The 71,399-nt window shown below is 45.2% G+C and overlaps 2 protein-coding genes across 11 annotated transcripts in view; both read left to right on the top strand.

The window, feature by feature from the left end:
* Positions 1–24,623, top strand: part of KAZN (kazrin, periplakin interacting protein) — a 738,190-nt gene extending 713,567 nt beyond the window's left edge. For all 5 annotated transcript variants that reach the window (XM_048825097.2, XM_048825098.2, XM_048825099.2 and 2 more), the window contains 5 exons: positions 1,882–2,113; positions 3,696–3,797; positions 4,113–4,279; positions 17,677–17,809; positions 20,786–24,623. In XM_048825097.2, the coding sequence (XP_048681054.1) occupies positions 1,882–2,113; positions 3,696–3,797; positions 4,113–4,279; positions 17,677–17,809; positions 20,786–20,950 (799 nt within the window). In that variant the 3' untranslated portion in view covers positions 20,951–24,623. The remainder of the gene's footprint in view (positions 1–1,881; positions 2,114–3,695; positions 3,798–4,112; positions 4,280–17,676; positions 17,810–20,785) is intronic.
* Positions 24,624–35,283: 10,660 nt separating this feature from the next.
* On the top strand, positions 35,284–70,483 carry TMEM51 (transmembrane protein 51). Of its 6 annotated transcripts, XM_075121134.1 has the most exons (5): positions 35,284–35,431; positions 43,231–43,314; positions 45,057–45,130; positions 63,503–63,980; positions 69,505–70,483. In XM_075121134.1, the coding sequence occupies exons 4-5, from the start codon at positions 63,631–63,633 to the stop codon at positions 69,926–69,928; spliced, it is 774 nt and encodes a 257-aa protein (XP_074977235.1). In that variant the 5' UTR covers positions 35,284–35,431; positions 43,231–43,314; positions 45,057–45,130; positions 63,503–63,630; the 3' UTR covers positions 69,929–70,483. The 6 variants fall into 6 exon arrangements, with proteins under 6 accessions (XP_074977235.1, XP_074977237.1, XP_074977236.1 ...); XM_075121136.1 differs by lacking the exons at positions 43,231–43,314; positions 45,057–45,130 and adding an exon at positions 57,220–57,297; XM_075121135.1 differs by lacking the exon at positions 43,231–43,314.
* The last annotated feature ends 916 nt before the right edge of the window (positions 70,484–71,399 follow it).

Here is a 71,399-nt window from a genome sequence, read left to right as displayed (position 1 = left end):
ACCCCAGAGATGGCAAAACTTTGCCGCTCTGCTGCTCGAGAGCGGATGAGATTTGGGAAGGCCGCAGCTGCACACGACCTTGGCGCCTTGCACGGCCCAGAGCTGAGCCTCTGAGGAGTGGGCCCCGGGGAGCAGGGATGTGTCGGGGGATCCTCTACTACAGACCTCTGCTGGCTATTGTACCCCTGCAGATCACTGGGGCTGGAGCCACAGAAGAGTCTAGCCTCACACGGGCAGCTGCTCTGCTCCCTGGGGCCAAGAACACCAGACCCTAGCTCAGCTCCCAGACCTGGGTGCTGCTTTCCAGACTCTGTCTCGACATAACTGTCATACCAGGGCTTAGACATGGCTCGTGCTTAAATCCCTTGTGACTGGCAAGTACCTGGCTTCATGGGAACAGAGGAAAGAAATGACAAGCATTAACCATTTGTGAATGGCTATTTCACCTACTTTTTTAAGCATTTTTCAGTGTTGCCCACCAATGAGATTCGTTCTGGGAAAACTCTGTCTCCACAGAGTAAGAGAGGAAAGCAGCTAGTCCGCAGAGTGTGCTGTAAATGACTCTTACGCTTCCTTACCAATGCTAAGGGAGACAATTGGAAAGACTATTCTGCTTTGAAGCCAGGCTTTCTGCTCAGTTTCTGCTTTATTATAAACTTCAGAGCTGGGCATAGGGATGGCGAGGCTAGATTAATGAAGGATTAATTAATCCTTTAATTAATTAATCTCTTGAATGATGTAGAGCCAGCTGCCACAGCAGCTGGGCAACTCCCATCTAGTTGTAAGTGAACAAACACATGTCTGTGCCAGCAGATCACAGGTGTGTCTATAAGGAAGCACATGGGGTTATAGACCTGTAAATACATAGGGCAAGCATCGTGAGAATCAGGCTCAGAGTGGCTTGTTTCTTCCACCTGTAATGGGTGGTGTTTTGAACCGTGTAATCAGTGAAGGCATCTAGTGATTAACATGGACACACGTCTCCTGGTGCTGTGACTCGCCCCTGTTTGCATTCGCTTACAACACATAAGGCAGACATGAGAAGTGTGCAGAAATGTGTGCTCCTGGATTTGCCTGTCCCATTGAAAAAAACACACATCCCGGAGTGCCTCACCAACGGTCTTCCATGTTGCAATGCTGACCTCCTGTGGCTAGCTGGTGAGCAGCATGGGTGTAGGCCTATTTCTGTGAAGGTGACTCCAGGGATTCCTTTAAAATTATTCAATTATTATTGGATTATTATCCAATAATTATTATCCAATATTTATCCAATTATTCAGGCAAACCTGAATAATTGCACCCATCTCAGATTGGCATTTGTTTCAAAGGGGGAAAGTCACAATAATCAACCCAGCACCAAACAGTCAGCACACTTCCTGCTTTGTTTTTAAATTTAGGGAGCAAAAAACAACTTTCCTTGTAGACATTAAAGCATACATAGAATCCCAACAGTAATTCAGGCCCCGATCCATCTGAAGACTTAAACGCGTGCTTGGCTTTATGCATGTCAGTGTCCCCACTCCAGTCAATGGAATCTCTATAGAGACATATAACAGAGCTGCCATGCTTTTTGCCTGCCCAGAGCTCATCCCTAACTCACATTTGCCACACTCCTACCCCTTCTCTGGCATGCCCCCTAAGCCAGGTGGAGGTAGGAACTGCTGGGGGTTTATATCAGTGGGTAGTTCTCCTCCACAAAGGGAATTTTCCACTGGCAAAAAGCTCAGTGGCACAAAGTGACTGGAGTGGACCAGAGAATCTGGCCCATTGCCTGCACAGCCCTTGTGCAAGGTATTTGCATGATTTTTAACACAGGGTAGCAGAAGCGTCATGCACTTTAATGACCTTCCTTACACCATCTGTCTTCCTTACACTCCACAGCTTGTCTAAAGCCTCTGAACTGGATCACCACTGGGTAGCCAAGGCCTGGCTGAATGATATTGGGCTGTCTCAGTATTCCCAGGCTTTCCAAAATCACCTCGTGGATGGAAGGATGCTGAACTCGCTGATGAAACGAGACTTGGAGAAGTACCTTAATGTGTCTAAAAAGTTCCACCAGGTCAGCATATTGCTGGGAATAGAGCTGCTTTTTCAAGTCAACTTCAGCAAAGAGGTGAGATGAGAAATGGTTAAAACAGGTGGTTTGGTTTGCCAAACAATTAGCCTTTCATAGAATCCTAGAATATCAGGGTTGGAAGGGACCTCAGGAGGTCATTTAGTCCCACCCCCTGCTCAAAGCAGGACCAACCCAAACTTTCTATCGCTCCAGGCCAGTGCAATTCCTCTGAGTGCTCTCCATTCCCAGTTCCTGTCTCGAATAGATCAATTACATTAGGGACAGCGCACCTGCGTCTCCCATTGACCTTCTTGTATAGAAATAGCCGTACCACTCAGCAACTCCAGGGAGTGGAGATTTCAGAGTTTGTCGACTTTGCCGGAGCAGCCCTCACCTCGGGTTACCATACATCCAGGTTTTCCTGGGTATTGCCTCTCTTTTGATCCTCCACCTTCTGTCTCAGTGGATTATGGGATGTTTGGGATTTTTGCAGAGCAGTCGTTGTAGCTCAGAAAAAGCCCCGATTGGTCCACATCCCAATTGGTCCCTCCCTGCAACCGCAGCTGATTGGTCCATTCCACTGCAGCCACACCTGCCGAATTCCACCGCTCCAGGCCCTGGATCCCAGTCCCGGGGGGAGAGGGGGGTTTTGCAGGGAATCGCTGACTGATGGTTGGCGGTATGTCCTGGGCTTGCACCAGCCACCCTACCACTGAGAGAGGGAGCTACACTGCTCCTCCCACCTCAAGCGTGAGGCTGCCACCCCCCCAGGTAGCACTCCCAGTACACACACACCCCTCCCACACCCCCCAGATACCCCCTCCAGTACCCCCAACTGTACAGTCCCTCTGGCTCCCTCTAACCCCTCCTTCTCCAGCTCCCCCACCCTCTGGCAGTGTCCTCTTTTTGGGAACCTGAAATATGTAACTCTGCCCTTTCCCAACAAAGCACCTTCAAAATGGAACCAGGAACAAAATAACCCCTTAGCTTGGGCAAGGAAGGAGAACAAAAGGGCTGCACTGAACCCTGTTGTTGGGAGATTTGGCAATTGCTCAGGTAATGTTAACCCATTTTGTTTCCCCAACATCAAGTGATTCTTCTTCTTAGACAGCTGAATGGACGGATAGGTAGATACGATTGTTTGTAGTGTTGTAGCGGTGTGAGTCTCGGGATGTTAGAGACAAGGTGCGTGAGGTCATATCTCTTATTGGACCAACTTCTGTGGGTGAAAGGGACAGACTTTTGAGCTTACATGGGTCCTGAAGAAGAGTTTTGTATAAGCTGGAAAGGTGGTCTCTTTCATCAACAGATGTCGGTCTAATCAAATGCATTACCACACCCACCTTGTCTCTCTAGACAGTTAGTTACATAGCAAAGGGAAATCATAATTCAAGAAGTGATCCCTCCTGTTTGAACAATTTCTTATTGGCCTGAGTCTCAAATAATTTACTGAGCTGCTAGTTCCCTTCCTCCCCTCTGGCCGGCCAAGACCCTAGGGAATGGGACTTCCAGATCTTAGGCTCTCCAAAGGCCAAAGAGGGCACAGCTCTGGTATTTGTGGAAGAAGTGAGGAGGGATCCAAATAAGGAGAGGGCAGGACCTATTTTACTGTCGATAATGTCAGTGTCCTTGTGTGTAGGTTCTGCAAGAGCGGAGAGCTCGCTGTGAGATCCAGAACGTCGATCCGCTTGTCTGGACAAATCAACGGGTACTCAAGTGGGTGCGGGACATTGACCTGAAGGTAGGACCTGCTTGTGAGGAAGTGGCTTGTGGGGTGTAATAGTCAGGGAGGGGAAGAGTCTGCCTGGGTAGGGTTCACGCTTCATCACTCAGATCTCAAGTGGGCATCGGAAGCATCAGGTATAGAAATAGCTAAGCACCATGGACAGGGTAGCCGGGGCATGGTGGTCATACAGGATAGAGGAACTCATCTGTTCCCCCTAGCAGCTGCCGCTGGGAATAGCACCCGCTGACATCTTAGCATCTACCACCAAGGGAGGCAGGCAAAGGTGTCCTTTCTTGTCAGGTTAATCCTGGCTCTGGTTGTTGCTTTTAGGAGTATGCGGATAACCTGATGAACAGTGGCGTGCATGGGGCTGTGCTAATCCTGGAGCCCACGTTCAATGCAGAAGCCATGGCCACAGCTCTGGGCATCCCAAGCAGCAAGCACATCCTGAGGCGGCACCTGGCAGAGGAGATGAACGCCATCGTTAACCCAGACAAGTGAGGCCCTTTGCAGCTTTCATTCGCTGGTTCTCGGGGGGGAGGGATTTCCTGCCCCTTCTCCTCCCATGGACTCGCTGGGGATGGTGCAGTTCGCCTGGGGATGTGGAGGACAGGATGGTGGGAACACAGCCAGGGAGTCTACAGCCCCCCCGTCTGCCATGGTTCTGTTCTCTGCAGATGCAGGGAGCTTTGGGGGAAGGGGGCGATGGGGGTAAGGCTAGCGGATCTGGCAAGCCACAGATCCACCATTCACTCCCTTCTCCCTGCATACAGAGGGGACAGCAACTGTGAGGGCTGCTCCAGCTTTCTGATGCAGAACCAGCTGCAGAGCAGCCTGGGAGCGGACTCCTTGTTAACCCACCAGCATGTAATTCTGGTTGGGCCAGTTCCAAAGCCCATCAAATTAAAGTCAATGGGATGGACTTCCCTGGACTTCAAAGGGCTTTGGGTAAAGCCCATTGCATGCTAGACATCTGCGGCCTGATCATTCTAGCAGCTCTGGAACAAGTCCCACCATCCTAAAATGGAGTCAGTGGCTCCTGGGGAGATCCCCGAAGGAAAGCTGTGGGAGGGGAGTGTTGCATTGTATTTCTTGTGTTGCACTGAATTTAAGAAGGAGGAATGCAGTTCAAAACATGGAAAGGCAGCTGCTGACCTGAACTCCTGTCAAAAGGAGAGACCTGTTCAAAGAGCAGGTAATTCTCCAGGCAGCAAAAGCCCAACAGCCACTAAAATAGAAATCCTCTAAAGAACTAGAACAGCCATAAAGGCAACACACCTCCTTCACTCCCCACTCAAGCACAAACCAGCCTGGGTCCTTTCCCAGTAGGACAGATTCTCAAGACACCGTATATATGCGTATGCAGCCTCCACAGAGCGTCATTCTTGACTACTGTACTAGGGGGGCGGGAGACATCTGAGGAGGGCATAAGATGAAATTCCCTCCGTGTAAAAGGCCAGCTCCAACAAACAACAAAACTCCAACGCTCAAGTCCCGTTTGCCATCATACATAGACCACCCAAGTCACAGCTAAAGTCGAGGGGTTTAAGTGGGATTTAGGTGGTGTACAGGTTCTGTGTGGTTGCACTGCACAGAGATGATTTTCACCCTATGGGGAGTTAGGAGATAATTTTGCCAACTACATTCACCCCAATCTAAATCAACGGATCCTTTATTAGAGCTAAAAATAGCCCAAACGCAGCAGGGGAGGAGATAACGAAGAATATTGATTTTTTGCATGGACCAAAAGAGGGAGTCACCCACCCTTCGCCTGGTTCCTCTTCACGGCCAAACTCTGCTGAGTGCAGCCTGCCCAATGGGCAGTCTGGGAAAGAAGAGATGGCTCCTGTGCCAAGGCCTGCCCAAGGATGTCTGAGGAAACCCTGGAATCTCTCCTCCTGGAAGGTCTCAAGCGCCTCAGGCGGGCTGATGGTTGAACTGGGAAAAGAGGCAACAGATATTCCATATTTCGTGGGCAACTGCACCACATGGCCTTGAAAAGGAGGCCTGGATTCTGGCCCCACCCAGGTGAATTCTGAAAGCACAGTGAATGGATGGGGATTCCCAAGGATGAAGCAGGGACAGACAACCTAGCATTGCACAGAGGCATCAGTAGGATATGGGCACCTGTGCGGACTGTGCCTCACTTCCTGCTGGTACTCAACACAACATTTCTGTCAGCCCTTCCCATGATGCCCTTGGCAAGCCAGGGGCCACCAGGATTACCTGCTACCCCTCATGTTTGGGAGCATGGAAGTTATTTATTGTCTACAGTGTTCAGTGCCATCCCAGCTGAAATATCACCCTGGAGATAATTCTAACCACCTGCTTTTCTACCTTTGCACCCCAGAAGCAGGAGGAATTGTCCACAGTGGAGTGTTGGAGCCAGGGACAGTGTGGACTTGCTAGGAGGAAATTACAGGGTGGGGCTCGGTAAATCAAAGAGGAAGAGGTTATCCTTTCACTGCTAAGGATTCATCAGCATTCACAGCCCATTTTCATGTTTTCGGGAGCTGTGTGCTTGTCTTTGAATTAAGTTTATTGAACATTTTTCATAATATTGAAATTGTAATGAAGCTGTCTCTGCTATTTCCAAGCAATCTTGTTAATGTATCTTGGTGATATGTCTGTTTGTCATGTTTTGGTAATGTATTAAAATAGATAGGGAAGGAGTGTGTTCTGGTGGTGACAGCAGGAGAAACTGGAGTCAGGACTCCTGGGTTCTACTCCTGCTCTGCCACTAACTCACTCTGTGACCTTGGGCGAGTCTTTTAACTTGGCTGTAAAGTGGCCATAATGATACTTACCTACCTCACAAGAGTGTGGTGAGAATTACTGTTTGTAACTTGCTTTGAGATATGCCGATGACAGTGCAAAATAGCTTTACAGTATGTACATATTTATATTAAACAGCTAAATAAAGCAGCAGGACAGTTCATGGCTTTTAAGACACTTGGTTTGAGGAGGTCTCAGAGCAGAAGAATCCATCCATTGACTGTAGTGCTCTCAATTCATCCCTCTGCTGTGGGTGATCCTCAGCTGTCACTCAGCTGCGCACGGGCTGGGAACTCTTTACAGGTTGCCACATGAGAATGTGGAAGGATAAAAAGGCACATTACAGGAGCTCCTTTCACTTTCTGTGGGGAGAGTCCTCTTCCCCAGTGGACATTCCAGTAGCTTCCATTAGAATCCTCCAGTTGGTCTCTTCCGGTTCTTACTGGTCTCTGTTGATTTCTAATAGCCACTTATGTTTTCTCTTTTTGATTCCAAGGCTAGAAGGAGTCACTGTGATCATCTAATCTAATCTCCTGTGCAACACAGGCTAGAGAACTTCCCCAAAATAATTCCTTGAGCAGATTTTAGAAAAACGTCCAGTTAGAGGCCAGTAGAACCATCAACCAGTACATTGCTCTGTTCCCACACCTAGTTGCCAACTGGAAGCAGAAGAAATCTTTTCACCCCACATTTCCTTTAAAAAAAACCAACATTTTAGTGCTGAGGATCTCTTACCCAAGCAGTGAAACCCTAGCATTGTGCCAGAGGGAGATAGCAGGAAATATTTCAAGAAGAAATTCAGGCCTCTGATCAGTGAAGCATATGAACTTAAAACCACTGGCTATAAGTGTCATAAAGCGCAATATTAATGCAGCACTCCACAGCTATGAAGTCTTCAGTTAAAACCCTGATTGGTGCTTGAACATGAAAAATGCATGTCACGGTCTTAACTTAGTCAGTCCTTTTGTGCTATCACAAAGCGGCCATGCAGTGTGTCATGACTGGAAACATCAGCTTGTGGCTCCACTTTCAGCTAAGTGAATTACAGATTTTTCAACTTGTTGACAAGTTCGAAAAGTCTGAAAAAATTTGTTTTGGGTTGGAGCAAAAATGAAAATATTCAAAATTTTTAGTGCAACAAAAAGTTTAAAAATCATTTTAGGTTGAATGAAATGTTTTGTTTTGACAAAACTGAAACATTCATTTTGAATTCCACCATTTAAAATGTTGTTTGATATTTTTAGTATAAATTTAAAGGAAATTTGGGAACAAAAAGTCATTTTAAACCAAAATATCAGCATGTTTCATTCTGAAAATGTCAAAATCAAACATTTTGATTTGGGGGAATTTGTCGTCTTTTTTTTTTTTTCTTCTTTTTTTTCTGAAATGAACAATTTGGCCAACTCGACATGAATTCACAAAACGTTTCAATATTGCCCAAGCTGCATTTTTGAACTGGAAAAAAAGTTTTTGTCTGAACAATTTCACCTGGCTTGAGTTCCACTCAACATCTTCCTTGTGCGCAATTTCAGGCTCTTTATACTTTTTTTGTTTAAAATAAGGCTGTTGATGAAGAGGTGCCACAAGTACTCCTTTTCTTTTTGATGAAGAAAGTGATTCTTCACCAGCTACCCAGAGAATTCTTCTGTTTGTATTGGATGTTTGTCCTTAGTTGGTAGCCCATTAATCTCTTACATGGACCAGCCACTGGCGCTGGGGCTAAGAGTGACATGGTGGTGACATGGGTTGGCTCTTCAGTGGTATAACCATAAATCGCCATATTACCAATATATATATATAAAACACAGAGCTCTTTTCTGTCTGGGATCCTGCCAACCAACCCTCCCCTAAGGAAAGGAGATCCTCACATCATTGGATCTCTCTGACAGGGACTAGATGGGCCTCATCTAGGTAAAATGCTACCTTCCATAGTAACCCAACCCTGTGCAGCAGGCCAGGACAAGGTCAACGCACAGCTTGTACTGAGGTGCATAGGTCTTATGCAGGCTGTCTGCACAGGAGCAAATTTCACCCAGAGTGAGGATGAATCTCTATCCCGGCTCCTAATCTATGGAACTGTTTGCTTTGCTCTGATATTTGAGCTGCAGTAGGTCTACAGTGTCTAAGATCAGTGTCCAAATAAGGCTTCCTCGGTGTTTTATCATAACTGTCAACATACTTTCCACTGCTTTCTCTCTCTCCAGCATAAGCCCTCGCTAGCCGTCTGTTCCTAATTCTGCAAAGCTACATTCAACTTCTGTTCAACCCTTTCAATTTTCCTGTCGCTATGATACCACCCGTGCTTATCTTACAGCCCCATTGTGTTAAAGTCCTGGATTTCATTTTCCAAAGCCATCTTCCAATGCTTTCTTGATTGTCCGGCTTTGGCTTCGAGATCTCGCCACCAAGCACAAAAGAACCCTTAGGAAAAGCTAAAAAAATCCCTCGCCCAAATCCAGAGTGTGGTGATGGCAGCTAGAGTGTTTTCTTTCTTCTTCAGCCAAGTTACATTTCTGAAAGTCAGAAGTGTATTCAGAGCAAGAAAAAGCCTAAGACAGATCAGACCCTACTGTGGAAACACCCATGGAAGGCTCAAGAAGCTCCCTGGGGGTGACAGATCGGGGGCCCACTGATGGGGTGAAAGGGGCAGCTCCTGGACTCTGAAATGGAACCACCCATCTCTGCCACTCTGGTTCCGCTCTTCTAGCCAGCAGAGTGGCCTCAGGACGACGCAGTAGCAACCAGGACAAATCCCAGCAGGAGCTCATGCTACTTCACGGAAATCCAGTGGGGTCCGCAGGGCCTATCCCATGCTCCCGAATCCTATGCAGGGCTGGTGAAGGAGACTCCTGTGGGAAAGAGAGCCAGGGCTGCTGGATCTTTAGTTAGCATTTCTAGAACCGTTTGGACAGCTAAATCCGAGTGTGACAGATTATGATATCGACCCCCACCGCTGCTTGTGGTGCTCACTTTACGTGCACAATGCGGCTGAGCTACAGTTGCCATGGTAGCCAGAATGTTCGGTTTCCTGACTTTTCTGTGTTTGAAACCTCTGCCAAATGTTGCATGACTACAGTTAGTTATTTTCCTGGTTTTATGTGAAACCAAAGTCCCTTAATAAGTGTCGTAAGTGACCACTCTTCCTCAAAGGACAAAAGAACACAATGCAAGTTGCCACCTAGCAGTTTGCGGGTGAACTCTTTGCAAGCTGTAGATATCCCATCAGTTCCGAGGGATCTTTCCTCAGTCTTTGCTATCGCCTGGCAAACCTCAGGTGAGCTTTCGCTCCATGCACTCAGTCCGAAAGCAGAGGCATATCATTAAAAAATGGCCGGTGGCCCCACACCACTCCCAGAAGCGGCCGGCTGCTGGCACGTCTCTGCACGCCCCTGGTGGGGCATGGGGGAGGCGGCTCCACGTACTGCCCCCGCCCCGAGTGCCAACTCCGCAGCTCCCATTGGCCGGGAACTGTGGTCAATGGAGCTGCAAGGGCGGCACCTGCGGGCACCTGGCCCGACCTGCCTAGGAGCTGCTGTCAGAGGGGTTTGTGTGCTGGTTGCTTTGGGAGCCACACTGCCCGAGGTAAGCACTGCCCCCCTGACGCCCTCCCGCACCCCAACCCCCTTCCCCAGCCCAGAGCCCACACCAAAACTTTCTCCCAGAGCCTGCACCCTTCACCCCCTCCTACAGCCCAACCCCCTGTCCCAGCCCAGAGCCCACACCCAAACTTCCTCCCAGAGCCTGCACCCCCTCCCACACGCCAAGCCCCGTCCCAATCAAGGTAGCTCACTTTATTTTCATTTACTTCCCATTACACGTAATATAGGAAGAGAATGAAGAAAAAAAAGAATGAAAAACGGGGGGGGGGGGAAATGAGAGAGAATGTTCTTTTTCTTGTCCCCCCTAGGGACCCTAAAAATGAAGCTGCGCACAGGGTCCCACTAACTCTAAATCTGCCACTGGCTGGGACCCAGCTGTACTTCAAATGGGCTCAAAGCAGGACAGGACCTATTAACTGGGGAGAGCTTTACTTTCAGACTGGCTTCCAAGGAGTATGTCCAACAATTCAAACACAGATTAGGCAGCTCTCCATTTTCATTTTAAAATCATGCAGACATGGGAGGAGCGTGCAGAAAAGGGAACTTCCTAGCACATAAATTGGTCACATATAAATGAAGAGATGGGCAGAGAAAAGTTTGAAGTATCAAGTATCTGGATGCCTGGCTGGTGGTCTTGCTCACGTGCTCAGGGTCTAACCGCTTACCAGATTTGGGGTCATGAAGGAATTTTTCCCTGGCAAGGACCATGGGGTGTATTGACAGGGACCATGGGGTGTATTTTCTTTCCTCCACCCTCTGGGACATGGTTCGCCTGCTGAGATAATCTGGGCATAGCTCACCTAACCAATCCCCTGCCATTGCAAGGCCTCGGACACTAGCAACATCTCGGTTTCCCCTGTTTTCTGTCTGGCTCCTGAGGACTGAAATGCTTTAATCTAACTAATGTATTTGGTCTTAGTATAGGGGTATCTGGGTGAAATTTAATGGTCTGCAATATCCAGGGGATCAGGCTGGATGATCTAATGGTACCTTCTGGCCTTAAACTCTCTGAAGCTCTGAAATAACGTTCTATGTACCACTGGGTTGGAATTACAATCCCAGTGTGAAATTCTCCATTGTCAGAGAGCCAGTATAAATCTCTTGTGTAACACACTAGTTAGTGTCTATTATGTGCCCTCTCTGTGCCTAATTCACACAGATTCTGGCTTTTTAGCTCAAACTGTAGAGACGTATGCTTTCAGCTGTAGGCTTCTGCGCTTCAATGCCTGTTGTTGGCCAAGACGGGGTCCATCACGTAAGTATCGGATAAAGCTCTATTTTGAGGGATTAAGTGCGATTTAAGTGGTGCATAAGCCTTGTGCTGGCCCTCCGCACAGAGAATGTGTTTCACGCCTGTTGATTTGTCGATGGGAAAAGCTGAGTGACTGCTGTTACCAATGGATGAAATGCTGATAAGTGGCCAGCTGGCGAGCTCTGCGGCCAGCTGATAAGTGGCCCCTGAAAGTTCTGATAATTGTGGAGGCTTCATAAAGGGCGGGTCTCTCCCATCAGTCTTTGCACAGCATTCACACTGACACGCAGTGATCGTAGATTGAGGCTAAAATACAGCCAGCTGTTGTGATTATAGCTGGACTGTGTAGATCCAATCTAATCTATTGAAGCATCTGTACCGTGCTCACGGCTGTTGTGCTTTGTGGAGCTCTGAGTTAGCTGTCGTCTTTCATCGTTTCCAGCAGGGACAAAATCTGCCTCTCTGGGAGATCTGCTGTATTGAAGGGGGGGTGTCTCAGTCCCAACAAGGGATAAGATGGTAATAAAACCCATGTTCACTGTTACAATATTCAATAGCAAAGTGTGGTCTGGGGGATTCTGTAGGGTATTCAGATGTCCCATTTTTAAAGGGACAGTCCAATATTTAAGCCCTCCTGCAGGTGTCCCGACTTTTTCTTAAAAACGGGCAAACTGTCCTGTATTTTCTGTCTCCCCGCCCCCCATCAGTCCTGGCAGGTCCCGCTGCTGGCTGGATACCTGCTCGCCAACCGCCCGCCCACCAGCGGTGAGTTGCGGGGTCCAGTGACCGATGGTGGGGGTGCAAGGCTGGTGGCGGGGCAAAGCTGCAGCGCGGGGGGCCAGCCGCTCCCCTTGCTGGTCTGTCAGCACAGACCAGCAGGGGCCTGCCAGCTCTCGGCCAGCAGGGCCCCACCCCCCTGTCCATTTCCGGCTGGCGCTGGCTGCGAGCTGCGGTGGCTGGTGAGTGCGGGTGGGTGCCAGGCGGCGGCCGGTTACGTGTCTCCTCTGCTGCCCACCCATTGGCCCTTTACATGTTCCCCCTCTCGCTGCCCTCTCCCTGCTTTGCCCCTTCACTCCCCCCAGCCCCGCTGCTCCTCCATATCCTTCCCCACCCACCTCCCTCCTGCTCCCATCGCTGTGCAGAGAACCAGCCCCCGGTCGGAGCGCTCAGCTCACCAACAGCCTGGCCGGCAGGCTCCTTCCTTCCCCCACTGCCTCCGGCTGGGCAGGCGCCCTGGGAAAGCCCAAGACCCTCCAGCCTGGGGGGCTGGCCAGGAGGAGCCGAGCCCTGCCTACGCTAAAGCCCCGCACAGCGCTGGCAAGGGGAAGCCTCTCTTCCTCCCAGCTAAGCTCTGGAGTGGCAGGACAGGGAGAAGCAATTTCCAGCCTGTGCGTGCCCTGATCCTGCAGGCTCCACTGCAGTCCCCCGGGCAGGGCCTTAGGACCCTCTTCACCCGCTCCGTCCCCTAGGCACCCTCCTCTGCTCGGCCACCTCTCTGGCCGGGTTCGCTGAAGCCCCTGCAGTCAGGTTCCCTGGGCCCTGGTGCCCAATGCGTCCTGAAGGCTTAACCCCTTCCTGCCCGCGCTGTAGTCAGGGGACAGGTGGTGGCTGGGTTATGTTGGTGGCCAGCAGAAGCCTGGATTTCAACACTGTGCAGGCAGGAAGGGACAAGCTGCTTCTAGCCACAGGGGAGCGGTAGGGGTGGGAAGAGATGAGTTCTGCAAAGACATGGGCCAGGTCATCCCTTTCCCCCGCCCCCCACGGCTGGAAGCAGCTCCCATCCCTTCCCTCCCGCACCATGCCAAAAGGCTGCTGCTGGCCACATTCTGGTATGAATCCTGGCTAAAATCTGGGGAGGGGGGCATGTGACCCTGAGTTTCCCCCCCCCACACACACCTCTCCATTTGTTGCCTTGGAAGGACATGGTGCCAGGTACCAGGAGAGGCAGGCCCTCCCCGAGGCCTCAGCCAGGCAGGAAGGGCAGAGAGCACCAGGCAGGGAGGGTCCGGTGGGTCAGTCACAGACACACACCCCCAGCGAGAGAAAGAGAGAGAGGGAGGGGTGTGTGTGTGTGTGAGACCTCTCCCCGTGTGAACACTAAAGCCTTAAAGATAAGAAGGTAAATAAAAAGAATCCAACTATCAGTATAGTTGGATTCTTTTTATTTACCTTCTTTATCTTTAAGCAGCTTTTTAACAGGGGCTCAGTCAGCTTGATGTTAATTTGAATGTTTGTACTGCATAGTTCTGACTGATTGCCGTTGAACTCGCTTGAATATAAGTAATTTTACCAGGTGTCCCTTTTCAGCACTGGGAAATATGGTCACCCTAGGTTTGTGTCAAATGATCACGGCTTACTTTGATTGTAGCAACCACCCATTAAAAAACCATTTAAGCTGTATTTAGTCTTTGTTGATTGGAAGAAACCCCTGTGGGCCAGTCTTTCAGAGGGTATTAACTGTCCTTTTGGATGCGAACAAGAGATGAAGTTGGCTGAGGTGGTCTGGAGCGGCTATTGGTGCTGCTGGTGACGTCCAGGCCTATTTTCTTTTAGACCGAACACACGCGCGTGCACTGGGAGAAAAAAGAACAGCTAAGCTAGAAAATACAGCTTCCGTTTCTGGAGCCGACTTTCACTTGCAACTTTGCTGCTGGAGGAATGCAAGCACGGCCCAATGTCTTATCAGCTACGCCGAGCTCGTTCCAGCCCAGGGCTTTTTAGGGCATTGCTTTTAGCTTGCGAAGCTCACTCCTTCCAGTCCATGTCTTCCTCTTTCCCCGCATCCATGGCGTGACCCCCCACCAGGTCAACAATGTCCAAGGAAATGGGAAAACATGCCACTAATTTCCAACATAAACATTTTCACCCATCTCTAGAATCTTTCCGCTCATTCTTATGCCGCCCTGTGACTTTACCAGGAGCCTTGCAGATCCCTTAGCACAGTTCTTGTAACCTAAACAATCCAGTTAGTATCAGGCTCTTTATCTCCTCTTTTTGCTGACTTTTACAAACAACTTTGTATAACAGGCTGAGTTGGACTTCGGTTACCTTGGGCAATGTAGAATACAGGCCGCTGCAGTGGGGCTCTGCTGGGCGTATTCGGCACTCATTCACTGCATGGCACTTCTGTCCACACAAGCAGGATTTCTGCAAAGTATCCAGTTGAGAGCTGAGAGGGGAATTCTCCTGCAAATTTCCAGTGGAGGCAGTGAGATTTCAAGCTTTTTCAGGCCCGACTATACAGATGGCTCTGGTTAGTTGGCTCACCCGAAACAGATGGTTCACATTGCAAATATTGTGCTTTTGTTTGCACACACATACACACACCCGCAAAGAGCCCAGGCAAATTGGGAGCCCTAGAGTTTCTGAGCTGTCAGTACTGTACAAGCAATCCGCTGTGTTGACAGCAGAAGGCTTTGCGCTGGGGATGGCAGCATTGTACGTTGCAGAACCCATCCACTAGAAAGCGATATTTCTGCCTGCCCTGATTACTGACTGCTCTGTTACTGTCACGATGAGAAGCAGCAGCCAGAATGGCAAAGGCACAGCCCACTCTCCTGGCATCAAAACCAGCTGTCCAAAGGATGGCTTATGGCATTGCTAATGAGTTACGGGAGGGATTTCACTGCTAGGTCAGCTGTTGAAATCCAACATGTCAGGAGTAATTTTAAAGATGCTACCATATTACTGGGTCCTTGGAGACCTACACAGAATAAGTTGGGGGGTTTCAGTCCTTTGTCCCAACTGGTAGAAGAGGCAGAGAGGTCAGGGCTGGAATGTGTCTGGAAAATGTCCCCATCCTCATTTCTAGGGATGGTCCCTTCAGGTCAGGATAGAGGGGCAGTGAGAGGAAGTTGCCTTTCTCCAGGCTATACCTGTTCAGGGGTGAAGCAGGATATGAGATGATCAGGGTAGTGCCTGAGAGGGACCTTACAGAGGGGGAGCCAGGAGGCATTATCCTGAATCCATTTCTCCCACTAGAGGAATCCAGAGTTGTCAGCAATGGTTTTTCCCTCCTGCAGAGAGGGAATAAGACCAGCATAGCAGCCAGTGAGCTAGAGTTAACAAGGGGCCAGCAGCAGGAGGAGGAGACGGACAGGCTGGTGAGATAAGAGCTGCTTCCCAAGTATTTGTGTAAAATCAAAGCACATGCATTGACAGTGGAGAGGCTGAACGACCCTGGCCCCACGATGTCTCAGAATGGAGCCTAGCCCACTGCTGGCCGCAGGAGACTGGCTCGTGGATCAAATGACACTTGTGAAGAAAAGGGGAATGTCCATGAAAGACACAAAAGCGAGGCAGGTGCAGGGACTGACTTGGACCCTGTGTCCCTGGAGCGAGCAGAGGAGCAGCAAAAAGATTTCCTTGTTAGATAGATAGGCCGTGTCCCCACCACCTAACACTGCAGAGCGAGAAGAAAACCTGGCTGCCGGGGACTGTGGCGCTGGGTAGAATGGCTGCTGGGAGGAAGAAAGCCAGGGTGTCGATTGATGGGAAGGCAAATGGAAAGTGACTGGATGACAGCAAGGAGCAGGTGACATGCACTGCGAGCAATGGAGAGGACTGGACTTTGTCACGGCACAAAAGGATTGGAGCCAGCCCTTCTAATCGTGGATGGATGAATTCCCCCCCGCTCCAGGAAAAGCAATCCTAGAATCAAGCCAAAGCAATTTCTCCTTTGGAATAGAGCTTCTAGTGCCAAAGCAGGGTCAGCTGTCCGGGTCAGCTGTCCAGATCAGCACATACACCTGCTTTGTGTTGTAATCAGCTCTCCCCTGGAGGCCATCCTAGTGTGCACTATCCAATGCCTTTGATTTTTCTGGCCAAGCCAGTTTAGGGCTCTGGTCCACTTTGGGTATGTCAAAGAAGTCCCACTACTTCTGGTAGATGCATGTGGGAGCATCTGGCGCCACCTAACCTTGCAGACGGGAAAGGGGCCTGGTATGTCTTCCTCCCTGCACCCTGTAAAAATCTCTCTTTGGCAAATGCACCCTCATCTCTATCCATCTGGAAAGCCCGGAGTGCTGGTCAGTGCCTGAAGTTCATTATTTTGGGAAGCAGGAATTTGCTGCTCCGAGTCAGAGCACAGATGGAGCTGACCTCTTCTGAAGCTTCTGGGGATGTGGAGCCAGGTTTTTGTTCACCTCATTATAGACACAGGGGCCAGGAGGAAAGTTTGGGTCTGAATCTAGCCTTTCACTAATACTGGGTTTGTTGAAGTTTTGTTTGGGGCCTGACTCTGGCGGACAGTATTGGCTCATGAAACTATTGGCCAGTCACCAGTACCTGACGCTTGAGAGGAAGGCAAAAAGGCCAGGTATGCACCTCTACACATAGAGAAGGGGGGGTGGGGGGATTCTTTCTTGATCTCTGCAGCCATTACAATACACTGTGCAGAATGAGATCACATTAGTCCTGCCCAGGGGTGAAAGTAAGTTAGAGGACTTACCGCTACGCCGGAGTCCTGAGCAGGGAGCGTGGCCTCAACCGGAAGAGGCAGGGCCTTAAATCCCCAGGCCCTTTCAATCTTGATTTAAAATCTTGATTTAAAGGGCCCGGGGCTCCAGCTGCGGTCGTGGCGGCTGGGAGCCTGGGGCCCTTTAAATCACCCCCGAGCTACCAGCTGCAGAGGCGGCTGGGGGCTCGGGGGCGATTTAAAGGGCCCAGGGCTCCAGCTACCGCAGTGGAGCCCCGGGTCCTTTAAATCACTGAGGAGCCCTGGGGGCTCCCGGCTGCCACCGCTACCCCAGGGCTCTGGGCTCTGGCAGAGCTTTAAAGGGCCTGGGGCTCTGCTGTGGTAGCAGCTGCCGGAGCCCCGAGCCCTTTAAATCCCCGCCTGAGCCCTGCTGCCCGAGCCCTGGGGTAGCAGCGGCCGAGCTCTGGCAGGGATTTAAAGGGCCCCGGGGCGGTCGCAGCGGCTGGAGCTCCGGGGCCATTTCAATCCCTGCCGGAGCCCCACCACCACCGCTACCCTAGGGCTTTAAATTGCCACCTGCGAAAGCTGGTCCCGGTACAGCGCACTGGCTCTTACCAGTATGCCGTACGGGAGCGCACCGGCTTACTTCACCTCTGGACCTGCCCTAGCATAGATGTTACAATTTGAGCCTCAGTTATTGGCTGTCATGGATGCCTGTTATAACTGGGCATCAGATGAACCAGTCCTTTTAAAAAAACCCAGCCACCACTTGTTTGATTTTGAATGTGGCTCTTTCGTTTACTGGCTCCACATTAAAAACTTCTGTGAGATGAGTGTCTGTTCATTGTTCAGCCCTACAGGTGTTCTAGAGAGCGAGCGGTATGGAGCGTCGACTCTCGTCCAACAGGGTTCACTCAGGCGCACCTCCAGTGCTACCAGGCAGAGCAAGGAGGAGGGGAGCAGCTTAAAATGCAAAGCAAGCAGGGTGAGTCTGTTTACATTTTTACAGCGGAGGCTGGCAGGGTGGCGAATATAACACTATAACCCGAACTGGTTACTAAACACTACTGAAAAATCTGGGCCTGAGCTGTTTTGAAAATATGACTTGATGACTGCTTCCCCGGGCTCAGATCCCCTTTCCCTGCTGCTCTCCCTTTGAGGTTCGATCTCTTCACTTTTATGGTCCTATCGCTACAGCCTACGGCAGTTCACACAGAGACCAATGGGAAACTGGGCAGGCAGTACAACTCTAGATTGCCCCAGTAAACCCCTCTGCATTGTTTCCCCACTGATGCTAATAAGTTATCAACTAGGTGCATGAGTAAGGGCATTAAGCAGCATAATGCAAGATGGGTGACTATCAATTATATTCTTTACAGGAATTAAATTACACTGAAAAGCCTTTTTGTGTCCAGGGAAAGTTGGCATTTTTAAGCCTGGAATTTATGTGATGAGTAGCTCAATAACAAACCAATTATAACTTGCATAGGATGGGCCATTTAATCACCACGTCCAAATTACTCCCCTCTCCCAGCTGGAAATGACTGATTTTCTGCTTGGAGCTGTCATTTCATCTCCATGATAATTGGGGATGTAAATACTCAGAAGAGGCATGTGTGAGCTAATGAAATAATTAATTGCATTCATTTTAAAATTAGCTGTCTCTCTCTCTCTCTCTCTGTGTGTATTAAAGTATTTCTTACATTATATATAATGTAAGAAATACTTTAAAATAGTCTTAGAAATATTTAGAAATAGTCTTATACCCGTAGGTGTTGGGCCAGCAGTCTAAAGCAGTCCAGTGCAATGCCTCCACAGAGTCAAAGCTTTCTCTAGAGATGTCAAGGGAGCCCTGGTTGAGCCCTTTTGTAGGGTTAAAAGAAAAGGAGTACTTGTGGCACCTTAGAGACTAACCAATTTATTTGAGCATGAGCTACGAAAGCTCATGCTCAAATAAATTGGTTAGTCTCTAAGGTGCCACAAGTACTCCTTTTCTTTTTGCGAATACAGACTAACACGGCTGTTCCTCTGAAACCTGTCTTTGTAGGGTTAGTATCTTATGTTGCTTTCTAGCGCCCCTTGCTGGCCAGCATGATGAACTCCATTGACTGGCAATGTGCCTGCCACTCCAGATGGCTGGAAGGGGGTTCAGCCTGCAACAAGGGCTGGAATCTCAGCTGGTCCAAACTGAAATCTCTCCATTGACTTTAATGGTGCTGTACTGATTAACACCAGTGGAGGAACTGGCCCTGGGTCTTTACGGTTAAAGGGGAAACAATGGGGGACTTCAGGACAGACTCTGAAACCACCCCCCCCCCCAACAACCTCTTCCTTAGGAACAACAGATAGAGAACACAGAGTCCCTGATGGAAGCTGAAGGGTGGTTGTTTGGAAGTATGGAGCAGAATGCAAACTATGCAAACATATTTCAAGCCTTAATGTGAGGCTATAATCAGAGAAGCCATTTTTTTAAAGTGTGGGTGGATTCTCCTCTGAAAAGTAACTGTAAAAATGCCACCCTGGAACTTCCCTGGATGTTGTAGCTCAATGACTCGGGGTTAGATTCACCCAGATTACAAGCACAAAATAATAAATTCCTAACTGCCAGCCCTGCCAACTGAGGGTCTAATTCTGCTACCTTTACTCACGCCGAGTGGTCCCTCGTTATGTGGGTAGTTTGACTGGAAGTACCCTGAGTACAAGTGGCAGAATCGGGCCCCTCAGCAAGGGAGCTGACAATCAAGCTGTACGCTGATATGACTGGCAGTGACGAATCTGCAGACAGAACTTAGTGAAAAATTCTATTGAGGACACCTGAGCCGGAATAGATCCTGGCTGGGCAAAGATAAGCGTACAAAAGCCATAGGAACCTGCTTTAGTCAGCTGAGCCAGTAAGACAGACTCAGGGAACCAGATCTGTGGTGTGAAGAAGAGTAAGATTTAGAGTCACTTTTGTGCTCATTATTCCACTTTAAAAAAAAAACACAACTTTTTCTTACTCAATACAAATGCAGCTCTGCTGCCTTTACTCAAACAAACATTCCTGTCTCCTCTTAGAGCAGCCAGCCCGGCTACTGGTGAGCGAGCTGGGTTTGGTACCTCCTTGTGAGCCAGCAGATGCCAGTGCCACTCTGAGCACAGAACCGGTAGCAATGCTCTTGGTGCAAGAGGCAGAACTCACGGGGTTTGACTCTCCAGATCAGATCCTCAGCTGGTGTAAATCAGCGTCGCTCTGTTGACTCCAGGAGCGCTATGCTAACTTACAGCAGACAAGGATCTTGCCCTCGGGGGTATGTCTACACTGCAATTAAAAGCCCATGGCTGGCCCGTGCTAGGCAACTCGGGCAAGTGGGGTTCGGGCTAAGGGGCTGTTTAATTTCAGTGTAGACATTTGGGCTCAGGCTGGAGCCCAAGCTCTGGGACCCTCCCCGCTTGCAGTGTCCCATAGCCCGGGATCCAGTCTGCACCGCTATTAAATAGCCCCTTAGACTGAGCCCGAGTCTGTTGGCAGGGCCCAGCTGTGGGTTTTTAATACTCTCAGATTCCAGATTGAGTTTCCAGTGCTGGCAATTAGAGAAACAAACCTTTGATTTGTATACTGAGCAAATTTGGATCTGGAAGCTCTTGCGATATGGAACTCTGCGGAAATGACACCTTTACAGTCCTACTTCTGACTGTACGTGGATTTTAAAGGAGCTTCGGGTCAGTTCTTGGTTAAGCAGATCTGGTGCCCCCTTCCCTCCATGACACTATTGTGCGTCCTGTCTCTTTCTTCCCATGACATTAGAACCATAGGACTGGAAGGGACCTCGAGAAGCCATCTACTCCAGTCCCCTGCACTCGTGGCAGGACTAAGTATTAGCTAGACCATCTCTAACAGGTGTTTTTTCTCTAACCTGCTCTTAAAAATCGCCATACAATGATGGAGATTATCCTTACGTTCCTCTGATTTCATTTGCAGCTTCCCCTGGGGAAAATTGGAAGGGGATTCAGTGGAAAAGACACTGATTGCCATGACGACTATGGATCTCTCAAAAACGAAGAGTGCTGTGAGGAGATGAAGCTAAGTAGGCCAGAGCAGTGCCGCTTGGAACGCTTTGGTAGTCTGGAAGTCACCAATGTGTAAGGAATTGGATTGTTCAGGCCAGACAGGACTCGCTGAAGTCAACGGTGACATTGTGGCCAGTAAATGGGAAGGAAATCTCAAGAGGATGAATGAAACGCACACTTCTTGGGTTGTACATATTGTAGCCGTTGCTAGAGGCAACTCCGTTCAAACCTAACACGGTGGCATGTCTTTGTTTAAAGTGTCTGTATTGTGTTAATGCTGGGGGACCCAGATAAACCCAGTGCTGATTCCCTATAGTAAAAGATTTCCAGCAAGCATTCCAGAAAATTTTCAGAGCCCAACCTGGGCCCCCTGTGAAATGATAGTGATGCCCAGCCAATGACCTGACTGATCCATTCCTCTCTCTGGGTGGGCCCCCCAAAAATACAAAACGCACTCATGGGATGACTGTGGGCCCCCAGGACTGCCAGTTTGAATGGGGCAGGAAAGACCAGCCCCAGTGAGATTGCTCCCAGTTGTCATCACCCAGCATCAGCCCATCACGTTTGTCTACTGCTTTGACGTCGCACTGGGGAGGAAGGATAAAAAGAGAGAGGAAACATGAGGAGGAGGCGAAATTAGGTGAATGAAAATCAACCCGTACTTTGGAACAGGGTGGGGAGCCGGGAAGGATATGGCCCTTTGGGGCACCCTCCATGCTGCCACTGACCCTCATTATGCAAAGTGGTGAACACCTGCTGGGAGCGCTGCAGGAGATCAGTGGGAAGTGAGGCAGTGAAATGCCTCCCACTCAGAACCTTGAAGGATCGGCCCTTTCATTGTTCTCCAGTGCATAGATCCCATGGTGAGCCGTGCTTTAGAAATACCATGGATAGACAGTAATGTCAGGCAGGGGCTGTACTTCCTCATCTGAAGTCACTTCAGCATTGTGCAGCAAGAGTTCAAAAACCTGACTCACCTCTCAGCCTCTGGGGCACTCACAGCTTCCGAAATTGACAGATACCATCTGTAGGAGCAGCCCTACTCTTTCAGCCTGCAGTCCCATGTGATTTCACCAACATGGGCAAACTTTCAGTGCCTGGGTGGGATACCTGCTAGGAAGTGTCTGTTGCGACGAGAAGCAATGCCGGCGATTCCATAGGTGACATTCTTCCCTGTGAGTCAGTCCTGAGCCAGTGCCCCGGCACGGCGTTAAGGAGCATATGCTGTTGGAGGTGTCCTCGCTCCAGTTAAAAATGTGGAAAGATGAGCTCCTGCCCACAGAGTGTTGGTCCTGATATCTTGGCCAAATTCAAACCTTGGTACACACATTGTGCTGAGCTTCTTATAATAATTCCCTTCCCTCCCTATGAATGATTGTTTAGCGTGTCTGGCATAGAATGGGTGCTGTCTTCCTCTCCAGAGCTGGATGCACTTCAGCCGTGACAGAGCAAGCTCTTTGCTGCAGTCTGTAAAGCACTTTGGGGACTTTCTGGCTCAGTGGTTCTGTATTATTATCAGTATGGTCTTACTGTGGAACGATTATTGCTACAAATTTCTGGGCCCAAAGGATGCTTTTGTTTATTTATTAGAAGTTATGGGAGCTCATCGGGGCTCTGGGTTCTAAGTAAATGTTTTCTTTTGGTGAAACATATTGTCGGGCAGGCAGCTGTTGGGTTTGTTTTAGGCAAAATGGCCTCGCTCCAGCTCTGCCAGTTTCCACCATCTGAGGATCTGGCCCAGTACAGTCAAGTGGCTCACTAAGGGGAAGTGGCTCAGAGTGGCTCACAGTGAGGAAAGATCAATTTTACACATTTAAGGCCACAGAGTAGCTGTCAGACAAGCCTTTTGGAAAATTGAAATGAAGAGATTCCCTGGGACTACAAGGTTCATTAGCATGAATGGCGAAAAATGAAAGGCAGGGGGGAAGATCAAGCAAGCGGAATATGAAACTCAAATCTCTGTCCGGAGGAGAACATCACTTACAACACGTATTTTCTGCTTCACTCTTTTTGTCTCTCTCTTTTTTCTTTTCCTCTCTGGTATTGAGTGAGACAAACAAGTATTTAGAAAAAGGAATTTTAAATATACGGCGCTAAACTCTGATCTCACTGACAGACAGGTAGTGCCTCACAGACAGTCTGGGGTGCCCAGCATCTCTGAAAATTAGGCAACTGAGCTGCCTGAATATGGATTTAGGAGCAATCAGCTAGCGTGCTAGAGGCTGCATCTGCTAGGGGCGTACGTGCCTAACTCCCATTGAATCAATGAGAGTTAGTTAGGCGCTGTCAAGGTTCCTCCCCCACTCTGAACTCTAGGGTACAGATGTGGGGACCTGCATGAAAACCTCCTAAGCTTACTTTCACCAGCTTAGGTTAAAACTTCCCCAAGGTACAAATTAATTTTATCCCTTGTCCCTGGATCTCCACTGCCACCACCAAACTCTAACTGGGTTTACTGGGAAACGTAGTTTGGACACGTCTTTCCCCCCAAAATGCTCTCAACCCTTGCACCCCACTTCCTGGGGAAGGTTTGGTAAAAATCCTCACCAATTTGCATAGGTGACCACAGACCCAAACCCTTGGATCTGAGAACAATGAAAAAGTATTCAGTTTTCTTACAAGAAGACTTTTAATAGAAGTAAAGAAATCACCTCTGTAAAATCAGGATGGTAGATACCTTACAAGGTAATTAGATTCAAAACATAGAGAATCCCTCTAGGCAAAACCTTAAGTTACAAAAAGGACACACGGACAGGAATAGTCATTCTATTCAGCACAGTTCTTTTCTCAGCCATTTAAAGAAATCATAATCTAACACATACCTAGCTAGATTACTTACTAAAGTTCTAAGACTCCATTCCTGGTCTATCCCTGGCAAAAGCAGCATACAGACAGACCCAGACCCTTTGTTTCTCTCCCTCCTCCCAGCTTTTGAAAGTATCTTGTCTCCTAATTGGTCATTTTGGTCAGGTGCCAGCGAGGTTACCTTTAGCTTCTTAACCCTTTACAGGTGAGAGGATTTTTCCTCTGGCCAGGAGGGATTTTAAAGGGGTTTACCCTTCCCTTTATATTTATGACAGGTGCCTACCTGCATCCTTACGCACCAAAACAGCTTTAAAAATCTGGACAGTAGGCCCTAATTCAGCCTGGTATTTGAGCATGTGACTAACCTCAAGCGTGTGAGCAATCCCATTGATTTCAGTGGGACCACTTGTGTGCTTAAAATTAGGTACCTGCTTAAGTGCTTAGATCTTAAGTGACAGATAAATCTTGTGTGTGTTCTCTGCACAGGGGTGAATTTCACATTCAGGGCCCAATCCTGCAGCTGCTCCATGGACCTAATGGCTGCAGAAAGCATATCTGAGTTGATCCAAAGCTCCTGGAAGTCAATGGAAAGACCCACGTTCTCAGCTGGCTTTGCATCAGGCCCCCACACAATTTCTTAACTAAGGGCCTGATCTAAAGCTTCTTAAAACCAATGTGAGTTTTTCCATTGACATTAATGGGTTTCGGATCAGGCCCTTACATTTTAGTCAGATACTAAGACTTTCTGAATTCTCTAGAGAAATCTGTTGTCCAAATGCCAACTTTGCATCAATGAGCTCCGCTGACAACCGAAAGCGAACATTCAGTGAACACTAAGATACCGTTTACTGTTTCTCTAGGAAAGGAACCGTGACTTGTGTATCATGTGAAAGCTATTTCAGTATCATTGGTTTATTCAGGCATTAAATACCTTGTTTTAATAACCACTGGAACTGTGTTGAAACAGAGATGGGGCAAATGTTTGTAACCAATTTCCTCCACAAAAGTGTAACCTAAAAAACCACTTCACCTACTGGGTAACATACTATCCTCTATTCTGGTGCAGTGGCATCAAATGTCACTTTGAATGGCCGTTTTGTTTACCTGTTGAAAGCTCACCTAGGAGCCATTTCCTTTGTTAGCAGCAAGGTGTTTATCATCACATATTTGACTCCAGGAGCCCCAAAGAGAGACAAACCTGCCACAGGGCAAGGTCAGCAGTGCGACTGAGTCAAAGACTTAAAAATACATCACCCATGGGGACTATAGTATAAATATAGGAGGAAAGGGGCTGTTTAGATGTCATGCAAATGAATCAGGATCTATCAGGAAGTTGTTCTGTACCAGAGGGGAGGCAAGGGAAGGGGACATAGGAAAGGCTCCATAAGGACAACAGGTCAGATTCTGCCCTCTGATATGTGTATGCGAGTCCCATTGGTGTAAGGAAAGAGTTGAAGGGAGGAGAAAGCCTCTGCCAATGGGCAGCCTAGAGACAAGGAAGGAGAAGTAAATCTGTTTGGAAAGGCAGAGTTGAGAGAGGCGAGATAAAACAAACAGTCTGGGTATGGATAAATCAATCACATGTACATACAGAAAAGGAGTACTTGTGGCACCTTAGAGACTAACCAATTTATTTGAGCATGAGCTTTCGTGAGCTACAGCTCACTTCATCAGATGTTTACCGTGGAAACTGCAGCAGACTTTATATACACTTCTCTGTGTGTATATAAAGTCTGCTGCAGTTTCCACGATAAACATCTGATGAAGTGAGCTGTAGCTCACGAAAGCTCATGCTCAAATAAATTGGTTAGTCTCTAAGGTGCCACAAGTACTCCTTTTCTTTTTGCGAATACAGACTAACACGGCTGTTCCTCTGAAACATGTACATACAGGAATCATGCCACCTACCTCTGAAATGCAGACACCTCTGTGGTGAAAGGCAATGGATGTTTAACAGGCGAATATGACACCGCTGAATAGAAGAGGAAATGCACAAGTATTGATATAACTATATGCAGGGAGAGAGCATGTAATCACCACATGGGAATTTGGCAAGGAAATTCCACTTAACGTTCTGGTAGACATTTCTGTTATTTCATGTCTGCTACAAGCTGCGACTCAGGGTTCTGTTTTTCATCAGTACGACCTACTTTTCTTTCACTGTTACAGAAGTGATACCAAGGTCAGTTCTTAACATTCCCTTCTACTCATTACAGAGCTGACTTGGCCTCAGCCCATGGCCTCTAAAACATCCAGCCTTGGAAGGTCTTTCGCTTTACAGAATGGGACCATAGCGGGAAACTGAGGGCACAAGGAGCTTATTTATGTAGCTGAAACTCCACTCTTTGTTGCCCACCTTCAGAGTGCCTCGTGGAAATTACTAGGCATTAATCACATACTTAGAAAGATACCCAGTTAAAAATTGAACTGGGCAGAATCTGAAGTATTAATTAAGCAGCATTTCCTGAATGTTTTCAGTCCTACATTTAATAGTCACATTTTTGATGGATTAAGTAACAATTTAAATACATAAGATCACAAAACCAGTAACCTTAATGTCAACATATGAAGTGTATGTTGTGTCTTCCTCTAGTGGCTAATCCACACAGAACATATAACAGCCCACTATTGCTGCCAGCTACTGTAGTTACTCCTGTAGATCAAGTAGGCTTGATATGACAGCCTTCACAAATATTGCATAAGTGATTAGGAGAGGAACTGTGCAAGAACTGACGTCGCTATATGCAGGCAGGTAAATCAAGGTCTGGGTCTGAATACTGGGAGTTCTGAGTAGAGCTGTGGGAGGATGGAAGTTCCACATTGTGAAGAATTTTGAGATCTCTAAATTTAGCTTAATTCCAAACAGGAACAAAAACTGAAAATTCTGAATTTTTCTGCTATGGAAAATTCCAGGGGAAAATAGGTTTGGGTCAATCAGAAGATTTTATTTTGACCAATGGAAATGTTTCACTTCCATTTTGACTTTTATAGATTTTTTGACTATTATATAATAAAATGCAAAATTAAAAAAATAAAATCTAAACAAAGTCATTTCAAAACAAAAGTTTAAACCTTTCATTCCAAAAAATGTCAAACCCAGTAATTACAACATTGTCAGAACTATTTTTGACCCAATTTCCCAAATTGTTTCAATTTCGATGGAACTTGAAGAATATGGTTCCATCGAAGTTTCTCTGACCAGCTCTTGTTCTGAGTTCAGACCCTGGGGTTGACCAGTGGTGGCATTTGTTACTAAAGCTCATTGAAAAATAGTTGTAGAACAGGTGGAGAAAAGCTTGCTTAACCAGCCTGGACTTCCACAGTGCTGTGCATGGAGACTTTCCTACCCCCTCTCCAAGAAGACATCCGCATGACCAATGCTCAGGATAAAGGAATTTTGCTCACACCAAACATCCTTCAGTAATTTCCCCAGCCTGAGGGCTGCCATCTTGAAATCATAACATAACATAACAAAAGCACCCAGAGTGGAGAAACAAGGAGCGGGGTATAGTCCTACAATTCCTGCAGTCCTTAACTCATGACAGTGCTCCCATTGAAGCTGGACTTACAGAGGGTTATTTGAATGTACCCATGCAAGCAAATCCCTTAATTTGGATGGGCATGGTGGACCTTCACTAAATCAACAGAGGGAGCGTTGCCTGCTCTGCCTTTCTGCCAAAAATCTGGCCTGCCAATTCATGCATGCTAAGAGTAATTTAAGGCATTATCCCTGGGAACCAGCCCCTGAAATTGGAAGTGACCCAGATCCACCGGTGAGTCAGAGGCCACCTGGTGCAGGGCTGATGGCTCATGGTTACATGCTGGGTTGGGCTGGGCTTGTCTCATTTGGGAAGAAGATTAAGAACTGGGAGTGGGATGAAGGCAAGAGCCCATAGCTCCATGTAGACTAATTTGTCTAGGTAACCCTGTGGAACACATAGTGATCTATTTTCACCTCTACTGGGGAGAGGAGAGGGGATGTAATTTGGGTTTCATATTCCTGGGAAACTTCTGTCTGACTTTTAAGGCCTTAGGTAACAAGTAAAACTGAGCTCCTAAGGACAAGCAGCAGGCACGTCTTGTCTGATGAGACTACAGATCTTCTTCACTCCCCAGCAAGAAAAGATGCAATGAAAACTCAGCCCCAGCAGATTCTGAATCCTTAGATATAATTTGTGAGCCCATCGAAATCAGTGGAATTTCAATGGAGTTAGGATTGGGGCCCTTAATATCTAACAGCTGTTTGATGCCACTTAATTAAATCCTTAATAACTGCAGAAGGATAGATAGCCTAAACTCTTTGGAAGAAAGTACTACCACTAGACACAGGGAAACGTGACAACAAGAGTTGCCATGCATTTTAGAAGATACAAACCTACCAAACTCTTAGCTGTACCAGGAGAATGCCACTCTGCCTGCATACGTAGAGACATCCTGATTGTATAGTGCCATGTGAGTTAAAATCCAGACCTCCATGCAGGAACGGCAGTCAGCTGTGAAAGCACCTGTAAATGTGAAAGCCCCAATTAATGGACACATGCCAGCCAAGGGGAGGTAAAACTGGACACAGTCATAATCACTGCAGAGCGTGCCAAGTGGGTCAGCGTGAAGTAGACGCTTGGTGCTCGGCTCTTGGACAGATCCAACTGGTACGTCTGTTCCGTTGGGTTGCTTGCCAGTCACAAACTGGAACAGTTTAGGGGCAATGCTTCTCATTTTGGCTTTGTATTATACTGCAGATGAGTCATAGATGATCGGCACCAGAGCTGTGCATGGAAATTTCCCACCCCGCCCCCCTCTTCCAATTAACTTTGGACAAGCCACAACACTGTGCTGTGCTACTATAGAAAAATTGCAGCTTTGACTTTGTCTTATGGCATCATACCACATAAGGAACGTGTTTATGCGACGGTGGGATCTGGTAGGTTTGTCCCTGCGTCTCTACATTTCCCAAGGACATACACCTTGCAAACCACAGGAACACACGACCATAAGGCAGTTGCATTAGCTTCACAAAGACTTAGTAGCAGTAAATTCCAAAGGAGTCATGTTGAACTAGCCACCAACTAGAGAGTGCCCATAGAGACAGATGATTGCAGTGGAAGCACTAGGGGGGAAAAGCAAACTGCAATTGTTTGAAGGGGCTAAAGTGTTCAGACAAAGCTCTAAGTGAATGCAAAATTGCATTTGCAGCAAAATCAATGCAGGCTGTAAGTTTTGCTAGTTCAGTAAAAAGAAGATGATACTAACAAGAAAAGAAACAGAGAAAATATTGTCCCACATATTAGGGCTGTTGTTTCAGGGTGAGATGACCACTTTAAGGGAGTCAGGCAGAGCCCTACGGCCCCCACCTGTGACTGACTAGCTGCATCTCAAATGGTGAGATAGGACCAACAAGCAGCTTACTTGGGGGCTGGGAGGGAGCTGTATGGAGGGGATTGCTGGAGATTCTGGATCAGGGAAAGTACCAGAAAGGGGCTTGTTACACTAGGTAGGGACAGACCTGGCTAGTGACACCTGTTCTCTCAGTAGAAACAGCCTTCTGAGGCAGTAGGTCTTAGGAGGGGCCAGGCAGCAGGACCTGGTTTACCTAGCTGATTGCTTTTGGGCTGTATTTGAACAATAAATGCAACCCTAAGAAAAGGGAAGGTAATACTGATAGTAGTGGAAACTCCTTTGATGCAGCTGGCTGGTAAGTTGGCCTGTGGGCTTACACGAGTGTGGAGAAAGTAAGGCAGAGGCAGGGTCTGATGCTGAGTTTGGGGAGACCCTGTTACAGCTATCTAGTGCCTATTAAGATAACTTTACATATATTACCAAAATGGATTGGTCCATATGAAATCTCCAGACTAATAAGGAGTTAAGTTTAAATAAACTTTAATAGTAATAAAATGCAAGCTTTTTAAATGCATGACTATCAGTGTCATAGATAATGGTGGCAAGGGGACTAGATCCTCACCCTGTGTAGATTGTAATAGCTCCATCTGAACAGCTAGTGCATGCCTTTTATCCAATACAGCTAGAGTTGCTCATTGTGACCTCCCATTGTTATGTATTATTTTGTTATAGTGGGTACCATCCTGGTTCACTGGCCTGGGCAAAGGCCTGCGAATCAGGGGAGCTGTATTCTGTTCTTAACGCTTCCGTTGACTCACTGTGTGATGTGAGGCAAGTTATGTAACCTCTCTGTGCCTCAACTTTCACACCTGAAAAATGGGTATAACAATGTTTGTGTCCTTTTTTTTTTTAATACGTATGCAGTATTGTTGTAGATGTGTCAGTCCCAGAATATCAGAGAGACAAGATGGGTGAGGTAAGCTTGTCTCTCTCACCAAGTTGGTCCAGTAAAAGATATTACCTCATCTACCTTATCTCTCTCTCTCTCTCTCTCTTTAAATGCTTTGAGATCTACAGATGAAAAATGCTGTATAAAAGCTAAATATTATTCCTTTAAAACTAGAGGTGAGTCTGATCTAGAATTCTGGATGGAGGGAGGTTGGATCAGGATTTGTTCTTCTGTTCACGCTTGGCTTGATACAACTCCAAACTTCCGGAATGTACTGATCTGTATTAGAGCTAGGCCTTGCACTTCAATTTTGCCTCTAAAATCATTCTGGCTTTCCCTGGTTTAGTTGCTCATGGGGATACTACACACTAAATGGTCTTGCTGGATGTCTGCTAGATAAATAAAATAATCCTACATTTCAGATGCAAAATAACATGAAATTTCGTGCCGAATTTTGCAAAATAAACTGGGGGGGGAGGGAGCGGTTTGCTCACCATGAGATCCCTTAAAAGGGTTTGATTTTCTGTAAGTGCTGAGAAGTTAACCTCTGAATATCAGGTTCCTTTAAGATGTCTTGAATTGGACACCCAAAAATTGAGGCACCTGAAATCACTATTCAGTTCTGAATTAACTTCAGTGTTTGCTGTAACTCTTCTCATCAGCACTGCAAGCTCTTCTGGGAGGTTGTATTCAGCATAATATATTCTGGTCTTTTAGATATGTTCTAGTCGCTGTAAATGGGGAACAGCAGCAGAAATGAAGCAAACAGTGTCTGAATTTCTCAACCATTCAAATAATTTTCCACTGATTGATCAAAACTGCACATCTAGTGAAATGAGAGAGACTACATCTAAGCAATTTCATCTCTTCCTCTCAGTACAATTCCTCCCTTGTCTGATATAGTAACAATTGCTGCAGCCCTAGTGACCAGATATACATATTGCTCCCAATCTCTGCTGAAAACTCTTGGTCCATGAATTGGTGCAATCACATTGAATTCCTTAATAACAATAATAAATAATTGTTAGTAGGAGCCCCAGACTAGATGGGCTGGTGGTAGCATTTTCAGCACCGTGTTGCTGAGACATCCTCAGAACGGAATTAGATGACATGATAGTCACTGATGAAGGCTGAGACACCATCTACCATCGAGGGGAACTGAACTATGTTAGAAACAGTTTGCAAAACGTCCACTGTGTAGACAAGGTTCCAGAAGCCACTCAGAGCAAATCAGCAGCCCCATATCTTTCTCCCCCATGGTGGGCGTCAGACGTGATGGGGAGGACCAGGGGCAAGGACAGCTCCAGGAAAATCATGACTCCACTAGCACACAAACCTGCTTAGGGTTAAACACAACAATCCTGGGCTTTGACATGGGTCCATTTCCTGCCGCAGCAGCTGTTGAGCTACTCGGACCTGACTACTGCAGATTGTAGCTAAGGAGTTACTTCCTTCTTCCCTCATGCCCTTGAGTCAGACTGTCAGCTCATTTCCAGAATTTCACCCAGAGGGTTTTTTTTTTTTACAGACTCTACACAGGAAAGAATTACTTCTTTCACTACGAACATACAGCCACCTCTGGGCTGGAACATAGCAGCAGTTTAACAGTGCATGACAACCCTATACATTAATTTAGGACAGGAGGTGAAAAATACCGGATCCAGATGAAACCGCATAAGGGGAATTTAGAGAGGGAGAAAGTAACTTCAGAGGCAGTGTTGTCTAGTGTTTAGAGGAGGGGACTGGAGACCGGCTGCCTGGGTTCAATTCCTGTCTTCCCTATATATGGAATTCTGTGCCAGAGGATGCTGTGAAGACCAAGACTATAAAAGGGTTCAAAAAAGAACTAGATACATTCATGGAGGTTAGGCCCATCAATGGCTATTAGCCAGAATGGGCTGGGATGCAAAACCATGCTCTGAAGTGTCCCTAGCCTCTGTTTGCCAGAAGCTGGGAATGGGTGACGGGGAATGGATCACTTGATGATTACCTGTTCTGTTCATTCCCTCTGAAGCACCTGGCATTGGCCCAGAAGACCGGATACTGGGCTAGATGGACCACTGGTCTGACCTAGTATGGCTGTTCTTATATTCTGATGTACAAGCATGTTTGGGGAAAAGGCAGTATTTTTAAACACAGGTTTCAAAGTAGAGGTGCCATAAAAATCCTGTTAGCTGCATCTATAGCCCTAGTTAGAGATAAGCCTATTCATAAAAAGATTGTTTGATCGTCAAAGCCTTTGGTGGAGACGGGGAACAAAATCAGATTTTATGGTTGCCCTTTTCTGCTGTTTTATGAGGCTGCATCTGCTACATTATTCAAAGAAGCTGCCCAAAGGAAAACACCACAAATCCAGAGGAAAAGAGGAAGGTGAGCAATTAACCCTCAAGCATCAGCCTGGCCATGCTCACGGGATCAGGATGACTTAGTTCATTTTTGCACCAAAGTTGCTTTCCAGCCATTGAGTAAATGGGATATTTATTTGCATTCTCCCCAGTGCCATATTCACAGTACAGCACAACAGATGTAACTACTGACAACCAAAGCAAAAGCCTGTGAGTGGGGCTCTTGACCTACTAAAAGCTGATATGCCTGAAAACACCGTGGTAAACAGAGATTAAAACAAAAGTGCAGAGGAGAAGGCTGCTCTCCAACCCAGAGACTCCACGGCTCTGGTTTCTTTTTTTGTTCTTAGGGCCTGATCCAAAGGCCACTGCAGTCAACCTACGTCATTCCATTGACTTCAGATTGACCTTGGATCGGGCCCTTAGTGCACCACAGCAAATAGAAAACTGAAAGTCAAAATACTCAGTTATAGTGATCATCTGGCATTTTATATCTGATGTTTGTTAATGTATACCGTCTTTGGAGCAGGGACTGCGTCTGCTCTGGCTTTGTGCCCCACTTATCAAATGGGGCCCCGATCCTGGTAGGGGCCTCAGAGCACCATTACTACTAGTAGACACCAGTACCATTCAAAAAGATCACAAGGTGCTTTAGAAATTTCACTAGCTGATTGTGCAAAAGGGTGGGACAGATGATACCATTCCCACCATCCCTCAGAGGGCAGGGACAATGTGGATTATCTGCAATATGGCCTATTTTTTCAATGGAGAGAAGTGGATGTCTTAAGTGCCCTCATACCTTCGGCCTGACTGCAGACACCTTCCTTGCACTTTAGGGACTTCAGGGGTCTAGGCCTCATTTCCTGTGTGTTCCACAGAGGAGTGAATGCCCCCTCTGTTCCACCTGGATGTTTCCATTGAAAAACTCACAATGGAGTGACACCAGGCAGGGACAAATGTGGATAAAGATCTCTGTCCAAGGTCAATGATTTGATGCACTTTCAGTTTATGGACTGAAAAAGGAGATGAGCCAGGACCCAGTTTGGGGCAAGATTTGTGGCTGAGGACAAAGTAAGGGCCCTGAAAATGCCATAAGTTTGTCAGTTCTTCTCAGCGAGCCTGGAGGCAAGGCCTTTCAATAAGGAAAACGTACTGAGGGGTTATGTCCTCATTGTCAGTCCTCTCCTCACAGGGTTTAATTTGTAGGAAAACAGGAATTGCCAGGCTGAATTAGACCCAAAGTCCACCTAGTCCAGGACCCTGGCTCTGACAGTGGCCAGCACCAGCTGCTTCAGAGGAAGTCGCATTGAGGAGCGGCGAGTTTCCCAACAGATCATTTCCTTCTTCCTCCCATTATATTATAGTCTTGTCGGCTGTAATAACCCCAGCATAGTCGCTTGGGATGGGGCAGACAGGGAACCAGAGACGGGGTCTAAAGATCAACAGGCAGGGGCTTCTAAGGGGCTGCGTTCTTCTCCCTGATCCTCCACAGCAGACCCATCCTTCCTGGCTGACCACTGTATTTGGGAGCTGTCAGGTGGAAATTCTGGTGCTGGATCACTCTTGCCATTCCTTATCTTTTTAGCAGTCACTCATCCAGGGAGATCCTGCCCCCCCCCTGAAGATACTGCTTGCTCTGACATCACTCCTCAGTGCCCTAATGCTGCCAAGACCGCACCGCCCTCACCCTGGCCTCTCGGGAACTGTATGTTTATCTTTCTACATTATGCCCACTTATGCTTTTAGGGGGGATTTTCAAAGATGCCAAAGGGAGTTAGGCACCCAACTCCAATTGGAATTTGGGTTCCTTACTCTGTTAGTCTCTTGAAAATCCCAGAATGGACTGTAACCTCTGTTGAGCAGTGATCTAGTCTTTGGCACCGTCTATTCCTTACAACGTGTCCTTTGAGCCAATAGCTCGAAATAAATTGTTGCTAATGATTGTGAATTTATCACAAGTCCCGTGATATTTGAAGTTTTCTTAGACACCCAGCTCCTGGAGACAAGTGATTACATGGGAACCTCAGCTCTCATGCTCTTTAAACGCCCTGAGTGCCGACTCCCCAGCTCCCTTTGGCCCCCTGCCTAGGAGCCGCTGCCACAAGGGTGTGCCAGTTGCTTTCGGGAGCTGCCGGAAGTAAGTGCCAACCCCCTGACTCCCTCCTGCACCCCTGCCCCAGCCTAGAGCCCACACCCCAAACCCCCTCCTGCACCCAAACTCCATCCCAGAGTCTGCACCCCCTCCCGCACAAAACTTCTTCCCAGATCCTGCGCCCCGTGCCCCCTCCCACATCCAAACTCCCTCCTAGAGTCTGCACCCCTCACCCCCTCCCGCATCACAACCCCGTGCCCCAGCCTGGTGAAAGTGAGTGAGGGTGCGGGAGAGCGAGTGACGGAGGGAGGGGGATGGAGTGAGCAGGGGTGGGGTGGGGTAGGGGTCTCGGGGCAGGGAAAGGGTCTTTGGGTTTGCGCAATTAGCCAGTTGGCAACCCCACGGGGTGGGCACGTGGAAGCCCTGGCCCTGCCGGAAGAGTGCGCCCAGCAGCGCAGCCGGTGGGCCGTGTCCACAGGGGTGCGTGGGGGGCCCATTGACTGTTCTGCCCTGGGGCCTGGCCCTGCAGGGCTGGGGAAGGGAGCGCCGGGGTCCCGGTGGAAGGAGAGGTGCTATGGGAATGTCAAGTAACGCCCCTGCGCTGTAGGCGAAGGAGCAGCTGTGGGAAGAGCAGAACCCCGCTGCCGCACCCGGAGCCCAGGCCTGTCTAGGGAGGCCGGAGGCCCCAGCAAGGGCCGGCTGGACCCCAGTGGGCCCCGGCCCGAGCCCACTCACTGGCTAGGGCGGTTCTCGGCTTGGAAAGGGCCCCCTCGCCATGCTGCGCAGAGAGGTGCTCGTCCCCGCACACGCCCCTCATTGCTGTGTCGTGCCAGGAGGCTCTAGGACCCGGGCGCGGCGTCCGGGGGGCGTGGAGCTACCGCGGGGAGGGCGCTGCTGGAGCCGCCCGGTTGCTGCCGGCTTCCTGCTGCCGCCTTGGCTCTCCCCTGCCATGGGGAGGAGGCGGCGCCCGCGGCGGCAGCAGGGCTTGGGGAGGGCCCCTGGGCATGGAGCGGCGCCCGAGGCGCGCAGGTGAGTGGGGCCCGGGCGCGGGCAGGACGCGCCCCTCGCGGAGCCCGGTAACTTCCCCCGCGGACTTCGCTCCCCGTGCCCGGGGGAGGGAGCTGAGTCCGTCCCAGCCGCCGGGACCTGTTCACCCAGCCTGGCGCCTCCCGGGGGAAGCTGTGCGCTGACCTGGCGCCCCGGTTCCAGGTAGGCTCCGAGCGCTCTCCGGCGGAGGCGCCTCCCCCGCCCGGTGCGCTCGGGGCGCAGGTGGGCTGGCCGCGCTCCGGTGCGCCCTGGTCTCCCGTGGTCGGGCTGTGCCACGCCCTGCCCCCGGATTTCCATGCCCTACCTCAGGAGAAACCCGGCGCTTCTCCTGCGCGGCTCCCTCTTGTCCGCGCTTCCCGGACGGGCTCGTTCCTCCGCCTTGGCCCGGAGTAAGTCGCTTTCGTTTTCCTGCTGTAACACTTGGCCATGGACCTGGCCCTGGCCGGAGGCTGGGAACAGGATCCCTGCCGCACCGGGCGGTCCCAGAGGGCTTCTGCGTTGCCTCAAAGGTGCTGGGTGGGATCCCGGAGTTCCTCCAAGTGGCTGGTCCGCAGGCCACTTGTAGACTTTTCTGGCGGCGCTGCCGTTAGGGAACTTGCCTCTGAAGCAGATTGTCTCGGATTTGTACAGTGAGCCTCCATAACAGGGCGGGCCGAACATCTCCTGGAACTGGAAATGGTTTGCACTGAGATCACCTTCTCTGGTTAGCCCTCCAAGCACCCTATAATCCAGGAGTGGCCAAATGTACTGATCCTCCGAGCCCCATATGATAATCTTCAGAAGTTCGAGAGCTGGATGCAACCTCCAGTGCTGGGGGCTTCTGCCCTGCGGCAGGGTGGTGTGGCTGGGGAGGTGCCTGCCGGGGCTCGGGTCTTCAGCAAGAGCGGGGCTGAAACCCTCAGCCTCAGTAGGCACCTCCCCTGGGGCTGAAGCCTGGAGACCCCTTTCCCCACTGGGCGAAGCCCCTAGCCCCACCATCCTGCTGCAGGGCAGAAGCCATGAGTTGTCTGTCCCCACCCCCCCCTCCCCCCATCTGGTAGGTGGAGAATGGGGGGACACCTGAGACACCCTTCAACTGTAAAAGAGCCCCGCGTGGCTCGCAAGCTGCAGTTTGGCCACCCCTGCTCTAATCGGGGTTGCAGTTTGCATGCTGGAAACGGGACTTGAATGCCATTTCCTTATCAATGGGAGTTCTCGCTATCAATGGGTTTCACCGTGGGTATCCTTTTCAGGTACCTCTGCCCTATGAGAACGGGTAGCCTTCTGTCTGAGGGATTCAGCAGGGACTCTGGAGTCAGTTGCAGGCTCTGCCACTGACTCCCTGTGTGACCTCCGGCAAATTGCTTCATCTCTCTGTGCTGCCTCTGTTCCCCACCTGTAAATGGAGATAAGATATTTTTTTCTCCCACCCTTTATCTTGTCTGTAAGCTCTTTGGGGGGCAAGGACTGTTTGTTACAGTACGTAACACGGTGGGGCCACTATCCTGTTTTGTGTTTCTAGGTGTTACTGCAACGTAAACAATAATACTGAAGGGCTAGGGCAGTAATTGCTATAGTATCTGGGTGTCAAGAGGGTATGAGAGGATTATTTCACTGCTGATATGATAGAGAACTACAAAGATGACTTTGGCATGTATATTACAACTGAGACAACTGTCCTGTCAATAAAGTTGCACCCGCCAGCTGTATGTAATTCATTATCCAATCATTGCTTGGGTAGCTTATAATTCCAGGCAGTTTTATTAGTACTCTTTGTGGGCATTTGATGAGCACAGTTGAATTAGGCTAGAGGGAAAACTTGCCAGGGTGAAATGATGCAGAATATTAGGGAATTCTGGATGCTCATTAACTTCTGAGGTGACCCTTGGGGGTACTTTCAGTATGCTGCCTTGCAAGTAACATGGGGGAAAGATTGGAGTGCTTCCTCAACTTGAACGAGTTGGCACTGCTATCTCATATGAGAAGATTGTATGCCTAAGCATAGATTTATACCTAATATTTCCCAAGCTGGTGTTTTCAGCATCTCTAGTGTGTTTTAATTCACCTGGTTATAGTGGAATGGTTAATCAAAGAAGAAAATTTGCCTTACCAGCTGGCCAGGTTTCTGAGCTGAGGACCGAACTTCCAGCAAAAATACTGAGGAGGGATTAAACTGTGTAATTGATTTATAGTGAACATATCCCGCTTCTGTAGGTGGGCAGGGGTTTGGGGGGAAGTTGGAGTTTATGGAGATGGGGGCTAGTAGAAAAATTGCTAGGTAAAATGTCTTTTTTTTTTTTTTTGTATTAAAAGGGAAGAGAGAGACATTTGGGACCAGTTTGGAGCCAGGAGTCTGAAAGATTCCTAGCTACGCTACTTGGCTTTTCCCAGTCTGATCCAGACCCCACCCACTGGCACTGGTGTAGGCTTCTGTGAATCATGTTGATTGTCTCACTCATGAATAGTGGAAGTAAGAGCATGTCTGCACTGCCCTGTAGTTTGGGCTACTGGGGTGTGAATAGCAGCGTGCACCAAAGTCCTGTGCTAAAAGTTCCCTGTATGGATGCTGCAGGAACAAACCAAAAGGTCCTTAATTTGCATTAACCCTCTTCAAACAGGGTCACATTAATGAGAAATAGGAACTTAAGTTCTCGCCGTGGTGTCCACGCAGGGGAGGTACAGCGTAGCTCTTTGGTGTGCACTGCTGTTCACACCCCAGTGGCCCAAACTGCAGGGCAGTATAGACATGGCCTGAGTCTTATGACCACGCTAGCAGATCTGCTCTTTATAGAGATTCTTTTCTCATGTGTAACTGCAACTTTCATGGCCCTCATATTGCCTTCTAACTTTCTCTTGTTAAAAATTAATAACAACCACCTGGGAGCAAATAAAGTCCAGTTGAAAGTCAGCCTTGCTCATTCCCAAAGACAAAGGAGGAGCAGTTGAAAGTCTAAGAAATTTAAAACACTCAATTTAAATACGGTATAAACAGAAAACTAGTCTTCTAAAATAGAGAGATGGAAACTGGTTTTACAACTCTTGTGAAAAACCTGTTTTTTGAGCAACTGAGCATGGAATATGTCACTAAAGCAATCTTAATACCATCTGTTGTTGTTAGTATAGTGAGCTATGACTTCATAATGGTTCACTCTATCTTACTAGCTGAGAGCCTGTCGTTTGACAGGGTATATTGATAAATCATATGTGGGCTTATGGTTATTCTGAACGTCGGATCATATTTTGGCATTCCAGTGTGTGTGTGTGCTTGTACCTTTCCAAAGAGTGTCAGAATGAAGAATCATTCTTCATTTATGTTAACTGTAAGAAAATTAAATGGTGACCTTCCTTCTGCATTGTCTTGTGCTTTGTGCATTTCTTCACATCAGTGCAAAGGGGATGTGAACACTTCCTGATCAGTTGTGTTTACTGCCCATTTGGCACTGATCTAAATGATGACACAGTGCAAGGCAGCGGAGAGTTGGGCCTCTGACTTTCTCTCAAGAGTCCTTGTTTTGTATATGCTTAAGTATGTGACTGATGATTGTGCATGTGAACTTTTGCAGCAGTGGGAGCTAGAAGGAAAAAGTGAAACTGAGGTAGTCAGCAGAAAACTCTACTTGTCTAACGCCAATTTGATACAGTCTGTGGCTTTGCTGAGGGGAACTTGCACACAGGCATATTGTGGGAGAACAAAAGGACTTCTGCTACTTGGTGTGTTGTAAAAAAAAAACCCAAACAAACAAAAAACCCCAATTATGTACTAGAGGTAAGGAGCCTAAGTCTCATTTTCAGGAGTAACTTAGGCACATCTATTTTATGAAGGTCTATAGGGTTTAGGCTCTTAAGTCGCTTAGGGGCTTTTAAAAATGTTACCCTAGGTCTTTATTAAAAGCAAACCAGCTAACAGTTTTTTACAAGAACCGCTAGAAATGTTTCTAAAATTTTAAAAAATTTAATTAAAATAGCTGTTTTTAAAACCTGTTAGCAAACCCCTGAAACCCAAACATTGCTGTACTAACCACCTGTTAGTGAAGCTGACTATTACCCAAGGGATGCAGAAAGCAAACAGAGAATAAGTAATGACAAAAAACTTCTAATAATCTAAGATGGTATTAATAACACAGGTAAATGTTTTAAGTTGACAGTAATGCTAATACAATTGGTGGTAGAAATAAAAGCAAGCTTATTTTGTTCTAACAGTTCTTTTGGCAGGAGTGTGTGAGTAATGCGTGACAACATCCAAAAAGACTTTACTAGGCAGTTTGGTTAGAATTTTGTATGTTCTAGTCCAGTTTTTTTTCAAAATGATCTTACCTTCAGCTGTAGCAGTGACAAATTCTGTTTGTTACAGTATTTAGAGAAGAGACAAGCCATTCCTTCCATTTGCTTTGAAAATAAACGTGTTGCAGCACACCGCCTCTCTCTTCTTGAACCTGCCTTGCTACCACTTAGATTCAAAAGCCTTCAGTCTTTGCCTCTTATATCCTTTAGGTGTAAAATTTTAATTGTCTTAAAGTCAGCCATTAACCTTTTTTCATCTCCTTCCTCTTGTCATTTATTTCCCATTCCCTTTGCTCCCAGATATATTAGATACAAAGGCATTTGTTAGGAGTAGATCATGCACGGGGGGACAGAGAATTGGAAAATGCATGTTATGAATAGTTGACTCAAGTGGTCATTTGAACAAATTACAGGAGCCACACAGGACCAGCTGGTATGTACAGGGTTAATTTACTTCAAGATGAATTAGAGGGGTCAAGGAGTTTGTTCAACAGTCTCCCAAGGGATATGGTGAAAGCCCCATTGCTTGAGTCACTTAACTATGAATCATATGAGAATGTATTGCAGGGAACAATCCTGCATAATTGTGAAGACAGATTAGATGCACTAATAGGTTACCTCCACCTCAGATACATAGGAACAGAAGAGAAAGGAGCATGACCAGTCATACCACCCTCAGCACATTGGTGAGTAACTTACAATTAGGATTGGCTGAACAGCAAAAGAAGGAAAGAAACAATGAGTTCAATATATTATTGTAAAATAATACATTGCCCGAACAGTATTTGGCCAACTATACAGAGCTGATCCAATAGCATAGACAAAGGTTTGAGTAAATTATCGGAATACCAGTGAAATTCATCCAGTGATTCCCTGACCACTGTTCCACTGTAACTGTTCAGTGCATTTCTCATGCTTTTGTTATTTCCTTCCTTTTCTTGTAATAGGCCCTGGTCTATTTTTTCCCCTGTGTTGTCTTCAGTTTCTGTCTCTTTCCCTCTCCTCTCCCCTACACCTTGCATTCTACCATTTCAGTTAAAATTTCTTTTTTCTTTCTCTTCTCTAATTTATTAATTGACTTATTATTCTAACTTATCCTGTCAGGCTCGGGCTTTCCTGCCACCTTTCGTCCACACTCCAAACCCATGCGGAGACCCACCTGTAGGTCTTGGAAACTTTACCAGGTGCTTTCTCAGGCTAGAATTTCTCAGGTCTTTTACCCAAAGCAGATAACTTTCCTCAGTTGTGGGTGTAACTCCAAATTTTGTGCCATTGAGCAAGGAATGAGTTAACTCACACTGTGATTCAAGCAGAATTTACAGTTCTGTGAAAATGCATCTTATCCTCATGTTGCAACTATTAGTAGCTGTCACCCTTGTCTCATGCAGTGACTTTTGGGCACAGTCGTGTCAGCGTTCTGATGGCAAACATGGTCAGGAGTGGTGATGGGAGCTTCCTAGCGGTGTGAGTGTTTGAAAGTTACTCTCGCTATCTGATTTAATTTTAGCTGTTTTGTTTGCAAAATATTTAGTGTGCATAAAAAAAATTACGCAAAACCACATCTGATATACAGAGGCAGTATTTATTCTGAAGCTATGGGAATTGGACTGGGAAATGAGGAAAGATGGTCAGTTGGCAATTTTAATGTTTTGCTGAATATAGGAAATAGGCTTCTACTGGGAGGAGGAGACTGCAAGTGGAGATAATCTAAAATTCTGAAGGGTATTGAAGGAAAATTACTTGGGAGACAGGATCAAGAGGAACATGGGGGGTGGGGTAGATCCAGTCAGTCCTTTTAAGAAGAATGACTTTGGACCTTATTTAGCTTGTTTTACTTCAGCTGAAGAGGGTAAAAAAAAGACTTTGGAGGTGATGTAATACAGTAGGAGTCATCAAAATGCAGGAGGGAAGTGGCAGGGCTTTGAAAGATATTAGAGAAGTGCAGTTGAATTAAAAACAGAAGGGGGGCGGGAACTACGAGTGAGAAGGCACCATAAGACATAAGAACGGCCATACTGGGTCAGACCCAAGGTCCATCTAGCCCAGTATCCTGTCTTCTGACAGTGGCCAATGCCAGGTGCCCCAGAGGGAATGAACAGAACAGGAATCATCAAGTGATCCATTCCCTGTTGCTCATTCCCAGCTTCTGGCAAACAGAGGCTAGGGACACTATCCCTGCCCATCCTGGCTAATAGCCATTGACAGATTATCTTCCATGAATTTATCTAGTTCTTTTTTTAACCCTACCATACTGAAGGAGACAATAGAGTAAAGAATGGGAAAAGGCCTCAGACCAACCCCAGCATTTATGGCAATGTAAGATGGCTGACACTTTTAATGCTTCACATAAATGTAAAAGCCAACACATTGTGGAAACTGATTTGTGCAGAGTTCTGTAACCCAAAGAACAGTAACCATGGGACAATTTTCCATGGACGCAGGAGCAAGGAGTTAGAGACACTTAGACATTGTATGAAGTGAGTGATTCCACAGTACCCACAGAACGGCAGTGCTGCACAGACAGACAAGAAGATAGAGCCTGCTCTGCAGGGGTTTACAGACTGAAACAGGGAGCTTTTCCTAGGTTAATCCCAACCTAAGGGGCCAGTTTCTTCGGGGGAGGGTGCTAAGCCTAGTCACGTTCCATGGATTTTGCTTCTGAATGCATTCCCAGGAGTAAGGGTTCTAAAGCACAGGGGATGGCATTGGTGTTTGAGAAAGCAATAAATAAACCTCAGCTCATGCGCTTCTGATACAACCCTGGTCATCGCACCTAACAGAATGGGATTTTGGGAGGCCTTCCACCCCCTTCTTAAAAGCACAAGGTAAACAGCAGTGAGTTTTGGATCAAGCCATGAAGATTTGATGCTGAAGATAATTGACAAAGTGATATGTAGACTCGGGGTAGTCGCTTTGGTTTGAAATTAACGAAATGTGTTCAGAGTGTCTGCAAACTACAGCATGTGTTATGCCCAGAGATGATGTGTTAGAAGCCCGAAGTAACAAAAATTCTGCTTTCTGGCTCTGTGTCAATAGTTACGGCTTCTGAAAACTGATGATCTGTTTCAGGGCTTGCTCTGAACAAGAGAGTATGTGGGGTGATCCCTTCTGTAGCGCCGGACTGCATTTGCAGCAAGAGTTGATCATAAAATTCACCCCCATTTGTGCCCAGATATCTGAGGATGGGACTGAGAATATAAAGTTTGAGTAGTACGGAAAGATGTTTGCTTTTACACAACTATGGTTGAGTTTGCTTAGCTGCCAATTACCATGAACGTCAAAGTAGTTTGATTTTTTTTTTTTTAAATAAGATTGTTACAGTAGCTTTGGCATCACAACATCAGTAGAACTTCCCTGTTGAGTTCTGACTATATTCAGGGTGAGTGGGGTGATGGCTTCATTTTGTAAATACACTTTAGATGTCTCAGCCCAACTGTCTTGAGGGGCAAAAGTGTGTGTGTGTGTGTATTTTTTACTGTTCTCCTGTCTGAATGTATATGTTCGTATATCCTTTATATCAGCTTAGTGAGCAGGGAGTTACCTGGCATCTTAAAACCTGAGACCCAGATGGCTCTAACCTGAATGAAGAGCTGTGAAATGCACAGGTGAGAACATTTGCCAGTTCCTGAAGTTTGGGAATGTGCAAGTAATTCCTTTTGGGCAAGGTGGGATAAGTTCGACTTAGTTCTGTTTTCAGCGTTTGGATGTGTGCTTCACAGGGACAGCATCGCATTTCTACAGGAATGTTGAGCAATATTAAAGCAAAATCTTGTGCTGCTAACTGGAGATAAATAAAGCCTAGGTATGAAATTTCTAGGTATGAAATTCTGTCAACGGAAGTGGCCTCTGTTTTTGATTTCATACAAGTGCCAGATCTCATCAGTTTGCATGATTTTAAAAAAAGAAATATTTTGAAAAAAAGGGTTAATTTAAGCCATATATGGAAATGAGATTTTTTTAAAAAATTTTTTATGTTGCTTCAGACAAACATTAGGCTTAATCACTACATTTGGTCATAATTCCTAGAGCAGCGTCAATTGCAAACACAATGAACTCCCACAGGAACTAAGAACCTTCACAAACCTCATCACCTTCTGCTCCAAGTGCAAGGAGCATTCCATTGACTTTGCCTTCTTTAAAATAAGCGTTGCTACATTTGTAATTTTTTAAAATAACAAAACATTCTACCACAAACACGTCTCCTTCTGGGAAGCAGGTGAAAGAACAAATGTGACATGTTAGTCATACTGCTTAATGAGCTACTGGAAGGCTCTTGAATGCTACAGTGATGAGCACAATATAAAAATCTATATAGAAGAGAATAAAACAAGGAGGAAGCAATTACAGTAATATATGTGCACCTATGGAGAAAGTGTACTACTTATGATTGTCTCCTTGTCAGTAGACAACTGTTGCTGTGAAATAAATTTTGTCTCTACCTGACACTGTACAAGGAGAATGTAAAAGGTGCCATTCGGTAGCACAGAGATGGGTGAACAGCTAGTTAAAAAAATGAACAGGCGAGAGAATGTCTCAGGATGCAGTTGTAGAAAATTGGGGTCCAATCAAACTCCCATTGAAATCATTGGGCTCTTAAGATTATGTGTTTAAGACTGTCAGCAACCTGGGGACATGGAGACTCTCTTTATGCATAGCATCATGCATATCTATGACCCTGTGTGAACAATCATAGATAAATAGGTAGAAAATACTTTGCTGGCTCAAAAGAAAGAGGATATTGCCAATGCCACACCTGGCTTCACATTTTTCTAAATATCCCTTAGGTCTGTAGCTGCTGTTTGCAATACTAGAAATATAATATTCAATACCTGAGTACTATGGAACTGAATATAAAGGTACCCAGTATATATAAACCACCTTAAACCCAACCGAGAAGAAGGGAGGGATCTAAGTCACCCATTCTAATCTATCGGTCAACTATCCAGCCTTCTCCAGCTGCATTTAGCTCTTGGAAAACCAGAGATGTGGCTATATTTAGATTCTAGTGAGTGTCCTCTGCTAGGTCACATACTAATCATTTCAGCTCAATTCTTTTTGAGCATTGTCCGAGATGCTCATAGGAACTAAGTGCTTAAGTTTTTATTAGAGTATAAGTTTCTCCATAGAGGTCCAGGTAAGGAGAGCAGCCTTCTATCTAGCTTCCATCATAAGGCTGAAATATGTAGCATAAGTAATCTATAGGCTTGCAGAAAGCGTTCTTGAAACTGTTTGTTTGACAGAGTCTGTTCCGGGGTACTACGTTCGTCACAGTAAATAGACTTACCTTACTCCACTAAATCTTAATTGCCAGATTCTGATAGTTTCATCTTGTGTTTGTCCTGCCTAGAAAGAACTTGGTCCAGTGAAAGATATCACATCACCCACCATGTCTCCCTAATGGATTTATCAAAGGATTGTGAGGTAGGAACTGCTGAGATCTAATCCTACTTCTGACAGGTTTCAGAGTAACAGCCGTGTTAGTCTGTATTCGCAAAAAGAAAAGGAGTACTTGTGGCACCTTAGAGACTAACCAATTTATTTGAGCATGAGCTTTCGTGAAAAAAGAAAGCTCATGCTCAAATAAATTGGTTAGTCTCTAAGGTGCCACAAGTACTCCTTTTCTTTTTGCGAATCCTACTTCTGTGACTGATCTAAGGAGCCGTGATAAAGTCATTTCCTTCTGTTCTCCCCCAAGCCCTTTGTGAAATGGAGACAATGCCTACTGGGCTTCACTGGACTGCTGTGAAGATTAATCAGAGTGTGACATAAATGTTAAGTATTACTCAAAAGCAAACTGGAGAAACTCATGAAATCTCAGGAAGGCCATAATGTTGGGACTTCCCCGTTTTTCTAATTTTTTGTTGTTGTTGGTTGCTGAAGAATATGTTATAGTCTGAGCATAGTGTTGTTTTTTGCATGTGCCCAAGGACTTTGATAGTTTAGGAATGCTAAAACAGTGACACTAAATGGGACCGCTTACTGCTCAGTCTTGAAGCTCCACTTCTAAAAATTTTAAAACCTGCTGACATAATTAGCACTGAGCCATTCTCTATGGGAGGATTTTCGTACTTCCTTGGACCACATGTGCTTTAATTTAGTAGACTCTGTGGTTTCATCAAGTCACTCTTTCTCCCAGTCCCTTCCTTCATTAAGGACTTGTTGGCCCGAGAGACCATTCAGATGGGTACCTAGGAGTTTAAAAAATAGGTGTGAACAGTTCACTTCCTTGAAGGAAATGGGAGCCGCAGGGCATTCCGCATTCTTGGAATTCAACCACTTACCTGGGTGCCCAGGAGTAGGCACCTATTGTTGTAAACCTTGTTCTAGATCATTTGTGGACCCTACATTCCATTAGTACAGCTAAGCATCAACGTGGCGACTGGGGAAGAGACTGACAAACACTGTCAGTACACAACTGAACATTAGCAGGTAGCTGACAGTCAGATCATTCTTTGCAAGGATGTTGTAGCCGTGTTGGTCCCAGGATATTTTAGAGAGAAGGTGGGTGAACAAATCTCTTTTACTGGACCAGCTTCTGTTGACAGGTATTGCCTCACCCACCTTGTCAGTCAAACCACTAGGCAATTGGAACAGACTTCAGGAGTTTAGGATTTCCCAGATAGGGCAGCACTTATTACTAGGTCTTACAAATAGCCCCTTGTTTGCGTGTCAACATATGGGAAGCTCTTTTTGGTGAATAGGGATGGGGGGCACTAGACCATTAGTTTCTGCAAAATTTGTTTCTGGTAAACTGAAGGTCATTCTCTAGCCCTTAAAGTTGTGAAGCACCTTGCAGGTGTGTGCCTGTTGTCAACTTGAGTCTCCACAGCCCAAGAGCCCCAGCGTTCCTGTTCCTAGCTCTGCCAAGCCGCAGCAGAGTGAAATGACCAAGTTGCTAGACGATTTCAGGGCTGGGAGAGGGCGGCTATAAAACTGAGAAGCATACTGCAGTTTGACTGGGTTGGTGCTTGGCAGAGCTGTGAGCAATGGAGACTGAGGAAGAGAGAGAGTAGTGGCTGATGGAGCAGCTAGAGCCTGGGGGCACCTCCAAGTACCGCAGACTTCCCATGCCTAAGTCACCAGGCTGTGGAAGAGCTGTAGCAGGGGAGATTGCTCCTCCCCTCTTCTATCAGCAAGGTATGGCAAAGCGGCTTCAGACTTAGCAGCTTCTGCTTAACGGTGTCTGGGACAAAAGATGCAGCCTGCAAGCAGGGCCTAGGGACATCAATCTGATAGAAATTCCAGCACTCTTCCTATTCCCAGAAAGTGTGAATGCTAAGTTTCTCACATGGCTGTTTTCCCTGGAACTGACTGGTAAGCTCTTCCTCCTCCAGTTTGGTAGCCATGTTAGTCTGTATCAGCAAAAACAATGCGAAGTCCTTGTGGCATCTTAGAGACTAACAAATTTATTTGCGCATAAGCTTTGAAGTGAGTTTTAGCCCATGAAAGCTTGTGCCCAAATAAACGTGTTTAGTCTTTAATGTGTCACCGGGACTCCTTGTTGTTTTTCCTCCTCCAGTGTGTCATTTGACCAGCTGATTGAATCCTCTAGCTGGCAGAAAACAGAGTTTTCAAGCCCTGGTTAGTGCATTTTCTCTAGTTTGTAATGGTTCAATCTCTGCACTAGAGGAATGTGCGAGACAGCTGGGCAGGCTAATGAGGTCAGGCTGTCCTGCTTGTTTGATGTGCAAAAGGTGTTGAAAAGATATTCATAAAAGGGACAGGATACAATTGAGAGCTAATGGATCACTTATGTTGTTGTAAATTGGTGCAGGCATGCTCTTTGCTACTCCTGCTGAAGTGTAACATGGACAAATGTAAGCTGCTTAAATCAACCTGCCAGTTCTCACTAACTCTCAAATGGTTAGGTTGTTTTGCATGTGCTGCAGGTAAAATGCAGTCCAACGACTTCATGTCAGACTTCAGGGGAATTTAACTTCCCTTCCCTGGGTCAGTAGATAATGCCTTCCCAGCATGATGTGCTTGAATGAAAACTGCAGCCATTTGGTCAGTGTAGCTGCCTGGAAATGAATTAACTGAAGTGTTTTTTAGTGCAAAGTTAGTTTACAATGGGCAGTTCTGAATCTAGTACAGGATTGCAGAAGAGTGTTCTTGTAACCCACTGGGGAGTAAGGATGGTCCTCATGCACTGGTGGATTCTTCTGCAGTTTCCACAGTATGCATCCGATGAAGTGAGCTGTAGCTCACGAAAGCTCATGCTCAAATAAATTGGTTAGTTTCTAAGGTGCCACAAGTACTCCTTTTCTTTTTCCGAATACAGACTAACACGGCTGTTACTCTGAAAACTATCATTGGTGATGCTAATATATTGGGAACCCAATGGAAGAGGTTGTAAGCCGTGTTACCATCCTAATTTCGTAGTAGCTTGCTGGTTGTTGACTTGTTTAAATTTTAGAGTTGACTTAAAAACATGGAATGCTGACATTTTTTTCTTCTGCTGACTAAGACAATATTTAAAGCAGAATAGTAGCTAATGTATAGCCTCTTCTATAGTTTAATACTACTGGTGTCCAGAATCGTAACCCTTTAAATCAAAATGGCCAACCCAGGTACTAGGCTTGAAATGCCAATAGCGATTAAACTTTAAAAACACCGCTTGATTTTAAAGAACTGGATCTGACTGGTAAGACTTGCTAAAGGTCATTCTTCTTCTTTAGCTGATGGCTGTGGGGCTTAGGAAGGAAGTTTTACCTATATATAGCAGATGGAAGCTATCCAATCTGATTGAGTGAATGGTCTGTGCTGTTACCTTATTTATGACAGGTTTCAGAGTAGCAGCCATGTTAATCTGTACGCGCAAAAAGAAAAGGAGGACTTGTGGCACCTTAGAGACTAACCAATTTATTTGAGCATAAGCTTTGGTGAGCTACAGCTCACTTCATCAGATGCTTTCAGTGGAAAATACAGTGAGGAGATTTATATACACACAGAACATGAAAAAATGGGTGTTATCATACACACTGTAAGGAGAGTGATCACTTAAGATGAGCTATTACCAGCAGGAGAGCGGGGCGGGGAAAGAAAACCTTTTGTAGTGATAATCAAGGTGGGTCATTTCCAGCAGTTAACAAGAACGTCTGAGGAATGGGGGGGGGGGGGGAAATAAACATGGGGAAATAGTTTTACTTTGTGTAATGACTCATCCACTCCCAGTCTCTATTCAAGCCTAAGTTAAGTATATCCAGTTTGCAAATTAATTCCAATTCAGCAGTCTCTCGTTGGAGTCTGTTTTTGAAGTCTTTTTGTTGTAATATTGCCACTTTTAGGTCAGAGATTGAGTGACCAGAAAGATTGAAGTGTTCTCTGACTGGTTTATGAATGTTATAATTCTTGACGTCTGATTTGTGTCCATTTATTCTTTTATGTAGAGACTGTCCAGTTTGACCAATGTACATGGCAGAGGGGCATTGCTGGCACATGATGGCATATATGACATTGGTAGATGTGCAGGTGAACGAGCCTCTGATAGTGTGGCTGATGTGATTAGGCCCTATGATGGTGTCCCCTGAATAGATATGTGGGCACAGTTGGCAACAGGCTTTGTTGCAAGGATAGGTTCCTGGGTTAGTGGTTCTGTGGTGTCGTGTGTGGTTACTGGTGAATATTTGCTTCAGGTTGGGGGGCTGTCTGTAGGCAAGGACTGGTCTGTCTCCCAAGATCTGTGAGGGTGATGGGTCGTCCTTCAGGATAGGTTGTAGATCCTTGATGATGCGTTGGAGAGGTTTTAGTTGGGGGCTGAAGGTGATGGCTAGTGGCATTCTGTTATTTTCTTTGTTGGGCCTGTCCTGTAGTAGGTGACTTCCTGGTACTCTTCTGGCTCTGTCAATCTGTTTCTTCACTTCAGCAGGTGGGTATTGTAGTTGTAAGAATGCTTGATAGAGATCTTGTAGGTGTTTGTCTCTGTCTGAGGGGTTGGAGCAAATGCAGTTGTATCGTAGAGTTTGGCTGTAGACAATGGATCGAGTGGTGTGATCTGGGTGAAAACTGGAGGCATGTAGGTAGGAATCGTGGTCAGTAGGTTTCCGATATAGGGTGGTGTTTATGTGACCATCGCTTATTAGCACCTTAGTGTCCAGGAAGCGGATCTCTTTTGTAGACTAGTCCAGGCTGAGGTTGATGGTGGGATGGAAATTGTTGAAATCATGGTGGAATTCCTCAAGGGCTTCTTTTCCATGGGTCCAGATGATGAAGATGTCATCAATATAGCACAAGTAGAGCAGGGGCGTTAGGGGACGAGAGCTAAGGAAGCGTTGTTCTAAGTCAGCCATAAAAATGTTGGCATACTGTGGGGCCATGTGGGTACCCATAGCAGTGCCGCTGATTTGAAGGTATACATTCTTCCCAAATGTGAAATAGTTATGGGTGAGGACAAAGTCACAAAGTTCAGCCACCAGGTTTGCCGTGACATTATCGGGGATACTGTTCCTGACGGCTTGTAGTCCATCTTTGTGTGGAATGTTGGTGTAGAGGGCTTCTACATCCATAGTGGCCAGGATGGTGTTTTCAGGAAGATCACCGATGGATTGTAGTTTCCTCAGGAAGTCAGTGGTGTCTCGAAGATAGCTGGGAGTGCTGGTAGCGTAGGGCCTGAGGAGGGAGTCTACATAGCCAGACAATCCTGCTGTCAGGGTGCCAATGCCTGAGATGATGGGGTGTCCAGGATTTCCAGGTTTATGGATCTTTGGTAGCAAATAGAATACCCCACTTGCCCCATAACCTCAGCCGTGCAGAACACAATGCCATCCACAGCCTCAGAAACAACTCTGACATCATAATCAAAAAGGCTGATAAAGGAGGTGCTGTCGTCGTCATCATGAATAGGTCGGAATATGAACAAGAGGCTGCTCGGCAGCTCTCCAACACCACTTTCTACAAGCCATTACCCTCTGATCCCACTGAGGGTTACCAAAAGAAACTACAGCATTTGCTCAAGAAACTCCCTGAAAAAGCACAAGAACAAATCCGCACAGACACACCCCTGGAACTCCGACCTGGGGTATTCTATCTGCTACCCAAGATCCATAAACCTGGAAATCCTGGACGCCCCATCATTATGCAGAGGAATCCAGGCTGTGACAGGGCAATTTCCTGGCCTTGAAAGATCTTATTGTATTAAGTTTACATATTATTGTGGGCTGTGATTGCATGTAACCTCTCTAAGGGGGCTGACATGACAGAGGTCAGACCTGGACGTTCAAAGGACTATACTGAAAATGTGCCAGACAAGAATGGACTTTTGGGACAATAAGTGTTAATGGATTTCCCACGGAATCCCTTGGGCTCTCCCCTAATGCAAATTATTCAACTCCAGTTCTGCAAAGAAATAGCCTTTTGAAGCTAAGCCTGAGGAGAGAGGGCCTTTATCTGCTGATTACCTGTTACAGAAGGCCAAGATCAAAGGCCCAAGCTGTATAAAGAAATGGCCGATTTTCCCAACCTTTGTTCTGGTTCTGGATCTAAGACAGATAAACTATAATCACAGAGAAAACCCAGTGTGGGTTCTGAAGGACTAAAATCTACTAGAGCACTATGTTAGAGCTGGGGGAGTCCTCTGGTAAGCTTTTTACCATGTGTGTAGGTTCTTCTATTGTTTCAATATATTTCTCTGCAATGATTTTACCTTAGGAAGAAATGTGCTTGCTTAGAAGGAGCTGTGTGGTGACTTTTATAAATGCAGGCACTGGCCTGTTTAGGCAGTTGGACTTGCTCTGGATATCACAGTGTAAATTCACTGAGCTGTGCAGAACTTAAAACCCCCACTCAGAAGGGAGCGAGATGTGGGTCTCTGTCCAGGGACGGGACTGCTGGGAGGTGGAAACTGTTAAGTGGGTGCCCTCAAGAGATCACTGAGGGGGAAGTACAGGCACAGTTGCCTTGAATATGTGACACTCGCTCTTGGCAACAAAAAAGAAAGTACTAAGAAATGGTTTTTTTTTTTTGTTTAGAGAATGATTCACTCAAACTTCAGAGCAGCTATCTGGCAGTGTTATACTTGTAAACCGCAGTAATTTAACTTTCTAAATGGCAATCAATTCCCAAAGCATGCCCAAGCATTGCATTACAGTGGCATTATCTTTCTTGCCAACATTTTAAAGTTGTAAAATTTATCTACATAGGTTGTGGTATACTTTTTTTTTTTTTTAATTGCATCCTCAAGGTTCAAATTCATCAATGGCCTAAAGGGTCCACTGTATTTATCGAGTGCTTAAATCTGTGGTGTGCAGGCTAATGGGAAGTCTGACCATTATGGCAGCAGAAAGCACAGATGACCAGCACCCCCCACCATTTCTGCTAGGATATAACTGTCTTCTTTTAAACTGGATTAGTCATAAATTGTGCAAACTACAGTGAGTACAATTTGTTGTTGCAGCAAACAATGGGCTTATCTTCAGCAATTCTGGAGGGGAGAAAAATTATACCTGGCATCTTAGCTTAGATTCCTCATTTACCAGCATCAATGGCAGATTTGTCCTTCGTGTCTGGGAATGCCTAATTAATTCAGTAGTCTAATGGGTAGACTCCATCTTTGCTTTGTGACTTCCAGTAGAACCCCATAGTCTAGTTTGCAACATAGGACTTCAAATGATGCGTACCCCTGCAATTCTGAATGCACACTGTACGCTACCCTGATTTCACGCAGGAGGGTGAAATAGCCCTCAAGCCTAATTTAATAGGCTTGTTACGCATCATGGCTGCGTCACGGATTTGACCTTTTCCCTTAACTGTGGTTTCATCTATGGCTATCTCATGACTCAGATTGTTGATATTTCTGAAAACATGGGAGGGGAGCAACGTAATGGGGAAACAAATCAGTCCAAAGTTTGTTGGGAGGGGGCAGGCGGAGGAATCCTCAGATGCCCCTCGAGGTGAATTGTTGTGGCCAGTGATCTCTAAAGAGCTCACTGACCTGCATAAGTGCACCTGCCAGCATGATTCCACTAAAAAAGTTCCAAGTTCCAAAGAAGCTGTGTTCTTTCCCACACATGCCAAAGGTGCTATCGGTAGCTGCCTTTCGGTTGGAATTCTGTACCTGACCCCTGTTCGGTGTCCTTTGCAGACTGACCAACATATTATCATTTTCCTAACAGAGGTGCAGTTATCCATCCAGATCTCACATGGCTGCGGCCTCCTAAATCCTCCAATTCTGATTTATCAGTTGATAAAGCATCTCTGAGGAAGGCTTAAACTCCTGTGTTCCAGGGCACTGAGCACTTTAAAGGAACACAAAATAGAAGTGGCTTCCCCTCTTTAGCCGTTGGCTTATCTAATTATTTAAACGGGTGTGTGTGTGAGAGAGAGAGAGAGAGAGATTCACATAGGAAAACTTTAGACTTGTAATGGGGGAAAGGGAGAGAACAAACCCATGTGTGATCCAGCATGCCGGCAAGAGACCAAAATGAGTGAATATGTCAGGTCTAGTAATTCATATCTGAATACTGGGGACATCCCAGCAGAATTTTCAGAAGCCTTCTCAATCTATCACTGACTCTGCACTCTTAGCAGCTGACCTCCCTGTGATCTGCTGCACACCATCTATCCATCTCCTCGCTAGTCATCCCCTAGTATGATGACCTGCCGCCATTCTGTCCGTGATAACTTTCTCTAGGTTATTTCCATCTCTACACTTGATGTGACCAAAGCTCATAAGTTCATACCTGTTGATTTCCAAGAGTGGAGTCCACTGATCTCCAATAATATTTCTAACAAGTGTTTGTTATCTTTTCCATCCAGGAAACGTGCCAGCATCACATATCAAAGGCTTCAGTTTTTTTTCTTGTCAGTGGCATTAGTTTCTCAGCATTCACATCCATAAATTGCTATGGAAAAAATTAAGCTTTTCACCAGATGAACTTTCATACCTTTGAGATGCCACAGATTTTCTATACTTCTGTAAGGGAGGCCATGGCTGAACGACCCATCCCTAGTTGTCGTCTGATTTCTTTGGAGTAGCCTCCTTGGTTGGATATATATGATCCCAGAAAATTAAATGAATCTACTGCCTCTACAGCATGACCTTTTAATTGTGATGCCCGCTTGCATCCTATTGTTATTAATTTGTCAACATACGAACATTTTGTTTTTGCCACATTCAGGAATAGTCCATATTCCTCGCAAACTTTTTACAGATTCCAACATTTTTTGTATTGCATCATGGTTACAGAAAAGAGTGTTGTCTTATCAGCATATTTGAGGTTGATTAAGAAGTGTCCACCAACTGAAATCCCAGCTCCTTCCACTTTATGAAAATCTTCCAGGGCTTGTCTTATAATAAATTCTGCATACATATTGAAAAGACTTGGGGGACAGAATGCACCCTTGTCTCTCACCCTGGCCAATGGAAAGCCACTCACAGTCACCTGCAGTTTGCACTGCGGTCTGTAGTTGACAGTGGAGACTTGCAATGAGGTCAAGCAAGATGTTTCTGAATCCCCATATCTGCCAGTACCTTCCAGAGACTGCCATGTTGGAGAGTATCAAATGCCTTGGAGTGGTCAATGAAACACGTAATCAATGGGTGATTATGTTCCTTGCACTTTTCAGTGATATGAGAAGATATTTATGATTTGATCCTGCGTGACTTGTCCCTCTCTGAAACCAGTAGTTCTGCTTCTATCAGTTGCTTCATGCTTTCTATCAGTTGCTTCATGCTTCTGAATTATGCAGAGCAGCACTTTACTTGTGTGCAATATCAGGGAGGTGGTACAACTGGGTAGTAATCGTTTTTATATCCCCTTTCTTTGATAAGGGCAGAAGGATGGCTTTCTCCCAGTCGCCTGGCCGATTTCTATTCATCCACTCGTGGTTACAAATTTTCCACATGAGAACAATACTGGTGTCACCAATCACTTATAGCAATTCTGCTGGTACGCTATCTAGCCCTGGTGTTGTCCTGGGCTTCATTTTCATAATCGCATGCACTGCTTCCTCATGCAGGATTGACGGCTCTCCTTTCTATCCGCCTATCAATAGTCTATCATCTATTGTAAGTGGATCTGAAGAGGCATACAGATTGACCCAGTAATCTCTCCATCACCATTTTATATTGTCACCTTCAGGAAGAACTTTGCCACCATGATTTTTTCTTAAGCTTGGTCATGGGGAAAAAATGAGGAGCACAAGAAAAACCTGGTTTACAGCTCTACATGGGGGCAGGGGGAATTAACTTCTCCATCATAAACAACCTTTCTGGTAACAGCAGTTCTAGTTGGGTCATTTAGTGTTTCTAGTGTAAATCATTGACAGTCCTGGAAATGCGATAACGGCAGGTGTGTGTGAGGCAGAGCTGGGTCTAAATGCAGGGACCTCGATCCGTCTCCTAGAAGTATGATTGTGAGGTGGGGGGCAGGGCAATCTCTCATTAAAGTGGAATTGGAAATACTGAACTCCCTTTAGCTTCTTAAAAAATAAACAAAGTGAGGGTGAGTCTCTTAAGGCCCAATTTAGGACTAAATCGGAGTTGAGCACTCGCCACCGCATGGGATTGGAAGTGAAAGGAAAGAGTCAAGTGGCTTGGTAGAAACCAGCCTATAAGGTGCCAGGAGTACTTCTTCAGGCTGCCTCCCCTTTGACGCTGGCTCTGCATGTCCAGCAAGTGGTTGGAGCTGCTAGTCCCAAACTGGCCTGTACTTGGAAGCAAGGCCTGTACTTTGAAGCAGATATTTCTTAAACAGATGAGGGGCAGCACTAACTGCTGACGTCACAAGCAGAGGAAAAGAGGTTTGTCATCTTACAAAGAGGAAGTGGAGGGAAATTCAATTAAAAAGTGGACGATTTAAAAAAAATTCCTAGTTTAATTTGCCCTGTTCCCAACTGCATTTTAACACTCGAAGGACTCTGGGTAAAACTTTCAAAAGCACCTTTCCCAGACCTGAAGAAGAGCTCTGTGTAGCTCGAAAGCTTGCCTCTTTCATCAACAGAAGCTGGTCCAATAAAAGATATGAGCTCCCCGACCTTATCTCTCTAATATCCTGAAACCAAAACAGCTACAACACTGAAAAAAGCACCTAAGTAGTTCAGGAGCCTAAATTTCATTGCCTTTCTGTGAGGTTTAGGTGCTGAAATCACTTCTGAAAATGGGAGTTGACAAACTTAAGTATATTAATGCTTTTGGAAAAGTTACCTTCTGTCTGAGAAATAATTTCTTACCCTTTATGGTGGTACAATAATAAGAGAACAAGTCAAAGGAACCACTGTCCTGTGCATTATTATACTGACATGGGAGGAAAAGAGGTAGCAGAGTGGAGTTAGCTGAGGCTTGCTCAGTGCATACCCACGTCAGCTGTGTCTCAAGGCAGTGCTTTCAGCTCACTTTAAGGAACATTAAATTAATAGGTCTTAAAATAAGTTTGGGGAGGGAAGGTGAAATAGAACAAAGACAATTACAATTTTGATTTCTGCCACTTGTGGGTTCTCAACTGGGGACTGCCATTATCCCTTTCTTTACGTTTAGACGAAGGGTAATCCCAGATTTATGCGATGGAGGTGTGAAACGTTTGGGTGTCGTAATATGGAGTTGTGGTATGGAAGAGTCTGGAAACTACAGTGATGAGTACTCCCAATAGAGTAAACTAAAGTTAATCGCCTGCTCTTATGAAAGAGCTAGACAATGCCTGTAGAATCCTGCCATCTTGTCCATATAGGGCCTGATCCAGAGCTCCCTGAAGTCAATGGGAATCTTTCTGATGGCTTCAATGGGCTATGGATCAGGTCCATAACATGGAGAACAACAAAGGATAGCATTATGCAAATTTAGTAAGTGGTCAAATAAAAATCTCAAAGATGATGTCTCACAAAATGTCCTTTCTTGTCTTTTGGTAATAGTTTAATTTTACATTTCATAAGGAACTGGTAAATGTATAGTAATGGAGGAGGGGAAGAAGTCTTAATAATATGAACCTTTGGTACAGGACTCTCCTGTTACTTTGCCAAGAGGAGGAGAGAGCTCTATTTCTGTGCATGCTGGTTAGCAAGGGTCTGCTGTAATTCAGATAAACATCTACACACCATGCTGCAGGACATGGCTATCACCTGTTTCAAAGGACAGATGTTACATTTCATATTTTCCCTGCAACATGGGATGGAGCCCGGGAATGTAAGCAGCTGTCAACTGTTAAATTGGAAGTTACTGACGAACGAGGGCTAGTTTAAATGGCAGACATATCAGATAGTGACAACTTTCTGGCTCCATCCATTGGGCTTGAAAGGTTACAGATACCAGGATACAGGAACTGGGATTTAATTCACCATATGTGCCTTTTGGTGCATGTTTATTAAAGACAGGAGTGGGAAGGGGAAAAGATCAGGGAAGTTTCAACAAATCTACAGATAAGGTGAATGACTTTCAGTAGCATCCAGATGCATCAATGTCCATCACAGAAAGCTTGGGCTACATAAAGTGTAGCAAAGAACCGTTGTGTTTAGCTGCAGCAGTAGCAAATAAATAAAATAAGCTGTATGATACAGTAGGCTTTTTTTTTTTAAACTTACAGAATTCAGTAAATTCACAAATTGAAATTCAGGAACTCTGCACGACTGGGCAATGCACACACAGACACAGCACTTAAAGGGTAACTCCTTTTAAAATATTTTATACTTGATCTAGAGCAACTGAAAAGAAATATTTCAGAGTCGTTTCAGAGTCGCAGCCGTGTTAGTCTGTATTCACAAAAAGAAAAGCAGTACTTGTGGCACCTTAGAGACTAACAGATTTATTTGAGCATAAGCTTTCGTAAGCTACAGCTCACTTCATCGGATGCATTTTAGTGGTAAAGTTATTGCATGCACTGTAATAGACTAGTAGAAGAGCTGTACCTAACAGGCATTTACAGGAAGAAGACTTTACTTTGTATCCTCTCTGTTTGTTCATTCCAGCACCTGGTCTGACTCTTTTTACTGCAGCCCATATATTTAACTGACAGCTTCATGGCCTTCCCAATAGTTAAGACCTAAATAGCCTTCTTTGTTCGTGAACTTACCTCCTTAATTTGCATGCACTTTGTTCCTGGCCCCTGATGTGTTGTGTTTGCCTTATTCACACATACATACATTATTTTTTGTGATACTGGGCCATTCACATAAAAGATGCAATTTGAATTGGGCTTTGTTATTCCTTGAGTTGTGTTTTGTTTTTTTTAACATGTGAAAACCCTTGCCCAAATATTTGATTTTATGGTTAAAGCAGACCCTCCCCTTCCTCGGAATTTTCTTGTGAACTTCACCTTCAAGAGCTTGGATTGAAAAGTTGGCAGATATGATCCTCCGCATGGTTACTCTGGGAATTGATTTGAAAATCCATTTTGAGTAGATTTAAAGAGAAGAGCGGAACTTGGTTAAAGATGGGTAGGGCTGAGAATTGTTTTATAACTACACATCTTCTTGAAGTTGGGATTTTTGGGTTTGCTGTCTTCTTACTCAAATGGCTTTGCTAAAACTGACCTTTGTATCAGTAGAACAACCCTTGATAAGCACAAATCTGGCCTGGCCTGGCTTTATTTTTCAATGAAAAGATTTTACCGAATTTTTACATGTGTTTTCATTTCTTCAGCATATGTCACAAGTAGGAAGTAGCCTCATTAAGAACCATGCAGCCTCTAGGCCCATATCCTGCCTGTAATAGATACCACATTCTCTTTTGGTATGTACAACCTTCCATCATATATACCTCTGCCATTGTTGCCATAACTGCAGCATTCATTCTCCACTTGCAACACGATCCATGTTTAGTAACTAAACTGTTTAGCAAGAATGAAGAGTTTAGCAACAGAGAAGTCTGACCCTAAAGCAGGTCTACGGTGTATATGGCTCAGACTGAGAGGAGAGGTCAGTCCTAGGAAAGGAAATCCTGGGGTAACACATTTTCTACTTAGTATAAATACTACTTTCAAATTTTGTTTACTTGCTCTCGTTACTGACATTTTCACTGGAGAGAACTTGGAATTCAGCATTTACGGAATCCCCATCTGCTGCAGTATTCATTATTTTATCTTTGTTCAATAAAGAAATACAAAATAATCGAACTCTGTTTTTCAACTGGACGCTAAGGACTTTTCTACAAATTTAATTGGCCAATGCATTTGGCAGAAGCAACCATCTTATATCTAGACTGGTTCAGTGATTCCTCTTTCTCTGCTAGATACTATCTAGATTGACTTGGGATCAATCCTACAACTCAGAGTGGTTAGAGAAATCTGTCCTTCGTCAGGGCTAGATATTAATTGCTACAAAGCATCAGAATGTAGGATCGCCATGAAAATCTGGGGTCAGATTCTCTGTGGTATTATGCCCGCTGTCAGCAGTCCACTGCTCTTTCCCACCTGGCCAGTGTGGGTCTGTTCCCGCAAGTAACTGGATCATCTACCACTTTCCTGGGAAGGCTGTTCTACAGTTTAAAGGACACAAGAACTAGCCTTTCTCTTAATCTAACCAAGAAATCACAATACTAAATATAGATGAATTGTAAGTCAGTGATAAAAGGTATGGGGCAAATGATAAATATAAGCATTCTACAGCGCTAAATACCCAAGTACCATATATTCATGAGGTCCCATCCAACATAAATAACCATGGAAAAATAGAGGCGCAGGAGGAATTGAAAATGTGTCCATATTTGTGCATCTGGGATACTTTTCTTGGCAGCCAATTAAAGCGGGAACATTCCAAACAAACTCTGTTGCAAAGTTTATCTAGTCCACACTGTAGAATGCTAGGAACTCTGCTACAGAGTTCCAAGATACATTTATATAGATTCCACTACTGGCTGCAATTTTTATCTTTCAGGTATTAGGATGTCAGCTGGACCTAGCTCACTTTTTTTTTTAACCAAAGAGTATCCAGTCATCTTTCATAATTTGTTTAACTTTTACCAAGATTAATATAAGCTGCACTCCTGATTTCCACAGAGCTTAAATACTTAATGTAGTAGATTTCCTGCATGCAGTAGAATTTTAATCAAAAGTTCATATTCTGTCTAAGAGCTTTCCATGATATGCCTTGATAGTGTAGTGGGATTCAGTATCTCGCAGAAAGAAAAGGAGTACTTGTGGCACCTTAGAGACTAACAAATTTATTAGAGCATAAGCTTTCGTGAGCTACAGCTCACTTCATTGGATGCATACTGTGGAAAATATAGTGGGGAGATTTTATGTACACAGAGAACATGAAACAATGGGTGTTACCATACAGACTGTAACAAGAGTGATCAGGAAAGGTGAGCTATTACCAGCAGGAGAGCGGAGCGGTGGGGTGGGGCGGGGTGGGGGAAGCTCACCTTTCCTGATCACTCTTGTTACAGTCTGTATGGTAACACCCATTGTTTCATGTTCTCTGTGTACATAAAATCTCTCCACTATATTTTCCACTGCATGCATCCGATGAAGTGAGCTGTAGCTCAAGAAAGCTTATGCTTTAATAAATTTATTAGTCTCTAAGGTGCCACAAGTCCTCCTTTTCTTTTTACGGGTACAGACTAACACAGCTGCTACTCTGAAAAGTATCTTGCAGGGCTCTGCGACATAAAGCCGAGGAGCAAAAGGCAGAACAAACCACTGCGAATGATCATAAATGGCAGAGTTGCACAGGTGAAGTTCCTGGTTAGAAAAAACCCTGCACTCAAAGAGCTTCAAACAAATTAGATGGGAACCCACTTTTCAAGCATGATCGAATGGTAGAATAAAATATAGAATTGCCTATGTGCAGCCTTCCACCAGACCTTAGTCCGTATTAAATGCTATTAGTAACCATGTGCCGAGGCTCCGACCCCAGAGTGATATGTGGGGCTGACCCAACAAGAGACTATGCAGCTAGTTTTTAATACGACCCAAAGCCTTGCTTGAGTCCAAATGCTGTTCAGATTTCTCTGTGTTGACCTTAAAGCCACACTACTGCTTGGTATAAACTGCTACATCACTGGGACTCTCAGCCCTGTTGCAGTAGCACGTGTCATCAGGGAAGGTGACTGCAGGTGCCAATGGATGAATTATCTGGCAGCCAATACCCAGCAAACAATTCATTCATCTCCATAACAATTTTTGAAAATCAAACACACTAGAAACTGAGTATCTGAGGCACATTTGGAAGAGATCACAACTGGTATTTAAGAGAAATCTCATGCTCCAACATGATTGCTTTGGGGGAGGTGGAGAGGAATTCTGAAGCGGTTGCTCAGCATTCTAATGTTATGATGCTTCAGCTAACCTGTATGGTCAGTTTCCTCCAGATTAGTGCTTAATTTGTGCCAGGGCAGATCCCTGGCACCTCTAGGCTTGGCAGTTCATAGCCCCAGCACCTCTGGGCTGCAGCAGTTATGAATGTAAAAAATTGCTTGAGCCTTGGCACCTCCTTCATTACAAATTAAGCATTGCGTCAGATTCTTAATAAGCAACAAAGTCGTCATGATACAGGTGAAAAGTTTGATAGTGTAATTAGCACTGCACAATAATACTCTGTATGCCTGGACTAAGGTAAAAATTAACACTAAACCACAGTATTTCAGCTCAGGAAGTACGTACGTAAAGCATGGAAAAACACACCAAAATACAACAATAATGCCAGTGAAACTTTGCTAATTTAACCATTGTTATTGCACGCAAGTCTTTCCTTTATATCAGCAAAGACTTCATAGTAAAATTCTGAAGTGAGGTTTCAGAATACTAAGACTTCATTATTTTTACAGGACGTACTACTATGTTTACGCAAAAAGAAAAGGAGGACTTGTGGCAAGTTAAAGACTAACAAATTTATTTGAGCATAAGCTTTCGTGAGCTACAGCTCGATGAAGTGAGCTGTAGCTCATGAAAGCTTATGCTCAAATAAATGTGTTAGTCTCTAAGGTGCCACAAGTCCTCCTTTTCTTTTTGCGGATACAGAATAACACGGCTGCTACTCTGAAACCTGTTACTATGTTTACAAGTGTTAAAACGAAACAAAACCAACAAAGTATGTTCTGTAATGCAATGTCCTTTATTGTTTACATACTAATTGGCAAAATGCAGTAATTTATAATGGATCTCCTTGATTGTTTTACTTTGCTTTTGCTCTACATGTATAAGAGATTTAGGGACCTATCATAAAACCTTCCAGAGGATATAAATGGTTACAGGCATACTGATGTAAGCACACCAAAGAGGTCCCTAAATACCCTGGAATTAATACTTTATTAGCTTAAGGCTAGCCATAAACTGCTTTGGTTTGGCATCTATCCAGGCATTAATAAGGTGCCAGTTGCTATATTATCTTAGGAAGCCAACCAAGATTAGTTCCATCAACGGTGGGGGAAAAAAAATCAGTTTACAAGGTGTTGGGGGCCAGGGGCAGGAGATTCTAAGGTCAGCTACAATGCCTGTCTGCCTGCTGGTTCAACAACTTGACCTTCTGACTTGGATATGCCTTGCATGTCAGTTTGGAGACACATGGCTGAATCTTGTCATCACTAGTTTCTATTGTATTAATATCACTGACCAGGAGCGTGTTTTTCATGTCAGTGAAGCATCTTTGTATTTAAGAGAGAGCATTCTCTGGGCACTCTCTCTCTCTCTCTCTCTCTCTCTCAACAGCTGGGAGAAGAGGAACCTGTGGTCCAGCTTGCTCCCTTACACAAATGCTGAGACAGAATTCTTGCTTGCTTTTCTTTTGTGTGTGAAAAGACTTCCCTCACACCAGACCAGACAGATCTTTAACCAGTTCTTCTTTCAAAGTATTGTTCTTAAGGCTTGTGATTTTCCATTTTGGTATTGGGACCAGTATATTATGCCAATGGGAATTAGTCTTCAAGATAGTGAAGCCCCATGGGGCATGTGACATAAAGAATCTTAAATGTATATTACCATATTGTATCTTTTTAAAGTACCTTTCATTCTGAGATTCCAAAGCATTACAGATTATATATGTGATCAAGGTGCGATTGTTCACCAATAATAACTAGCACGAATACCTAGCAGTCTTCATTTTGAAAGTGCTTAACACTTAATCACTTTGACACCCTTTTGAGGTAGGTAAGTCAGATAGGGTAAATTTTTCAAAAGCACCTAAGTGTCATTGAAATGCGCCAGGAATGTAGGAGTCAGGCACCTAAATCACTTTTTCAAATGGGATTTAGGCCCCTAAATCTCTTAGGTGCTTTTGCAAATATTACCCATAAGTTCTGAATCAGGTTCCTTAGTGCAACAGAAAAGGGTGTTTCTGTTAAAGGCAGGATTATAACCTAGGAATTCTGGTTCCCTGTGTGGTGTTTAAACCACATAGCAAGGGAAGAGAGAAATTCTCCAGTTGAAACTATAGGGTTAATTGCATTTAGACAGACTATAATCACTCCAAGTTGGAATTTGGCCAGAAGGATGCTTCAAATAAATTGGTTAGTCTCTAAGGTGCCACTAGTACTCCTTTTCTTTTTGCGAATACAGACTAACACGGCTGCTACTCTGAAACCTGTCAATACACCTCCTGTTTTTGCAGAACTTGGCAAGGGGAGGAAGGGGGCGACTTTGGCAAATGGCCAGGATCTGTCTTTCATGCCTCACACCAGAAAAGCAGCATGGAACAAAAAGCCTGGGGCTACTCTCTTCCCATGCATAACCAGAATGGCCAGTAGTGATCCTTCCTTAAATCTGGCCATTATATTAGCCCTTGGCTTACTCTGCATGGTCATAAAAATGTGCTTTAATTTCCAGTATTAAGGTTGATAAAACAAAATGATGCCAAGTGGCCTTCTTGTTCACCATAATTGTAGCTCGTTCTATAAGTCACATGTACTAATTGCTATTCTTTTTCCTTTTCCAGATTTCTCTCTAAACTCAAGCATTTGGGTGGATTCATAAAAGTGCGAAGCTTGGATTTTACACACCGTTTTTTGGAAGTGGCATGCTATAAGCTGACTCTGCTTATTATCTAGTGATCTAGCACTGGGTATGATGGCCCAGTTCAAGTCAAATGGATCTTACTATGCCCTGACTGCTATCGGGTTAGGAATGCTTGTCCTTGGGATCATAATGGCAGTCTGGAACCTGGTCCCAGGATTTGGCCATAGTGATAAGCCTCCCTCATCTGCTGGAAATAGTAGCAATTCAGGGCATGATGGTGGAGGAATATTGAAGAGTAAGACCTTTTCGGTAGCTTATGTATTGGTTGGGGCTGGAGTGCTGCTCCTTTTGCTCTCCATTTTCTTGAATGTCCGGGACAGGAAAAAGAAAAGACAAAATGAGTGTCTTGCTAGGATCCAGCAAGAAACATCTGCTGAACCTCAACATCAGGAGGACAGGTAAGTCTTTCAGTAAAAGGGTGCTGGATCTGGTATACAGGTAAAATTAAAAGGTGTTCTTTTAAAAAAAAAATCACATTTAGAAATTTAACTTGTTAAGATCAATTGTACCACATACTGAATTATAGGTGTCAAGGAATATAAATTCTGGCAAGTCAAATTTAAGAGTATAATTAGGGAGGCCAAAAAATAATTTGACGAGCAACCAGCAAAAAACACAAAAACAGCCAAAAAAAAATTTTTTTTTTTAATTTAAGTACCTCAGAAGCAGGAAGCCTGCCAAAGAATCAGTGGAGCCACTGGATGATTGAGGTGCTAAAGGAGCACACAAGCAAGAAAAAGCAGTTTTGGAGAAGCTAAATAAATTATTTGCCACTGTCTTCACTGCAAAGGATTTGAGGGAGATTCCCACATTTGAGCCATTCTTTTTAGGTGACACATCTGAGGAACTGTCCCAGATTGAGGTGTAAATAGAGGAGGTTTTGGAAAAAATTGATAAATTAAACAGCAGTAAGTCACCAGGACCAGATGGTATTCACCCAAGAGTTCTGAAGGAACTCAGACGTGAAATTGCAGAACTGCTAACTGTGGTATGTAACCTATCATTTAAGTCTCTGTTCCAGATGACTGAAGGATAGCTAATGTAATGTCAATTTTTAAAAAAGACTTCGGAGGTGATCCTGGCAATTACAGGTCACTAAGCCTAATTTCAGTATCAGGCAAATTTGGTTGAAACTATAATAAAGAACAGAGTTATCAGACACAGATAAACATGACGTGTTGGGAAAGAGTCAACACGGCTTTTGTAAAGGGCAGTTGTGCCTTACCAATCTATTAGAATTCTTTGAGTGTGTCCACAATCGTGTCGAAAAGGGTGATCCAGTGGATATAGTGTACTTGGACTTTCAGAAATACTTTGACAACATCCCTGACCAAAGACTCTTAAGCATAGTCAGAAGTCATGGGATAAGAGAGAAGGTCCTTCCATGGATCAGTAACTGGTTAAAAGCTTAAAAAACAAAGGGTAGGAACAAATTGTCAGTTTTCACAATGGAGAGGTAAATAGCGGGGTCTCCCAAGGATCTGTGCTGGGACCAGTTCTGTTCCATATATTTATAAATGATCTTGAAAAAAGGGTAAACCATGATGAGGTGGAAAAGTTTATTTCGGATAGTTAAGTCCAAAGCAGACTACAAAGAGTTACCAAAAGAATCTCACAAAACTGGGTGACTAGGCAGCAAAATGACAGATGAAATTCAATGTTGATAGATGCAAAGTAATGCACTTTGGAAAACATAATCCCAACTATACATATAAAATGATGGGCTCTAAATTTGTTGTTACCACTCAAGAAAGAGATCTTGGTGTCGTCATGGTAGTTCTCTAAAAACCTTTGCTCAATGAGCAGTGACAATCAAAAAATCTAACAATGTTAGGAACCATTAGGGAAGTGATAGATAATAAGACAAAAAACATCATAATGTCATTATATAAAACCATGGTGTGCTCACACATTATATACTGCATGAAGTTCTGGTCACCCCATCTCAAAAAAGATATATCAAAATTGGAAAAAGTACAGAAAAGGGCAACAAATGTGATTAGGGTGTGAAACAGCTTCCATATGAGGAAGGATTAAAAAGACTGGTACTGTTCAGTTTGGAAAAGAGATGACTGAGGGGGGGGGGATATGATGGAGATCTATTAAAATTGTGAATGGTATGGAGAAAGTGAATAAGGAAGTGTTCTTTACCCCTTCACATAACACATGAATCAGGGGTCACCCAATGAAATTAATAGGCAGCAGGTTTAAAACTAACATAAGGAAGTATTTTTTCACACAACTCAGAGTCAACCTATTGAAATAGTTGCCAAGGGATGCTGTAAAGGCCAAAACTATAACTGGGTTCAAAAAAGTATTAGATCATGGAGGATAGGTCCATCAGTGGCTATTAATCAAGATGGTCAGGGACACAACTCCATACTCTGGGTGTCCCTAAACTTTTGACTGATAGAAGCTGGGAGTGGATGACAGGGCATGGATCTCTTGATATACTGCCATGTTCTGTTCATTCCCTCTGAAGCATCTGGCACTGGCCACTGCTGGAAGACAGGATATTGGGCTACATGCACCATTGGTATCACCCACTATGACCATTCTCAGTTTTTAAGTCTCAAGCTTCAAAAATGTGATACAAGGTTTAGAAAACCTGATGTATGAGGAAAGGTTAAAAAAACAACAACTGGGCATGTCTTAGGAAAAGAAGACTGAGTTGATAACAGCCCTTAACATATTTGAAGACTGTTAGTGAGAGGACATGTCCACTGAAGGTAGGACAAGAAATAATAAGCGTTATCTGCAGCAAGGGAGATTTAGGTTAGATATTAGGAAAAACTTTAACTGTGAGGATAGTTAAACATTGGAACAGGCTTGCAAGGGAGGTTGTGGAATCCCCATCATTGGAGGTTTTCAGAACAGATTAGACAGATTCTTGTCAGGCATGGACTAGGTATACTTGGTCCTGCCTCAGCACAAGTGGCTGGAGTAGATGACCTCTTGAGATCCCTTCCAGCCCTACATTTCTATGATTCTGTGCATGGGTTGATTGCCTTAGAGGTGAAGGAGGAGTTTATCCCTCTATAAATATCATAGTATAATGTGCTAAGGGAATGATAAATGTTCATCTTCCTCAGAAGCATAACCTATTGGCCACAGCTGGAAATAACGTACTTCACTGGATGGACCAATGTTTAGAACAAATAGGCTACATCCTATATACCAGAGGTGGGCAAACATTTTGGCCCGGGGGCCACATCAGGATTGTGAAATTTTATGGAGGGCTGGGTAGGGAAGGCTGTGCCTCCCCAAACAGCCTGGCCCCTGCCCCTTTCCGTCCCATCCCCTCCCACTTCCCACCCCTGACTGCCCCCCTTAGAACACCCGACCCATCCAACCCCCACTGCTCCTTGACCCCTGCCCCTAACCGCCCCCCTGGGACCCCACCCCCTATCCAACCCTCCCGCTCCCTGTCCCCTGACTGCCCCAACCCCTAATCGCCCCCCCCCCGGGACCCCACCCCCCTATCCAACCCTCATGCTCCCCATCCCCCTGCCTGGCAAGAGCGGTTGACCAGAGCGCCGGCGGTGCAGCATGCTAAGGCTGTGGGGGAGGGGGGACAGCAGGGGAGGGGCCGGGGGCTAGCCTCCCCAGCTGGGAGCTCAGGAGCCAGGCAGGATGGTCCTGCAGGCCAAATGTGGCCCGCGGGCCGTAGTTTTCCCACCTCTGCTATTATACAAAGCTTTAGGAGATTGCTCGCTTCTCTAGTCTAAAAATGCTATGGTGAGGTGTGTATCTTAAAACCAAGACTCCATTGGTATAATTGTAGAGGAGACAAAATCCTTTTTGTGAGCCAGGCAGGGCTAGCAGACGTCAGAGAAGTAAAAAGGAGTGTGCCATTGCTAGAGGGTAATGTGGTATCTCTCTTTCTGCTGTGGCTTGTTAAGTCCAGTAATTCTGTAAAGTTACAAAACAGCCTTTCAACAGCGTTTACGAAAGTACATATAAGAGCTGCAGAGAAATGAAACAAACTTTTACATCCATTGACGGTAGGGAAACTCCAATAAATACTGAACAAAGATGTTCTAGTAACAGACAATCTTAAATAAACAGTTTACTAACATTGATTCAACATCCCAGGGAATTTGACAACCTAGCCTGGCCGTGCGTAAACTGTGATGGTGTTTGATTCAGACTGTATCCTGTCCCCAAAACATTGCTCTTTCCCTCTGAAAAAGGACTGCTAGAAGCTGGGAGTGGACAAAAGGGCATCACTAGATAAATTGCAATGTTCTGTTCACTCCCTCTGAAGAAGGGAAAGAGGCTTTTCATATGAAATATGTAACAAGAGAGTATGAGACGGCAACTCTCTAGCTTCATTTAATTAGAAAGTACCATGATGGGAGCTATAGAAAACCCTAAGGTAATTAAAGAATGACAGAATCTGCAGAGAAGTTTCTTGTGCTATAACCGATTATGTGAAGGGAAACTTACTAATGCTAATAAAATGCAGACTTTGTACTTACGCAGACTACATGTAGATACCCACGTTACAGATCGGCACAATGTCCGTTTATAGTAGCTAACAGAATTCCTCTCTCCTAACTCCTTCCCCCCCCCCCAGCAGAAAAAGAAAAAACAAAAGGGAAAAAAAAATAACCAGGTTTACGTGATTATACCTTACCTTAATTACAAAGGCATTAAATGATGTCCCTCTAAATTAATTCCAGTTGAGTGGTACAGTTGGCAAGGAAGATGTTAGGATAATTCTTCACCTGTCTGTTGGAAGAGAATCACTGTTCTGATATCTCTATTTGTGGGAAATGGAACAGAGAAACAAGGAATAATTAATGAAAGATGCCTGATCTGTAACTTGTTAGTCATAGGGCAATGAGAAGGCACCTTTAACGTCAAAATAATGGTGCTATAGTCAGTTTCACAAAGGAAAGAAAATCTGGCGTTTCCAGTCTGGTATTTAAACAATGTAAAGATGCAACGGTAACTCCTCCTGTCTGTTCCTTCCTTGATTTTTTTTTTTTTTAACTTGAGTGGGATGGTGTTACATTGAACAGTTGATTGAATGTTAGTTGCAGAATAATTTTAAATTCTAACACTTGGCAATTGAACATAGCATTTCTCATCTGAGGATGGTGAAGGGTTTTACAAATGTGATTTTTTTTTTAGATGGGTAAAGTGAATTGTCAATTGCAGTGAGTCCTGGCTGTTAGTATTCCCCCATTCCTGCCACACAGTCACAGACTTGCAAGCAGATTGGGACTTCTGTATCTGGAAACTAACTAAAGATGGGAAAAAAATGCATACTCATGTTCTTGGCCTGCTCATTTCAATGACACACTAGACTATATAACGCAATGTGTAAAGTGTCTTTGCTGTCTTTTTCAGAGTATACACAGCCATATGATAGATCAAAGTAATCCGTTTACACCTACAGATTTCTCCAGAAAGTTTAACGGAGAGTGAGAGAGGGTTAACTAGATGTCCTAAACAGATCTTTTCCACTTCTAACTTCTGAGTCTACAATCATTGCTATAAGAACCCAACTTGTTACTGTGTGACACCACCAAGATCTTAATTTTTACTTCGATATGGATACTTTGAACTCAGATTTACACCCTAAAACATTACCGTGGCCCCGTGATAAGAGCAGGGAACTGTGAACCATACTCCTGCATTGCATTCCCACCCTGGAAATGAATTTGTCACATATGGGGCAAGTCACAATTTCTGTGCCTCAGTTTCCAACTGTAAAATAGGGATAATAATCCTTGCTCACAGGGATGTTGGAGATTTAACTAATGCGTGTAAGGCACTTTGTGATCCTGGGATGAAATGTGCTGTAGAAATTTATATTGTATCATCATGTATTTCTGGTCCCAAAATTTGAGTGACCAGAAATGCAGCTGAAATGGCTTAGCATACTGACAGTATTAAAATTGTCTCCTACAGTCAAGAAGAGGATGATGAGACACCGTCGCGATACTATGTTCCCAGTTATGAGGAGGTTATGAACGCGGGCTATCCTGAGATGAGAGAATTGGACAGAAACACCAGGATCAGCATGTCTCTGCCCTCTTATGAATCTCTAACTGGGATTGATGAAAATACACCAACTACAACCACCGTAAATGTCGATACGAACATACAGCGTCAGCCAAGCAGGCACAGCTCTCGCTTGAACAAACGACTGAAACCCCTGAAAATTCGGAGAATTAAGTCTGATAAGCTGCACCTAAAGGACTTCCGAATAAACCTTCCAGATAGAAACACTTCAGGTCAAATAACAATAGAACCATTGACCCCTCCTCCACAGTATGATGATGTCCCAGATAAAGCACCAGATAGCAAGGAAGTACCAGATAAAGCCACATAGCAAGTACCAGATAGCAAGGAAGTACATTGTATGCCTCTCTTATAATTCTTTTTTCTACACTATATTTTTTAAGCCACTAAATTGTCTTTTTTTACCAATAATTTTAAAAGTAGAAAAGGAAAAGTAATTTTTATTTTTTTTTTAGTTTCTCTTCTTCCACGTCAGAAAAACCAAACAACGTTGTGGCTTTCTCCACTTCCATTAAAATGGAGTCGAGATAACTGAAGAAAGCAAGTCTGCATTTTGTAACACTTCATTGTCATGCTGTGAAATCTATTGAATGAAATGACAGTTTTGAACTATCAGATTTATTTAATCCTTTCAGCAGTACTCATGATGCCTGTGAGAAGCTTTCTAAGCACTGACAACCATAGGGGAGAAGATGGGTTTTGGTGTTCCAGTGTGATGGGAGAGTGTTTAAGGTTAACCTGTAAATTCATTCAGTTGGTATCTACTCCATTGTGCCACTTCAAAAATGTTTAATGTTCTGTTTTAAGTTAGCATTGAATATGCTGAGCAATTGGAGACTTTTTCTAAATAAATGTTTTGTGTGTATGTGTGTGTTGTAAATGGGAACAACACAGGTACTTTAATCAGGGGCTGTAAGAAATGTAGGGCAAAATGTTCTCTTTCCATTCTAGCTTGGAAAATGGCAGTTTCAGCAACTTTGAAGCACACAATCGCTCTTCGGGTTTTTAGTAAGGCCACAAAGATTACAAAAGCATGCTCACTCAAGTTGTGATGCCATATGAGGGAATATGCATACCTGTATGGGTCAGAAGATAAACTTTTCTGAACTCATAGAGTAGAAGTCCTCAACATGCAAACTCAAGCTTGATCCCTATGTCTCTGGCATGCTTAAGTGCACTTGCTCTGGCATTTGGCCAGCCAAAATCAGCCAGTTCCTCCGGTGCCTCTTCCTGGTAATGGTCTCAACTGTTTGGTGATGCAGCTGAGAAGAAAGCACTTGCATTGATGAATGTGGTGACGTGATATAAGGCAGAGAATACAACATTAAGAAGGTAGAATGCACTCAAATAATGTGGATGGCCTGTATAAGACAATGCTATGCCCTAGTATGTATGATGTAAATGCAACATTAAGTTTAATTATGTAACACTTGCAAGGTTAACGGATGTCTCCTGTCACAGGGCAATTTTGATGCAAACTCCTTCAGGCACTCTTTGCTACACTAGACTTTATCTAATAGTAAAAATAAGCTAGAAAAGAGGCTTTTCTTCCAGCTTGGTGTTTGGAAAACGTGACGAACGCTTCAGTGATCACGCTACATATAGATGTTACTGAGGCATATTCTCTGTACGCAGAAGCTGGCCCCAGCTAGAGTGGAATGAGCCTTGCTCCTTGTCAGACATCAGTCTTTTTATAATATTTCACTGATTTGCAATGCCTACCATTCAGTGACATCTATTCTGGAGTTGAGTGGAGGAGGGAGTTGTCTCATTTTTGTGTC

This window comes from Caretta caretta, chromosome 18 (assembly GCF_965140235.1).
Source record: "Caretta caretta isolate rCarCar2 chromosome 18, rCarCar1.hap1, whole genome shotgun sequence".
Classification (NCBI taxonomy): domain Eukaryota; kingdom Metazoa; phylum Chordata; order Testudines; family Cheloniidae; genus Caretta; species Caretta caretta.
This window is presented reverse-complemented; position numbering and strand designations above follow the sequence as displayed.

What these genes read in the sequence shown, in the direction of transcription:
- TMEM51 (XM_048825101.2), top strand. Translation starts at nt 63,631, where the DNA reads ATGATGGCCCAGTTCAAGTCAAATGGATCTTACTATGCCCTGACTGCT. An exon ending in CCTCAACATCAGGAGGACAG is followed by an intron (nt 63,981 to 69,504) that starts GTAAGTCTTTCA and finishes TGTCTCCTACAG; the next exon opens with TCAAGAAGAGGATGATGAGA.